A 72089-nucleotide genomic window follows, 5' to 3' on the forward strand; every position below is an offset into this window, starting at 1 on the left:
ATTCAAAAGACGGAGGAAATGCCTGTGTCTCTGACATCAGCAGAGCGTCATAGAATCATAGAATCATTAAGGTTGGAGAATACCTCTAAGGTCATCCATTCCAGCCTTCCACCTACTACCGCTATTGCCCACTGAACCATGTCCCTAAATCTGCATCTACTCCTTCCTTAAACACCTCCAAGGACAATGACTCCACCACTTCCCTGGGCAGCCTGTGCCAATGTCTCACCACTCTTTTGGAGAAGAAATTCTTTGTAATAGCAAAGCTGCTCAGCACAGTGTGGTGGTGTTCATCACCAAGCAGCTGCGATGGGAATCTGTTTTTCTCTCTGTTTGGGCAGGCTATAACAGCCTTTTGTGTTACACCGATGGTAATTTTGCTTGAGTGCAAATAGAACAAGATTTTCAAAAATAGGTCACTAAACTTAGGCTCCAAGGAGTTTATATGTAGACACTTAACTCAGTGATTTGATTAAAAAAAAGCAATCTGAGTGCCCAAGGTCTCCCAGAATTGTCAGATCTGTAGCCAGGCAAACACAGAAAGCTATAATCAGGTCTGAGCAATTATGTACATATTTGTAATTTTAAAGATTATGCTTCTATTCTGGTAATGACTGGGGTTTTATAGAGTCTTTTGTATTTACTTTCTTTTTTAAAAAAAAAAAAAAATCCTAAAATATTTTTTAAGGAAAATGATGGAGATGGTTTCCTGAAATCCAGATCAGCTCTCATTGGAAAGACCAAAGTCTAGTTCACACATGCAATCCTGACCTGCATCCTGCTCAGTACACTGCTCAGAGCCCAGGATCAGCGCCAGAACAGATCTTCAATCATCTCTGAAGGTCCAACCTCCTCCCAGCTCTGAAAGCTGCTCAGGCAGTCTGCGCTCAGCAAATGGATCAGATGTTTCTGAAAACACCACACATCTGAGAAAAATGTTTCATTCTTCCATCTCATTTTTCATGCATGAATTCCGGTGCTTCTTGCAAAATATTGGTGGTTAGAAAAGCCATGCAATATTTCTGGAGCATAAGTGAGCATTGCCCTGAGGGCCATCCTGCCACAGGTGACTTTGATTCTCCTTTCAAGGTTTATCTTCTAAAAGTCTTTCTGAAGAATGAGAAATGAAAATGTCTTGTGGCCTGGATTAATGTAAGTAAGGAATGGTCTCTCTTGTTTCTTCTCACTGGGACTTTTCTGAATTCAGGTTTTTCTTGTCAGCCCCCATTAGTGAAACAGAGCAGCTCTGGACTTTGAACACCATTTGCAATCTTCTAGGCTCACAGACTTGCAATAACTTGAGGTGCACATCTGACACAGATGCGTCATTTGGGAGACATCTGTCCTGCAGAGCTGCAGTGTCTGACCTTTTGCTAGAAACTGACTTCGTTGCCTGATAACAATTGCATCCCAGTCAACCTGTTGTGTGCAGATGTGTGTGTCATCCACTCATGCTCATGCTTTGCTGTTGCTCTTTGCAGCCTCTTCCTCCTCCTGCCGGCTGTATCCCCGTGGCCAAGTGGCCATGTCTATTGCTGGGGCTGCTCTAAAGAAGGCCCACTGCTCTGGCTTCCATTCTAAAGAATCATTCTTGTGCTGTGTTCAGTCTCTGCTTGCTGTGGCATGCAGCACAGAGGAGGTCAGTGTAGGTGACCTTAATAAGTTATTTGGCCTAAAAAAATCTATTACTCTCCTCTGTTTCGTTAGTCACAGCCCCAGGAGCATTAAGACAGGGGTGTTGCCATGATGATGTCTGTCGTCAGGAGACTCATACCAGGAAATGAAGGCCAAGACTGTCAATTTCTAAATTTGATATAGAGTGAAAGGGTGTTTCTGCAAAAATGATCAAAGCTGGGATTGATCTAACATGGGTATTTCAAACCATGTGTTTGGGGCAGGCAGGCTGCGAGCACCTCTTGCACAGTAGTGGTACTTGAAACACTGAACTCAAAACTTGAAACATCATTCCCCCTTTTTAAATGTCAAATCTTCCATATATCATTCAGCAGGAGATCCTCCTAATTAATTTAGACTTTTCTCTCATGGGTCACACCCTTTATCACTTCCCACTCCGTATGACTTGATTTACGGAACACTTGGCTTCAGATGCAGCCTCAGTCCTGCTCTTTGCATGCTATTTGCACACAAATTACTTACATCCCCGTATTAGTCATTCTTCTGTTTCAGCAATGCATTTTTTGTATGTTGTGACTCTGAGGCAGAAGGAGTATGGTGTGGTTGTGTGAAATCGCTCCCAGTGTGGGAATAAGTCCATGCCATTGTTTAAAAAGGAGTACTTCAATGCATGTAAAACAGCATGGCTTGAGTCAGCTCCACCTGAGCTGCTTTTGTTCCTCTGTGCAGCACAGATGTTTCTAGAGGAGGCTTTTAAAATAAATAATGTAATAAATTAAAAATAATAAAATAAAACAAAACCACTATCCTCTTTCTCCTCCCACTTTGTTCCAGTGTAAAGCCAAAAAATACAGCATGCTGTCTCAAGCTCAGATGTATACTCACAGTATTCCCATTATACCACCCATTGCAAATAACGTGGCCCAGATGATTGGATTGGATTGGGGTTAGAAAAAAGGGGAGACTCACAGATACTGAGAAAGCAGAGAGACTTTTGAGCAAGTACGATATTTTTGGTAGACAGGGGGCTGTAATGGCAATGACATTATTCACACCCAGGGCATGGGTATCACATCAGTGGATGTAAGTGCCTGACTTGTGTCAGGTTCTGAAGGCCATCAGAAATGAGAAGCATCATGGCGGATGGACAGCATTCGGTCCTTGGCTCTTCTGGAATCCCACAGCACCAGGAATCATTTCAACCCCTGCATGTGGGGAAAAGCTTGGAAATGTGGACAGAAAGCATCACGCTTGCAGTGCTGTAAATCACATAAAAGAAATTAAAAATGCAAAGCTTTTCATATTGGGGAGCCCTCACTGGAGGTTTATAGGCTCTCCGGCTGACGGCACTAGGAAAACTACGTAACAGAGGCTGGAAACAAGCCTTATAAAATCACTATTTGAGATAGCTGTTCACCAGAAACAGCTGGGGATAATTCTTCATCTTTCTCTGGAACAGCTTTGTCAGCTTCAGGTCAGTGCGTGGTGAGGAAGGTGGCTGTGTGTCTCCTCTGACGTTCCTGTTTGTCATGGCTGGCTGAAGCACAGCAGCTGGTTCTCCGCTGGCATCCAGGTGAAACTGTAAAGAGGAAACTGTGTCCAAAGTCTCCATGGATTCTGCACTGCCTGCAATGCCAAGACTTGCCTGAGGCTCTGAGGTTTCATCTCTGGGAAAAATTAGGAGGTCTTGACAAATAATTGTAACATGCTGTTATAGAGAATCACAGGAAGGAATGACAAAATCCCCAAATGATTGGGTATTCTGTTCCTTTGTAACATTTTGCTTTTATTAATGAAAACTGTGTGCACATATGTTATTCAGTGGCCAGTTTGCTGTATCCCATGTTTTAGTCCTTTGTAACATACATCAGATTTAATACATTCCTGTGCCTTCACCTATTCTGTCTTCACCTGCAAAAGCTCTTACTGGAAATGGAGACAGACACTGAGCTGCAGATAATCTCTGTAAGATTGTGCAAGCTTTTCTTATGTTTCAACTGATGAGGGTCCCTATCATATGAGTTTACCTTCTGTTTTGGCTTCAAATGGATCCCATGATGCAGAGCAAAACTCAGCAGAAAAAGAATGAGTTTTCCACCCCAGATGGTAAATTGGTCCAGTTTCACTTGAATCTTGGCTTCTTTGCAAATGTTGTTGCACTTGGCCTTGTAGGTTATAATGAAATTTCAAACTCGGATTGTTTCACTATGTAAATTATGTATTGGGCATATTCCATTCCTGGATGGAGTAGCACTTTCCAAGCAATTACTCCTGTTATCTCCAGAGGCTACTGTGATACTTGGAGATGAAAACATGGAGATTTCTCTCTGTTTGAAGTAATATGGAAGAGAAGGAGAAAACGACCTATCCATAATATGACTGTAGCAATGCTGAGCTTCTCAGATAGGATCAGATGAAGGGGTAAGTGCAAGTGCTGGGCTGGAAAATGGTGGGGTAGAGAAAGGAAGATGAAGATCCAAAGATTTTGGGGCTGAGGAAGGGAGGGGCAACTGGAATATAGATTGGTTCTGGGGGTCAAAGAGACTGGTCTTTGCAAGATGACCATAATATTAATGTGCAATTATATGTACACAATAGTTATATAATGGCCTGGAGGAAATCTTGATCGTGGTTGTACTTTTTTTTTTTGCTGACAGGAATGTCATCCCTTGCTTCCGTGCCAGAGATGATAGTAATATTTTCTAGAGTTTCGCATCAGCAATTCTATGTTTTGGGATAGGAAATTAGGTCCTGTTCTTCTTGGACATTGAGGAACCAGAAGATGCCAAGATATTTCTAAGCCCCAGAAGTAAAGGCTATAGGAATGAAGCAGAAGCCAAGCCAAAAGCTTCTCTTTTGGACAAGTGCAGCTGCTGCTTTCCTCGAGCCTGAGCAGACACTTGTGAATAGGCTGTGCTGTGGACTTTCCGTTTCATCTGGCATATGGGGTGGAGATTTCGTACCAGAGCTGTACTGATTTTGTCCAAAGTTTTACTTTTACTTTTGCCAAAATTAAGATCCACTCAGAGGTTCTTATCCGGCCAGCTCCCCTGCAGGTGGCAGGGCATGACTGGATGCTTTAATGGCTCACTCTTTCTTAAAAATGAGATGCCGCCTATGCTTCATTGTTGCTTTGTGAGAGGAGCTCATAGTACCTCAAGGAAAAAGGATTGGAAGGGATGTGATGCAGTGTATCTCCTGCCTCAGGCCACAGTCTCAATGCAGTCCATAAGCTGCAGTGTTTTCAGAAGTACCAAAATCACATTTTCAGCCTCTAGTTCCCTTTGTTAAGCTGGAAACAGGCTCAGACAGGCTAACTGTCTTGAGCAAATGTGTGTTCACCAGGTGTTGAATTTACTGACTTCAGGGAACTTTTTCTCTAGCCTCATGCAATAATCGAAATACCTTTCTTTAAAATCAAAATTACACTTTGCATTCTCTATATCTGGCTATAAGTCACTTCTGTTTGGATAAGATAAATCTACCTCAAAGCCCCATGTAAATTATCTCCAATCAAAGGGTGAGTTATTTCATTGAAATAATAGGATTGGGCTTATTTTCTCCTGTTTATAGTTCAAGTCATGGCTATGTTCCATCAAAACATGCCTTGAGATTCAGTTGTTGCTGCCTACTTGTTATTTAAAGTTACATTCATTCTGCTTCTAACAAACGTAGAATGTTTATAAGCACAAGGAATACATAATGCAATGGAAAATTTCACATCCTATCTGACTAATACTCCAAACTTTTTGATTTGAAAGGTCACAGGAAAACAGTGTGGTGCAATGCACCTCTTGCAGATTCTTTGGTGTTTGTCTGTGGTTCTATTTCCAGCCTCTCTATTGTGCTACTTTCTAAGCACTGTTTCCCCAGCCTCTGGAAGACACTCCCTCCGCAGCCTTCCCCTGGCTCCTCGGGCAGTCCTGCTTCCTTGACAGCCCTCGGCTCACTTAGGTTGAGGTGACAACATAATGGAGCTGCTGATGGTCAGGTTTCGGAAAACAATCAGGCACGTTATAAGAAACAATCACTAAAACACAAGCACTTAGAGAAGCCAGAGATAAAAGAGTCTCATTTTCTTGGCAGCCCATGTAGATGTTGTGCAGTGACTGATGATACGACTGTTATCTTGACACCATACTCTCCCATGTTGAAACTGTTTATGGGAAACAAACATCATGTGAAAAACAGATTGCCAGACACTAAGTAAATCACTCTGATGAAGAACGAGTCAAGTACTGCCAGTTTTACCCACACTGTCATTGTTATGATGTAACACATTCCTCATGACTGATATTGTATCCAAATTAGGGCACAAAACCTTCTCTTGATCAGTTAACCAAAATTCCCTGCCTTGTAACAACAACTGCACACGCACATGCTCGCTCACACACAAACCCCAAACCTGAGTGCCTACAAAATGAAACCCCGCACTCGTGGAGGATTAGGGAGGTGGGCAGAAATTACACAAACTGTAAATGTTATCCCCTGCCCTCTTTAATAAACTGTTGCAATCTTCAGAGTTCTGCTAGTAATGATTAATAAACATTTGGTGTGCTAAACATATGGAAAAATCATCCCATCTGGACCATTTAAAACTAGGACGTAGACTTTATCTTTGTTTATTTCATCCTTAGCTAAAAGGCTTATTATGAATTGCAATAATCCAAGAAGCCAACCATGGAAGACAGACAAGCTCTTTAGATAAAACCAAAAAGGCAAGTTTTCTAACCGAGGACCAGATGTATTTTTGGGTATTGCCCTTGTACATATTTAGCTGAGCTTTTCAAGTGGTGAAGATTTGCATGTTTGTTTTGCAATACTAATGAATATGTTTTAGATTTACATTTTAGAAAATGGAAACTTTTATCTTCTTGGGGCTTTGTAAGTTAATGATTTCCAGAAGATAGTTTGGTATCCTCTTTTAACCCTTCACCATTGAAAACATATCACTTTCCGAGGCACAAGGATCTAGCGCAGGCCTGCTGAACTAAACCCAGGAGATATATGTGACTCTTTCTATTGTTTATTTCTGGAATTACATAAAATGTGGGTTTTTTAATTCTCAATCTAGTGAAAACATATGTAAATGGCAAATTATTTTAAAACTGACTAAATGTGAGTCGTGGGGTGGGCATTGCTGTACATTTGATCCTTTAATCAGATAAATAAGGAAAATACCTCTGAAGAACATAGCTTTGAGGCATGATATCTTCTATGAGTTACTGTGTTTCCTGCAGTTTGGTGTAGGAAGGGAAATGAGCTGTATTGTGACAGCTTTACTTCTGGTAGAGAGAATGAAGTTGCAGTTTCATAATGCGGCTTTTCCCTATTCAATTTTATTTAGAGAGGTTATGGGAGAAAATAATTATTGAATAAAACATATTTTTTCAAAGGCTTACCCTCACTGGCAATTTTTATTTGACAATGGCCCTATCAGAAATGAAAAATTCTTCCTTAGGGAACAACAGAGCATTTTAATATGAGAGATAAGCAGTGCTTTGAACTTTGGGTGGTTGACAAATCAGTCTGAAACAGCTTTTCTTCCAAATATTTCCAATTGTTCATGCAAAATATGATAGCAAACTAAGTATGATCTCAAAAGAAGATGCTGTTCCTTGTACTTATATTATGAAACATTGCAAATCCCTACCTCTCTAGGATGCTACAGGAAGGGTGGTGTCCCGGAGAGGTTCTACCCTGTAAGACTGTGGGGTCTCTGCAAAGCCAAAGCTATTTACAGTGAAAACACCTCTGGTAAAAACAATTAGGTTACCAAATATCTGTTGTACAACTTAGCAGGCCATTCACGCATGCAGATGTGCAATACATGTTTTTTAACATGCATAGAGTGCTATCAGGCCTGCAGTTGCACCTGTATTTTTGAGCAGGGGCTCCTAGAACCCAGACAATATCCCAGTCATGCTATGGAGGCCGTATTCAATAAAATGCCCATCACCTCTTTATATTTATTTATTTTTAAAGAAACTATCAAAGTCAAAGCCATTGCTCTCTTGTGCTCTTGACACAGTAAAGGAATGCATGACACAGTGCACATGGCCAGCAGTGGCATACCAGCACAGTGCCTCCAGGAGCAGCAAGTTCCAGCTCCTCTGTACCATTTACCCCTTGCCTCATTGTTATTATGATGCTATGTCAGCTCTAAGTGGGGCAGGTCCTAGGTTTCTAGGGCACTTTTAACAGCTGCAGAATTACAAGTAGGTTAATATAAGCTCAGATTTGCCTTTCATACCCTTGTCATGCTAACAGCAGACTGCTGACCTCAACTGAGGTAAATCAGTATTTGTTTACTACAAGGCAGCTCCTGTGCAGATCTAAGGACACAACAGTGTGTGTGAAGGCAGAAGGTGGGACAGGGCTTTGACCAGTGCCACATAGAGGTGGTTGGTAGCTGAGACAGGCACAAGGTTTTACGTGCATAGGCTTAACTGGAGCAGGCTAAGACGAGTCAGTCACTGTGCCCAGAGCTCAAGGATCCTCTATGGATCATGCTGCTGTAGGTCTCAGACTCATTCCACCTGTGTGGGAGCATGCTAGTCCTGTGTGGAGTCAGGAGCTGGATCCTTGTGGGTTACTTCCATGTTGGAATATTTGATTCTATGATCTCATCACCTATCTGGACACAGCAGCTGGGGCACACAGTATGTTCATGGGCTTTCCTGAAAAAGGTGGTAGCACAGTGGGAATTGTCCTATCGGCATAACTGGCCCCTAGGCTATTTGTGATACATTTAATTATAGTAAATTTAAGCTGCTGAGCTGCCCAGCACAGGTTTTATTTTGGGCACAGCATTGCAGAGGAGGTGCCCTTACCTTGAGCAGTGGTGTGCTTTTAACAGTGCCTTTCAGTGACACTGGTCTTCCATCACTGTAGCAACTCTATTGGCTGCTTTGGTATTGTTCTTTTTCTGTAGGTGAAACTGAGGTCAAAATTAAGTCAATAATCCCTATTTGCTTTGCTTTCCTACTGCTTTTTTTGTTTGTTTGTTTGTTTGTTTTCATTGTCTGTAACACTAATACCTCCATTTCCATCAACTTGTGTATCAGTATGAGTGCTGCTCGAGAAATGACAACCATGCTCTGCTGAAGCAATACTAATACTGTATTCTAACACCACAGATTTTATTTGCATTAAATTGAGGGTGGCTTGTGCACCCTCACAAGGTGCAGGGAGTCATTCATTGCTTTGTAGGGAACAGGAGCCTTGCCTACATTAGGGTAGTGGTCATGCTGTCATTAACATGAACTAAAAGAGCTGGACTTGAATTCACTCAATTTCTTCATGTGGATGCACGATGTATTGGCTTGAGCTGAATTAGTCCACGTTAATTAAATACCACATAAGCACATATTTTTCCTTTAGACCAGACAAAGCTGACATATTGCCTAAAGATCCTTCACTGTCCAACATTCAGTACACACAGGATATGGCTCTCTATTTATTTTATCTTATTTCATTTTTTCCTCAAGACTCCTGATTTTTCCAGTGTATCTGTGATAAATGGAGAATGAGGCAGACCCATGTCATGTATGAAACAGGAAGAAGTGGGATAGTTACTTGGTTAAGGTAATTGGATGTGATGTGGGGGAAGTAGCTTTTATCTCTGTTTCTATCGTAAAGTTCCTGTGGGAGGTTGAGCTTAAACCTCTCACCAAATTTTTGGAAGTAACTGCTAATATTTTCTTCATTATTTTCTGGGAATTCCATGTAGGGCACTGGAGCCTGATTTTCACAAAGACAGCTGAAGTCAATAAAACCTGCAGATGTGGGGCTGCTCTGAGAATTTGAGGTCTTGGGTGGTTGGCATTGTACAGCAAGCAATAGAGGTGAAGAAAGAGGGTCTTAAAAAAGTCCTGAGTTCAGGTTCCCCTGGATTTATTGCAGCCTTGCTGTTTCATTTTGCCCAGGACAGCTGGATCCGCATTCAAAGAGCCCTGAGAGGGTTTGTCTCCCTCAGCGGCACAGGGAAGCTGAATCAGGCAGAGGAAGGGGCAGAGGCTTTAGCATCACTTCCCTCTGACTGGAGATGCCACTGTAGTCACCGTGCCAAAGGTAAACACTAGAGCTGACAATCTGAGTGTAATCCTCCATCTTCTAACTACATTTCCCTTTGCACAATAAAGATAACTTCTCTACTTCACGTGGTTGTTCTGGCAGCATCTACAACGGTAAACTAAACAAGTCTGGTACTGTTCTCCAATGCCAGCTGGCACAAGGGACTTTTGTCCATGCCATTGAGCTCCGAGTCTCCAAAACAAAAAGGCTGTATGCTGACTGAAAGTGGCTCCTGATCTCTGGTCTCTGCAAACTGTGCCTGGGAACGGCTTGGGAAAATGCTGCTTGTCCCAACCGTATGCATGCCAGGACCCATTCCAGCAAAGCAACAACAGTGGCGACAGAGCTGCAGCACCCAGGAATGCACCCTGGCATTCTTTAATTTCCTACCGTAGATATAGCCTCTGGCTACCAAAGGGAAGCAATGAAGAAAGAATATATCTCCTGCCCTCTGTGTGAGAGGAGAAGAATATTTCTAGCACAGGCTAGAAATTACATCTCATTTTTGCTGAGCTTCAGGTGTGGTGAGCATGTGGGTGACAGGGGAAAGAAGGCTTCAGTGAGTAAGGCTTTGATAGATCTGACTCTAGATAGCAATTAACTCTTGTCATTGGCCAGCGCTGAATAAAGCCACCTCAAGACACTTAAGCAAACCTGAGCAGGTATCCAGCTTGCCAGCAATCCCTTCTATGCTGCAGTATGGCAATGCATACACACAAGCAGAAGTTCAGACAGCTTTAATGCTCACACCTACATGATCTTGGCCCCACAGTACAGTTAATGAATCAAGACCTGAGCTTGCTCTATCCTTGCTCTGAGTTGATAGATGTAACCCGTCTTGGGAAGCCATATGTTCTGCCTGCCCCGGGAGTCATGGTTTAAGTTAAAATGTATGTCAAGCCCTGCTTAGTGCCAGAACGCAGGCAGTCTGAGCATCTGCCTCGTGTGTCATGCATTAAGCCCTGCAGAGAGGCAGGAAATATTAGTGGGAGAGCCATGCTGCACTGACAGGGCAGCATCTAGATGGAGCTGGCAAGCATCCTGCAGCCCCAGGGCCATGCAGAGGAACTCGAGTGTGACAGTACACAAGACATTGTATCAGTGTTGCTTAACAGCATAGCAACCTTCTAGTCAGGATCATGCCTTCATATAAATCTAGATTAATTTTTTTATGTTTTCATTTTTACTTTTTAATTTTTTTAAAAATTATATATATTCTGAGAAGAAATTAGGATGCACTGCACAGTCTTCCTTGTGAGTGTGCTTCAAAGATGCTCCAATTCAGACCTTAGCCAACATCACCAGATGGATTCAAGTGATTGAAATCTTTTGTGACCTCAGCCAAAGCACTCACTGTTGTCATATTGAAACTTTGAGTAATGAGAACTTGACACACCTCTGTAGAGGATAATAACCAAGTTTTATCCCTAGTGACATCTACACAGGCTGGCTGAAAATGCCGAATGAATGATTGCGCTGGTGGATTTTAGGGTTTACTCCTTGGCTGCAGTAAGCCTGCTCCTCAGATAGGAGTTTTCCATTGACTTCGATGAAAATTGGACCGTATTCCTTTTCTTTCCATACAACTAAAAGCAGCCATCAAAATCTTGCAGTCTCCTCTTGGCCAATTTTCAGGCAAAACTTTCACTGTAAATCAACTGAGATTTACCAAAGAAAGAGCCATTGGAATCATCCCATTCCCCTGATATTATTTGTAGCAACCATTTCTCAGAGTATTATTAATATTGATAATTTACTGCATGAATTATACATCATTATGCTCTTTCAAACCTTGATTCTTCAGACTGTAAGATTGGAAACTTGGCGTGAAGACTGCAAGCCCAGATTTCATTTTAATTTTTTTAAAAGAAAAATGTATTACTGATTTATAGGATAGCAAACCCTACAAACTTTATATAGAGTTCCATGCATTTTTTTTTTTTTTTCACAGACTTTGGTCCAAAGCAGGTTTATTTTTAAATATAGAAACTGACTTTTCTTAATCTTCTTGCAAGTTCCAGTATTACCAGTTCATAGGAGGCTTGGTAATACTGACATCCTTTCCAAGGGTGTTTCCTGTAAGTTGGCGTCTTCCTGAGAGCTGCTGAGTGCAGTCAGCTTTGATTTGTTAATACTCTGGGACCTGATGTTGTTCTGGATAAAAACTAAAGAGAAAAAGTCGTGGGGAGATCTCTGTTTCTCAGCAAACGACAAACCTGTTTTTCCCCCCACTCCAGCAGCTGTTTCAGGCATACAGCTGCATTTGCTGCTGTCGGGATAGTGACATAATCATTCTGCACAGAGAATGGGTTTTTGGGGCCAAAATTAGTCCCCAGATTGGATAGGAGGAAACCTGATCTTTCATGACTTTGGCTGGAGGTGGATACCTATACAGCAGATCAGACATGCATAAGCTCTGTAAAAGCAGTGGCAGGGCTTGGGGTCCCTCAGATGGCATATCCAGAGCGCACAGAAGGTTGGAGCTCTCCTTCTGACCCACCTGGATGAATGAAGGATTAGCCCCTCATGTGCTTTATAGGGAAAAACACTCTGACTTCCATTCCAACTCAATACAGAAGGTTGAGACCAGGAACTTTGCTTGTCTTTTTCAGACTTCACTCTGGGAAAGACAAAGTTAATTTTTGCTCAGGCTTAAAATCTCTTTCCAATGGCCTGAGAAACTTTTATTTTGATGCTGTACCTCGCAATAGCCATGCAGATTAGTTCTCCTGTTCAAAACTCCATTAAAAGGGATTCCTGTGGATACAATTCCCATGAGAATATTGTGCAGTTAGGATAATACACAATCAACTGGTGTTATTTTGCATCTAAGCTATTCTCACTTTTCTGGAACTTTTCTCACTGAGAGAACTTTAGAAAAATCCATCTAATTTATAGGACTCCTTGGGCCTGGGGACCACACATCAAGCTGCAATATTTCACATATCATAGCAGCAGCACAATGCCATATAAAAATAACACAATAAATGATTAATAGACTAACTCTCTCAAACTCGTTCTCTCTGATTATTTCTTTACAATTAAAACAAGTTGGTAGGGTACTTTCAGAAGAATAAGTGATTGCTCTCTGAAGCCATCCACTGCTGGGATTTGTTTAAGTTTAGGAGAGTGGGACCTTTCCTGGCTGCCTGCACAGCGCTGTGCCATGCAGACACCCCTCCCAGTTCCAGACGTGCCTCCTCTAGCTCTTGCTCCTGCTGCCTGAGCTGCAGGACGCATGGCTGGTGTATGCCATGCTCTGGTAATGCTGTCCTTGTAGGTGGCTGCTGATCATCCCTAGTGGCATCACTGGGATAGTCTTGGCACACAGCATGGGCCATGCTACTCTACTTCTGCCTCCAGGACTGAGCCAATATGGAAAACACAGGGAAGCTCTCCCCTCTGGGCTTGAAAAAATCTGGAGAGAAGCACCCAGAATCCCAAAGGTTCAAGGCAGTGCGATGTCAAAACTTTGTCATTCAAGTACATTTATGTTACACTGTTTTATCAAAAAATGTGTCACTGCCATTTGCGCTGGTCTGTCAGCACACATATGTGAGGACACTGCATTTTCATCATGGTCCAATTAAAAGAAGAGAGACTACAATACTTATACACATCCCAAGGACTTTCATGGCAACATTAGATGCCATACACTCTGGGGTATAGCATATTGCGTTATATACTGTTTCATACAGGGTTTGCATGTGCTTTAGGGACAACCTTGGCATTGTGCAATTTTCTCTGCCTCTCTGTCTCTTTACTATGCAGAACTGAATGTGACAGACATCTGCAGTTGACACTGCTTCTAGACTCATAGAAATAGTGTGGGGATGGCTGACCTCCCAGGCTCAGGGTGCAGCTGTACTCTCTGGTTTCAACCTGGTGGCATGCATGTTGCAATGAGATCTTGCAATGCACCACCCCTTTATCAGAAGGGAACCCATGTGTCTGAGAAAGGAAAGACACGTGCTGTGCCCCAGCAGGTCTGTTGTCTTGTTAAGGAGGATTGCAACACAGAGTGGGAAAAACATCTGCCTTGCAAGGGAGACATGTCTATTATGATACATGGATGAAAAACTTTGAAATGATGAAAACAGCTCCTCTGGAAGCATACACCACTGCCACAGACATGGGACCAGATGTGTTCTTTGAGAAGCTGGTGCTGCTCTGCTGTGGAAGTACTGTTGATACTTTGTGGAAACCAGCTGAGGTCAGAAAGTCCCACAACAGACCAGAATAGTGTGTCTTGGGAAGAGCTGGGGCCCTGAAAATAATGGTGGAAATCTTGGAGAGGCCTGAGGTGGTGGAGCTCCCAAAACATCTCTAGGTACAGGCAACTGTCAGAACACATGCTTCACTTCCCTCTCCTCCTCTACGGGAGCCTAAAATCACAAAATCACAGAATGTCAGGGATTGGAATGGTCCTCAAAAGATCATCTAGTCCTCCCCCTGATGGAGCAGGAACACCTAGATTATTTAGGTCACATAGGAATGTATCCAGGGTGGGTTTTGAATGTCTCCAGAGAAGTAGACCCCACAGTGTCTCTAGGCAGCCTGTTTCAGTTTTCCTGTTACCCTTAGAAAGGTGTTAAAAAGTGTTGTTTCTTGCTGACTCCAGGCAGGAAAAACGGTTTCATGAGTTTTCTCTTTGTTGTAAGACAAACATATCCTTTTGCATTCAGAGCCTGTCAGGAAATTTTCCAACTCAACATGAGATTTTAAAGAAGTATGAGGAAGTGTTACCAGTGATCATTTAAATCCCAGTGAGCAGACTTTAAACTGTGGCTACAGCAGCCACTGCACAGCACTTAGTGACAGAGGTTTGCTGAGCAACCTTTAGAGCCAAAATGGGCCAGAAGCAACTCTCAGAGCCTCCAAGCTGGTGACCTCAGATACATACAGCCTTTGGTAGTTTGTCCTCCTACAACTCATGTTTTTGTGCACAGCAAAAAAGATTGTGTCTGCAGCAGCAGGATTTTCCCAGCTCCTAATCCCAAAGAGTGTGATGACTGGCATTTCTTCCTGGATTTTAGTGCATGAAAGACAAAGAAAATTTGCAGATGTGAGCTTCCCCTGGCTGCTGCACTGTGCAGACTGAAGCTTCCTTGTGCCTATCCCTTGACCTGAAGAAAAACCGGTGATGGTGGCATCAGGGTGCCAAGCTTGTAGGGCTTACCAACACTGCCTCTACTATCATGGCTGTACAGCTTTCTTGGCTCCAAACACCAGCTGAACAAGCTTCCATCTGCCCATGATATGCTCTGTCAACAAGTGCACATCAAGCTTCAGATAAAATCTTGAAGGTGTTGGATGTCTTCCTAGGATGTTCTGATCCTCTGCTCCTGTTCACCTTGGTGGGAACTGAGCAGCATCTCAGCATCACTCATTCTCTGTGTTGCATCATGGAGGTTCAAGATGTTCGTGTGCAATATTTCAGTACGCAGTGAGTAATACATTATTCAGTTGCACAATGAGATACGAATGGATTTGATTTCCTGGGCAGAATCAGATCAATTTCTGAGCTGGCTCATGCAGCCTCTGTCGGTATGGCAGATGTTGTACTGATGTGCATACCCGTAGGCTTCTGTAGTTAAGGGCTGAACTGCAGGACCATGGTCTCATTACAGCCACAAAATCTGGAGAGAAAACTAATTGCCATCTGCAGGAATAGCCCTCATTTCCCTATTGCAATGCTCAACTAAAATAGATGCTTATTTTAATACAAAGCAAAAATTCAACATTAGAGAATTCTATTATCCCTTTAATACTGAGTAACACAAACACTGCTGGCTATTAACTAGTAAGGTGATGTAAGGGACTCTCACTTTCCTTTCAGTGTTAATAAAGTGTGAGAGGTTTTGTTAGATAAGGAGTCATTCCTCCCTGTTAGCTATTCAACTTGCATAGACCAACTGAACGAGTTTTCATGGTCATTTTCTTCAAAGATAAGAAAACCTAACAGCATATGGGCATATGCACATAAACACAAACCCAGACCCACACAAATATGAATATATATGCATGCAAGCAACCCACAGCCAGTTGAAGAGACAAAAATAAATCTGTGTCTGATATTCCATAGCTATTATATCTCAGGCTTCTTTGTCGAAAGGGGAAAAAGTGCAGCATGCTATTTTTCAACGTTTTGGAAGCTTTACGCAATGATGGCTTTTATTGCAAGTTAGGCTGAACAGTCATCAACCCCTGGCACAGAAATCCAGGTAATTTGGATACGTAACAGGAAAAGCTCTGATATCAGTATGAGTGCTGCAACAAGCAATGGGACTTGGTAGGGAAACCAGTGTGACCTGGGAATGAAACTCAGGTACTGGTCTCTTTTCCCTGGAGCAGCTGATGGTGTGCATGGACTCAGATGAATCACTCTTTTTCCCCTTTTGTCATCTGCTTTATTAATGTTCATGACTGCAAGAGTGAAGATGGTGTAGCTTTGGCTGCTGACTGTTATAGCCATACAATCAGGCTGTGGACACCAGTTCTGAATAGAAGTGCTTATCCTTTCACCACCAGCTTATCCAGTTCTGAATGCCCAGGAATAGGGCTGGTTTTCACAAAGCAACACAGATCCAATTCTGTCCACTAAGAACGGCCTGATTGAGACCCTGGAAAGAAATGTGTTAGACAAGTCAGATTGTTGGAATCCCTCTTCACCCTCAGACAAGGTCCAACCTACCCAAGATTTCACTTGCCTGCTGGAAGAGCCTGTTTCAGATACAGTGATGACACCATGGGTGTCCATAGGAACGTGATAAGGTACTGACTGCAAACATCTTGAATAACTGCTCCAAACAGATGAGGAGTTGCCTCTATGTCCTTACAAAAAGTGGAGAGACAGATTGCTTTGAAGTCTTATTTCAATAATGCAAAACTCTTCTGGTAAAGTAGAAAACAGAGCCTGCCCCCAGGTATTTGACATCTGAGGAACAGAGAGCATTTGCTTTTAGGCCACCTCTCCAGAAAATGTCTCGGTTTACAGTGACACTACAATGTTTTGCAATGAAGAAAGACAAGTGACATAAATCAGTTACTAATTTTACTGTGGATGAAGCAATTATTTTAAATAATTTGTGGTCAAGGTTGCTTGCCATTGCACTTTTATTCAAACTCATTTGAAGTAATGCTTTCTTAACCTCACTAAATAAAAAAGGGAGAACCAGAAAGCATAGATCTTCATTAGGTTCCTATGCATAAGTGTCAGCCAAATCATTATAATTAACAAATCCACCAAGCATATCCAACCTTGGTCCAGCATTTAGACCGAATAAGATCATTAACCGTTTCACTTACATCATTACTGAAGTTCCCTTAATCACCTTTCTTGGGCCATTTTTTGTGGATGAATCTTACATATTCAAGACTAAAGGTATGACTGTGCTCATTTGAGATGGATTCCTACATAGTCATAGCATATTCAAGGCTGACCCAAATTTCTATCTTTTTTTTCCTTTCTTTTAGACAGTAGTATTTTTAGGGCAGAATTCATAATCTTTGTGAACTAATCAGAGAAAAAGTGCTAAGAAAATCTGAACACACTCATAAAATTGATAGAATTGAACAAAGACAACCAAGAGAAAAATATCTATAGTTCTAAAGAATTGGTATTTGTTTAAAAAAATTAAACCTACACTCCAAATTCACCCAGCAGAAGGAAAAGGTACTGTGTCTAGCAACATATAATTGTGGATAAGTTGGTAATTCTATTGCAAATATAAAACTTAAAAAGAAATGCACAGAAAGTGAAATCTGGGTCAAAAAACTAAGGATGAGCATAAAAGAATAGCACAAGTACAACATAAGAAAGGCCAACACGCAGAATAATGTAAAGAGCTATAAAGGGTAACACGAAAACACTGTACACCTTTCTTGGTGGATGAGGACCAGAGAAAGCTTTGGATGGCTAATAAATGGGACAGGAAAGCTAATAACAAAACATGCCAAGAAGGCTGAAGTGTTTAATGTCTTTTATTGCTTCAGTCTTCATTAAAAAGCCGACTGTAATCAGATGGTTGACACAGTTAACATCAACCACAAAAGGGTAAGAACTCAGGCAAGAATAGGGAAAGAAATGTTTAGAAACTGCTAAGATAAATTAGATTTTCTCAGATCAGTCAGGCCTGTAATTCACCCTTGGTTACTTAGGGAACTAGCTGAACAATCTTGAAGGCCATGGTAATTATCTTGGAGAATTTGGATGATGCTGAGCTAGAAAAAGGCTGACAGAGTGCCTATTAAAAAAAAAAAGAGAAAAAGGAGGACACAGAGTCCCAGCTGGCCCGACTTTTGTTTTTCAGAAAGATCTTTGGGCAAGGGATCGAATGATCTGTGAGAGAGCAAAGTGATTGGTAATTCTCAATGTGACTTGTCAAGACCAGATCATATCAAACCAGCCTGTTTGTTTGTTTGTTTTTCCTACGACGAGGTAACAAATCATGTAGATAGGCAAGAATGCAGTAAGTTTTTGACACTGCCTCAAACGGCATTTTCATAAGTATCCAGGGACTTGTGGTCTGAATCATGGGTCTCTAACTTTGCTGGGTTCAACAAACAATACTGAAAAACTCTGTGTTTCTTTTCTTGTCAGCCTTGATTTGAAGGTTTCACGAGCACACTGCTGTGCGAGTGCCACGGCTAAGGGATCGCCAATTCTTGATGAGATTGCTGCAAAATGCCCACAGTACTGCTTGGAAAATGACAGTCAAGAATGAGCTGTCAGAAATTCAATATTACACTGGAAGTGTTTATCAGGTAAGGTTCTAAGAGACTGTCCTGGGTGTGGATCCACTGTTAGCATTGCAGTAACTGAAGTGATAGACTAGAGAGTATGTATGTTAAATGTGACTCTAAGCACTGACAAACTGCCAGCATCTTGGAGGACAGGCCTGAGAAATGGGAGAAATGCTCTGAAAGGGATAGAATAACACTGAATACAAACAGGCAGGTCAGTAAAGCTGAATGTCTTGATGAATTCTTGATGGGAAGTGAGAGGAGAGGTAGCAAAGATCTGGGAATTGCAGTGGATCATGAGCTCAGCATGAGTCAGTAATGGCATTTTGTTGTAAAAGAAACAAATATTATTCTGGGATATATAAACAGCAGACTTTTACAAAAGACATATGAGGTAATCCTTCCATTGGTAAAGCCTCCAGTGGGGAGAAGATTCCAGTTTTGGGTATCACATAACAAGAAAGACTGCAGAAAGTCCAGGGAACTGAAATGAGCCTGGACAGAGGTCTTGAAAGCATGCTCCGTGGGAACAGGTGTCAAGAACAGTGTCTGCTTAATCTATGTGGAGAAGGTTGGTAGGAATCATGCCTGCCAGGCTTTGAATAAGTAAAATATTGCCTCAATGAGGTGATAATAAACCTTTCTGTCTCTCTTCATTGTGGATGATGCAACCAAGTTATAAGTATAGAGAAGATTTAAGTCAGCTTTTAGGAAAGTCCTTTCTCTGGAATAGATCTGCTATAGAAAAAGTCACATCCTTCTGATGGAGGTCTTTAAGAGCAGATTGGTGAAGTACCTGCTAGGAATGCCAAAGGTAGCACTGGTCTTTCCTTGGACAGATTGATGGATTAGTCCAGTTTCTTTGTTTCTGTAGTAATGGGTTGCTTTCTAAAAATTCTGAGTTCATATTGGTGCATATTTATCATAAACAATCTCTGTACTTTTTGTGAATACTAAGTATGAAGATGCAGTGTATGATAGTAAACTTGTTGATGTGTAAATCAATGTGCAAGTCAAGCATATGGTTAGTCAACGTACATTCACTTGCTTTGGAAGATTACCATTTTCTTGCATTTGAAAAGCTGTTGCTGGCTAAGGAAGTCTGTGGGCACTGAGTGCCCATGGGCCTCCCTGTCCTGGGCCTCAGAGCCCTAGATTATTCTCAGACAGAAGAGAACACAAAACTGGTGTCAGCATTGGCAGGGGACATCTGATCCCGTAAAATCCTGGTAGGACTGAAGAGATGGGGGAGATGGATGAAGTTCAGGTCTCATTTCTATTTTTCACTGCACTGCAGAAACTGTGGGCAACTTTGCAGAACCTGCATGGTCATAGGTGGGTAGGTAGTGAATACTGGCTGCCTGACTAAGGGTGCCCAAGTCGGTCAATGCATCTCCCTGCACCCTACAGTGGGTCTGCTCTGTCTGCTATTCTTTAGTCTCACTCTGCTCTCATTCCACCACCTCATATTACACTGATCATGGCTGGTGGTGGGTCTTGAGATTGCAGAGGTCCAATGCAAGTAGGGCAGAATCCTGGAGGCAAGTGGAGACAAACACACTAGTTTCCTTCTTTCCATGGCAGCCTTCAGTTAGATGAGGCTAAAGTGATATGTAACAGTAAGAGCTCTCATTTTGGCCTGAAAAGACAGACCTTGATCTTTTCTATGGCTATCACTCAGCTCACTAAACAGAGTTGTCTTGTTTTGCTCCTTATGCCAGTGGATGATGCCAGTGCTTCACTGTTTATTTAGATTGTTTTTATCTCATCCAGTGTATTTTGCTCTGGGCAAAGATACAGGCATTAAGTCAACAAAAGGACCTAGGTGTTGCAACACCAAGTGTTGGAGCCCTTAACTGTTGGGCGCTTTGCCATGTAGTGGAATCCCAAGCCCCATCTAAAATACCAGGGCTCCCTGAACAAAGCATGGGGTTTAACACAATGATTTATCTCTGAGCATCACATGGGAATGTGTCTCTGCCATTTAGCCATTTATTATTTCCCAGCCAGCAAAGTTAGAGAGGAGGAAACAGTGTCTCATGTGACTTGGGAGTACCTTACACCTCCAGAATAACAAACAGTAGTGGGGGAAGGGGTGGAGGGAAGCTGAGTGGTTTGGAAACAGCCTTAAGGCAGAAATTTGACACAGAAACTCTCTGGCATAAATTCCTCAAGAACAGATAGGCTGATGTAGAAGAAGAGGGGCTCCTGAGTGATTTGTGAGCAGAAGGCAGGGTGCTAAGCTATTTACATAATTTATTCATAACAGTTAGTTCAGCCAGCTCTACCAAGGTCACGGAAGCAGGACCCTTGAAGTATTTCCTGTGGGAGAAGTGAATCTGACTACTTGAGCTGAACCAAAGACCACCAGCATCTCCAGAGCCTTTCTGCTTCCCTCTGGGAGTTAAGCACTGGGGCTGGTGCTGCTCAGTCCCATGAACTTGTTTTGTGCCTGTGCAGATGAGCAGCTGAGCACTCCCACATCTAGACCACTGTTGGACTTCTGTCACTTTCTTTTATTTTTTTACTCACTCTCTGTATCATAGGTTAGTATCCCAAACTCTCAGGCAGCGCTCACTCTGGGAATATGCCATCAGCACCAATCAATTATGAAATATTTGGAGATATCTTTGGCTGTCTAAGCCTATTTAGAGCAGTCTGTACGGGAAAGATGAAACTGTCCCACACAGCAAGCAAATCCCACACTGTGCTGGGAACAGGAGCGTCCCTCTCTGCCCTGTTGTTCCCTCCCACTTTCTCTTTTTTGCTATGCAAAGTTGCACTGAAATGAATTAGATGCTTGTACTGAGCATTTCAATGGGACTTCACATAATAAAACAGAAACTCAGTAATATTACCTGTCAGTGGGTCTCTGGGAAGCATAAAGGTCCCTGCCAAGTCCTGCTGAATCTTGAGCAATCTGTGCTCAGCGTTGGCATGGCAACACACAGATACAAATTCCATGCATCATTTGTCTGGGGACTAGCCTCTCTCCAACCTTCAGCTTGGAGCCCAACACTGGCCAAGTGTCTAGTTAATCTGAGTCATTGAATTGCTGGAAGGGACTATAGGGTTAAACTGGGATAACCTAAATAGGCTGATAAAAGACTATTCAGTAAGAGATGCAAGTGCCCAGCATCTTCCAGGTTTTAGCCCACATGCTCTCAAGTCCTGAGCTGAACTTAATTTAAAAGAATAAAGGGTAGGCACTGGAAATTCCCCAAAAACTTGGAAAGACACCCAGAGTGATCTTAGTCTCTGCAAGAGCTGGAAAGATTTATTTTAGAAAGAGGTTCTGATGGTTAAATATTATGTGGAAGTGTGGTTTCATTTTTTATGTACAGTCTTTTTTTCCTTAGTTCCTTTCCTGTTCTATAATATCCTCTGTTTCTTCAGTGTAATTAGCCTGTTGTTTTCAAAAGGCTGCTGATTGTGTCTCTTATGTATGTGTGAATTGAACTCATTATGCACTGACTTAGTTCCCTGGGCTGTGTGTGTGTTATGTATGCTGCCTGTGTGGTGCGATCCCTGACCTGCACCAGAAGGAGCTTTGAAGGCTCAGAGATTTGCATGTGGCATTGGGCTGAGGAAAAGTAGAACTCAGCAGACTCGTGTCTCAACAACAAGCCCAGGAGCCCTGGTTGATCCTTTGGGGCCACAGATTTCCAACCTGGAATCGTAAGGCGAGCCCCATAAAATGAGTAAATTTAGTTATATGGGTCTGTCAGGGATATGTTTTGTATAGTGTTCATGGTCCAAATGCTTAGTAGATATAGATCATCTTGCAAGAAAATACAGTCTTTGTAGAGTTCTGACGCTTTTAGGTTCTGTTCCCCACCAATGTATTACCATGTAAGCCCAGGAAAAAGCAGGATTTCTGGCTTCAGCAAAACATAATTATCCTGGAGCAGTAGTCCCCAAGAACCTATATCAGGACTTGTAGTATTTAAATCCTGCTTTTATGGTAGTTCCCTGGGAATAAACTAGAAGTGGGCTTTCAAGGAGTTTTACAGCTCCATGAGTCTTTGGAGTGCCTGGTACGAGTTGTTGTCTCAAGAGCTGTAGATATCACAGCTGTGGGATCCCAGTGCTGGCACAACTTGTCTGACTGAGCTTTGCTTTTTTGGACATGTTGGCTCCCAGGTGACTTCGAGTCTGCCTTTCATCTTCTGAAATTTTGAGATCATCTGGGCAAAACAATCTGGATTCAGAAAATCATCATTTTTGGCAACACTTTGTTTTGTCCCCAAATTTCTGACTAGCACTACTTCAGAGCAGCATGCATCTCTTGGGAGAGAGTGTTCAAGGGAAATAAGAACTTCCCATGTGGCTTCTCAATGCGCTTTGAGCGAGGTTCTGAGGGAGCTGCCTTGTCAAAACACAACATCCCTATCCTTTGCTGTCCACACTGTGTGTGGCCAGCTACATCCTCACAGCTCATATTAAGTACAAGTGTCATCAAGTCACATGTCTCTCCAACATCAAGCTTTTAATTCACAGTGGTGTAGAAAAGAAGCCGTTCCTTCATGTGCCTTTCATAGTACTAACTTTTTGGAGTGTGAAAGACTAGCAAGTCATGAAAATTCACTCAAAAAGCTCCCTAAGCTTTCTTCTGTGCAATGATCACCAGTAACATACAGAAATTAAAAAAGAGTAAAGCCAGATTGTTGATAGGAGCAGGCAGGAAAATTACAGCCCCTTGTCTTCTTCATATGGTCATTCATGGGAAACCTGTTTATTTGTTCTCTCTAGGGCAATGTGAATTTCATCCTTAAAGAATGAGTATTGATTCATTTGCTGGAGAAAGTCAAACTCCGTGTTAATGAGACATATTTCCTCTAGAAGGGAGGAACTGTAGCTGAAGTTTTTTATCGAACGTAAATACCACCTGTGGATGCCAAGATCCTATTCTGTGTTGGCATGACAACTTTCAAGCTGATACTTGTTCTAGTAGCTGAGCGATCAGCCAAAAGTAACAAGTTTGCCTTTAAGACAGCTTGACAATCTAGCAACTTCTATTGCCATTTCACTACTAAAATGCACAGTATGAATCAGCACAATCGCTTCATATTTTCCTAACTGGTAATGATAAAGCATATCACTATGTAAATACAAGGCATAAATTCTTCTCAGGCTGCAGTACCAAGAGGAGAAGAGTGATGAACAGTCACAGACGGAAAATGTTTGTGTTATAACGGTGCCTGCTTTTCTTTTATGGAGCATATTCATAGTGCATACAGAAATTAACAGCATGGCAGGGGAAAAGAGGGATGTGGACATCAACTGCCATTCCTGGTACCATGTTGCCACATCAGCCTTCAGTTCCATAATTAAACAATCAGTATCTATAACTCTGAATCTCACCTTTTAGAAAGGAAGAGATCTCAGTTTCTTGCCAGAAAAAAAGCAGTTGGAGCTCTGGCTCAGTATTAAACTACATTTGATTAACATCTAAAAGCCATTTTTGGAAGCAATTTTTTTTTCTTTTTTTTTTTCTTTTTTTTTTTCTTTTTTTTTTTTTTATGAGCAGGGAAAGGTAAACAAAAAGATTTAGGCTTACAATGATATTTCTGCTAGTAAACTGTCTTCCTAACCACAGAGCCTCAAACTGTGCTGTCAGAAGTTACTAGCTGAGCCCAGGAGGACTTGTGGGGCTGGTGAGGGCTGACCTATTTATCACTCCTGGCACTCACTCCTGCTCTTCTGCACATCACTCATTTACTTACTGGGTCTCCCTACTCGTTTGTGACTACTGCAGAAGAGATGGTTTCCCTAAACTGCTGACCATCTTCTCGGGTAGGAGATACAAAGAGAAGAAGGGTAGGAGATGCAAAGAGAAGAAACATGACATTGTAATTACAAATAGGGTAAAGCTCCCAGAGTCCTTGAAGAAAAGACATCATCTTCCAGCACAGCCAAAGGCACGGTCACTCCCACAACTCATGAGTGTTCATGTGTAAGGGCATGCCCATGATAGCATATACAAAAGTTTTCCCATCACATGATCGGCTCTTCGTTGTCTGTCTCATGGTCCAGCATGAATCATCCAGAAACCTAAGAGGTTTGGGAGGTGGCATGATGAAGCCTTTGGGATGGTCTCATCCTGCCAAAAGAGCATCAGTTTGATTTGGAGTGGCTCCGTATATTTTTCTTTCCTGGCCATGGTCAGCTGGAGGGTGATTCAGCTGACTAAATGTAATGATGTTCTCTGAGGGATTCCAGGGTATTCAAACTATGCATGTGATGGTGTCATGTCTGAGTCCCACAGAAGGCCCGTAGCCTTCTTTCTGGATGATTTATAATCTTGATTAGTTAATATAGTTATGACTTTTTAGATGGAGTTAAATTGATAGACCTAGTAGGTGAAGTGAATGAATGATGTAAATGAAATATAAAGCAGATGAATAAATTCCAAAATTCTTAAGGAATAGAAGTAAGTGTTACTCCCTTCAGAGACACAAAGATTGGAAATCTCAGTTGTTTCAGAACTGTGGAGACTTTTGAATATCTTCATGATATTAGTGCGTGGAGGGATACAGGGCATACCAACACTGGTAAGAGTCTTATAAATCCAGTTGTTATGCCTGTGGCAGGAGAACTGCTTTAACTATCCCTGCAGAGACCTGCTTTGTCCTCCAGTGCTTGGGAAGTCTTGGCATGTGGGTTAACTGTCGCTATGTACTCTTACTGGGGTAAGCTCATGGCACAGGTCTTCAGGATGTTCCAGGCTAACTGGTTGGAGGTCCAGGTGCTGGTGTTAGCTGGTGAAGGAGCTAGGAGTGTTGTTGAGTGTGTTGAGTATGTTGTATAGCACCTGGATAAAATGCTTTGACTATTGGACTGATTGATTAGCTGACCCGTGAGCTGTGCCATGTCAGTTCACCATTTGATATTCCTGCTACTTTCAGGGTGTCTTGCTTGGACATTCCCAAAGTTCAGACACATATAGGTTTTTAATTCTTTTTAATTCCCACTGACTTGATAATGAGAGTCACATAGGTCACGCAAAAAGAATATGACAAGTAAAATATTTTAAAAGTGCTGTTGTCTATACAGTAAATGCAAGTGTCACAATAACAGTTGCTCTTCTACCACTGTGCTGCCTTAGTGACAGCAGTAAAAATGTTACAGCATAACCTAATGCCCAGGTAGTGTCCAGTGTCTCTAGAGAGCCTGTTCTCTGGATATTGAGCCTGTACTGAAAGTGCCCTTGTTATATGTCCCAGCCAGCTTAATATTATCTGAAATCACAAACACCCCATTCATTTTGCTGTGTGGAACTTCCCAGTCTGCCTTTGCTTTTGTGTGCCGGTGTAAATGAGGTATAAAAGTAGTTCTGTTCTTCAGATGTACAAGGTGAGGATATTAAAAGCCATGAAACACTGAGAAAATAGAGCAGTGAAGACTGAAATTGAAACACAGACTGAATACATGTCTCATTCAAAGGCTTGCATCAGGACTTGAGATCATTTTCAGAAATGATTTTACTATATTCCTCTACATTGGTGTTACATTATACAGGGCAGTGTCATTGTGCTTTTCTTTCAATCAGGAAAGAAAAAGATGTAGTTTACTAATATGTACCGAGGAAGGCAATGCCAATCCCTCTGATATGAGTAAAACCATGGCAATGCAGCAGTCAGGACAGAGCACACCATGGTTCCTGTCCTTGGACAACATTTAGGATGTTCTACATGAACTCAGAAACTCCCAGTGGGACTGAAGGAGCTGAAATCTGGAGCGTTTCCTAAGGAAGAAAATATTCATAGTAAAATAAACATAAATCTTGGTCTTGAAATGATTCAGATTATAACCCGTGGAAGGTCGAAGGCTGGGACTGTTATCAAAGGAAAGAACAAGGGATGAGAGATGGGATCTCTGTTGTGATGCAGCAGGCAAGTACTTGCTCTGTCTTGTTAGCAATGACGTTCAGAAACTTTGCTAATAATAGCCTAGCCTCGATATCAGGGAAATCAATTCTCATGGACTGAGCTATCATGAGATCCAATCTGTGTACAAGATGCTAAGAACAGCAAGCGCAGATTGTGTGAACCAAGTAAAATGTAAAATGTGTAAAACTGTAGGATTCCTCTTTTCCTATTTTCATGTCCCTGATAAATATACGGTCCTGATAAGACGCTATTTCAGTCACATAAGCAATGTCTCGTGTCACTCACAAAGATACCCTACAGACACAAAATAACTTTGGTCAAGGAACTAATGACTGTCATAACACAACCATGTTTGTTTAACAAAGATGACACAAAGCATTTTTGCTAAACTATCTGGCTCATACCTACATGTGAGTAATCAGCTGTGGAAATGTCAGAGACTTTAGAGAAATGCAGTAAGGAAGAAAAAGCTGTTTCGATCACAGAAAACATTTAAAAGTCTGAGCCAAGACAAGTGAACAAACAAGCTAACCAAAACCCACAAGTGAGCCATGTTCTCTTGGAGTATGTGTTGAGACAAGAACATATCTGTACTCTGAATGGGTGATGCTATTTGAGTGATATCTTCTGCAAAGAGAATCAAACTGTGTGTTAGAGAGTGATCAGAACTGGGGGATATGTGAGTGGGTGAGAACCAGCTCCCTGCCAAACCCTCCATGAGTCATTAGCAAAATGTTAGGGGTCTAATTCCACTCCTGCGGGTATGAAAACCCCATAGCCTGATGCTAACCCAGTGAAACACTAGGATTGCCTTGATTTTGACTTCAGAGCTCCCCAGACAGCTATGATTGCTCTAAGCCTGACAGAGCTGAGTAACTAAGCACTGCACTCATATTAATTTTTCTCACTATGATCATTAAACCATCACTGGATGGAAAGGAGACAGACTGTGGAGAGGTGATCACCTTGCAGCCCCCTGCTCAGCAGCAGCACTGCTCAGCAATGTCCAGCTTGCTGCTGCTCCTCCTCACTCACCCTCAACCTTCCACCTTACCATCCTGATCCCTATATACCCCTGTTGTAGTGCATACTGCCAGAAGACATGGGCTTAAATCCTTCCAGCAGATGAGAAGAAGAAATTTTGATTGAGCTCCAGGGAACATGTTTGGCTGTTGCATCCACTTCTTGAATGGCTCACAATGGCAGAGATAGCAGGTTGTGCTGGACTGTTGTCAGTTGGCAGGTAAGAATCTGAGAAAGAGGTATTTTCACTCATTGTAGAGGGTTTCTTAATTACACGCTTGAATTTGAGGAAGTTATGACATCTCAGATAGCATCTCCACATCTCCTCTTGGCCAGGTGAGCACCCAGCACTTGGACAGGTTACACCTCCAGCCCATGTTAATGGACTCAGAGGACCCCTCTTTCCAGAAGAAGGGCTGTGCTGTGAGCTGTTGGACGGGAGGTGCTGGGGAGCAGAGACCCTTTGGAGCCAGTCTGTTTATGAGCAGCCAGGCTGACAGGCTGCTTTTATGCTGCTGCTGAGTCACGCATGTATGGTACTGGTGGGGCTGGAGCTGTGCTAGGCTTGTGTGGGGAAAACAGAGGGAGTGTCTGGGGGAGCTTCCTTCCTTTAAAGCCATGGTTGTGTTCTCTGTTTCTTCCATGTATATTGCTACTCATATCTATATCTATAACTGGACTGCAATTCTGCAATAAAGTGCGTCTGGAAAGACACAGTTTTTAAATTTCTTCCCCATAGTGTTTGTCTAACTCTTCAACAGAACAAGGAATTCTTAGCACTATGCTTAACAACAGACCAATGCCTATAACTTCAGAAATATTTATTGAAACAAAGTAACAAAAATTTTAGCAAATTTTCCGCGATACTGGATCCCTTCAAAGGTCCCCAAGTAAGTTATCTGATACATTGTGATCCCCTTAGAGTTTAGCACTATCACTTTTGTATTTGAGTTCCTTTTGGTAAGTATCTCCTTCCAATGAATCTTAGTGAGGCGTTTTTGTTAGGGCTGGCACCCAATTTGTCCTCTGCTGCCCTAATACCATGCTTTGCTGCATGACGGAGCCAGTCCTTGCAGTTCTTCCAGCTTATGTCTGCCTGTTTCCGGAAACTTTGACCCTTTTAATATGAGGATTGTCTAGACCTCAGTTGCTTTTCTTTTCATGCAGCCTTAGTTTGGTGCTTTTCTTTCTTGCTGGGCAACAGAAGGAGTGGCCTTTCACATCATCCTAAACATGCAAACATGCTGCATTCTAAAGAGTACTGAGGTTTTCAAGACTGAAACTCCTGGGATACCTGACAGCTAACACAGGCACTGAGCTTCCTGTTACATTTTGACATTTCTTTATTTGTTTGCTTGTTTCTTAAATTTAATTTTTTTTTTCCCAGGGATACAGAGCTTATTCAAAAATTGCAAACAATCTTGACCTCAGTCTCCTAACTCAAATATATCTAGACTAGACTTTGCTCTCTTGTTGCAACTAGCATTTATTACTTGTTTGCCAATTAGTGGAGTTGGTGAAGACATTAGCAATTGTAAGAGCTAATCTAAGAATTCCAAGGGAATGTGTTGCAGCATACAGACTTTTGTGGTTTACCTTTGATTGTGCACTGAGGTAACTCACAAGCATTAACCTGTAGAATGAGCACTTGTAGAGTGTTCAGACTTTCACTTACAAGCATGTTAACCAGCTCAAAGTAACTGGCAATCAATTAAGTTGGGCCACACATCAAAAACCAATGTAATACACTCCTAATTTTGAATCGAATTAAAAAAAAAAAAAAAAAAAAAAAAAAAAAAAAAAAAGTTAGTATAGACTCAGCTAAGTGGTTACAGTGTTGAAGAATGGGAGATATATGGAGTGCCTAGCCCAGAAAAATGTGTTTGAGGAGTCCGTGGGCAGGGAGAGAACAGCCCGCTGGACCGTCTCCCAGAGAGAAAGTGGGAAGCTGGCTGCTCTCTGGAAACCCAAGAAAAGGAATACGATGCAAGCCTTCCCACAGTGGATAACAAACGCTGACATTAACAGTGGTTTGAAGGAGCAGATTAAAAAATGGTACAATCCTTTCATAAAAAGAAATCCTATCACAGAAAAAGGTGTAATCCTTTCATAGTGCCATCTTTTCTCAGCCCTCACACTTTGTTTATGGGCAAAACTAGGACAGGAATCTATGTCTTAATTTAAAGGGGGCAGAAAAAATAATCACACGTGGTCCTTCCTAACATAAGAGTGGTGAACTGTAGAATTGGCCATCGAGTTATTCTTCGGAGGTAGTTGTGATCAGCATGTTTTGGGATTGTATGGCTTGTTTATCATGTGATGTCTACTCACTTCATTGACGTCAAGCACATATTTCAGAGTAAAACTAACAGCTAAACATAGCTGGTACTGAAATAAAATGGATCATAATGTACAGACTGCTCAAATAAATGTTTATATTACAACAAATTGAGCATCCTCAGTCATTTATTTTCATTCTATGGAGAACAATTAGAGGATAAGATGTTAAGAAGGATATATGAGGCAATAAATGGTTTTCACAGGTGCTTAAACACCAAAGGGAAGTGAAAATATTTGATAACTACAGACATCGTTTATGGAATCAAAGAGTCCCTTCTTCCACTGTAGGCTCACACATTATATCACAAGTCACAGGATGATTTATGAGATAAAAAAGAGAGAAAGAAAAGTGTTTTTCTTACTTGACAATAATTTGGAAATCCCATACTAAATTCAGCTCAAAGGTAAAACTAATTTGTGTGCTTCAAGGCTATAAATTCTGGGAGATAAATTGGGTTGCACAGGAGGTAAAGTGTCCAGTGGGGATTTTGGGAGATAAGAAAGTCTAGTGGGACAGGGAGTGATGGGAGAGTATGAAAATCAGTCGAAGTAAATTAGGATCATCTCTCTACTGCCACATTACTGCCCTGGGCAACAGCAATGGACTGGGAGCTCTAACCCAACAGCAGGTTATGACCAAAGGAGTTTTGTTGTCTTGTGGAAAGTGAGAAACATCAGCAGATGGAATAAACAGAGAAGTGGCCAGCCTCTCTGCTTGATCTCTACTAAGACAGGGAGACTCAGATAGCACCCAGGGTGATTTAGGGAAACAGAAACACCAGGCAAATAGTGGCACTAGGTTGCTGCCTGTTTCACCATATCTACATCTAGATACTGCCCTATATCCTCACTTTCTCAGAAATAATTACAAGACAGAGCTAAAATCAATTAGCTGATCAAGGGAGTGACCTGTGTGGAAATTCAGTGATGTATCTGAACTGAGACTATGTCAATAAAAGCTTCAGTCACAGTACAAGTTGAGCCAAGAGTGAGGTATATTTTCCCATAACTTCACGCATAGCCAATTCCTAAAAATTGAAGAGCCATGTTCAGCCCACTTTAGGGTGTAGTCTTTTCCACCCTGACTACATATTTCTATGGTAACTACTCTTACCAGATGTGTCTATGTATATATTCGTGTATGTAAATAACTAGTAGATAAGGTACAAGTGGTGCTAAAAGTGCATCAGTTCCTCTGTTGTGTTGCATGTCTCCCATTGCACGCTGCCAACACTCTTCTTCTCTGGGCAATTTCGCAGAGTCTGCCATTAGCAGGGACTCAGAGCTAAGAGATTTTTTTTTTATTATTTTTTTTTTTACTAGAGATCTTTGTTGTGGTTTACCGGCAGCAGCACGTTGCTGCACCAAATTAGGGAAGGTCCAACCTTCCACTGTGAAGCCAACAGGGAAAACTGGAGCTTCTCCAAGCCTAATGCGCAAACCAGGCAGCAGTTGAAGTTCTGGACAGAGAAAGCATGTCAGTCAGTGTGGTTGCCCTGTGCAATGCAGTAAGGAAGAAACACTTCCTAATTTGTCAGCTTTTGGAGCTAGCATGTCAAATAAGGCATTTTTGGGGGTCTATAACAATAATTAAAGGACCATCAGAAAAAATGAAAAAGAAATTTTCTCCTCTGTTTCCTTATTTCTTGGTCTCATGAATCCCCTTTCTTGCTGAATGAGGTGGGATCTGAGTGGTGGAGCCAAAGCATGTTTAACTGTATGGAATTCTTTTTTCATTTCTTGGATAATTTTTAAACTTTCTTTGCTTTTCTTGCTTCACATTTTCCAAAGCATAATGGTCTGAGAAGTAACAGGCTCTGTCATGTCTTTAAGATGCTAGAAACTTTCCGCTTGCCTCTGAACTGTATATGTTAAGGAATCAGCCTTAGAGAACAAGATCCAAAAAGTGCTGGCTTGTATAACGCCCTGGTTATGCAGAATTCAGAACTGATGTAGGGTCTACACCCCACTGCGAGTGTAGTCCCACCCATAGCAGCCTACTTCATCTTTTCACCTTTCTGAGAAACTGGAGAAAATTCAAGATACAGCAGAAAACTTCTCTGACTTCCTTAATTTCTACTGCAGCTTTTGCCCTGAGGTTGCTTCCTCTTGGCAGGGTTCAGTACACAGGTAGCTGCTTTCTGCTGGAGGCCATGTATAATTCACAAAGTGTGAATCCTCTGTCTCACTCCTTTTAGGGGCAGCCTATGAGATGCGCTCCTGGACGGCACTGCTTTGCTGAATTCAGGAAAAAGGCATGATAGTTTTGGCCACCTTAATAAAAACATCCAAACAGACAGATAAAGAGCAGAAGACCTGGAGGGGAAAACTTGCTTTCATCTCCTGTTCTTTTTCATGCAATAATTCCCAAGAACTAAGCTCAGACACTATAGAAAGGGAGGCATAAGAGTGTCTCCTTTTCAGCCTTACAATTGCACAGCAAAATCAGTCTCCCACCTTCTTGGCCTCTCCTAGACCCATGTCTTGTGCTCTGAGTGGAGGCCAGCCTGTGGCAGGTGTCCTGCCTTCACCATGTCCGTATGAGGATGGTGTTCCTGGATCTGGGACACAGTGGAATGAGTCAGAATCCCCACTGGATGGGCACCAAAACCCATCACATGTACCACTTCCATAGGATCATCAAACAGGAGGTGGATGCCAGCCCCTTGGACTTTGGGAGCAAGGCTGCAGCAACAGGAGATGAGCTTTTGGAGGAAGCAGCCATCCATTGTCGGGGGACACCCAGGTCATGGCTTCCCTTCACCTTCAGCCAGCTCAGCATAGCCAAGGAGACGTTGCCTCTGGGTGCATGCAGTAGAACAGGATAGATATTTAAAACAAATCTTCAGTGCCTACAGCCTCTCAGGTGTCTAAACAAGTTAGGTGAAGTTTTTTTTGGCTTGCTGTTCTCCACTTAGGCATCTAAATTCTGCATAAATTGCACTTTAGGTGCCTTGCTGTTTTCTTTGGATTTTGCCCTCAGCTGTGAGCAGGAACACAGGTTTGCTCTGGCACGTGCTGTAGTAGGACAATGTCACCCATTGACTAAATCCCAGAAATCCACTCCCTGTTGCCTCTTCTTCCCTCCCAGCTCTTAAAACTTATGACAGTGATTAGAAAACTCTACCTACTGTTCTGTTACTGCAAGCAAGTCTGTGAACTCAACTTCACAGACCTTTGATCCAGTTTAAATCCACAGCTGCCAAAATAATTCTCTCACTAGTAAAAACTCTGCTTTCTGTTCAGCTGCTGCACCCTTCCAAAATAGATGTATCTATGATACTTGTTCTTCAGTCTGGATTGTTTTTTGTCTTTAATAGTAAACCCAATTAAAGTGCCACTCTTCTCTCTGAGGTGGCACCGTACACCCCAGACCGCTGCAGAACCAGGGAGCAGTGGAGTTAGAGACCTGGAGATATCTCCATGCTTCAGCTTTTGCATATGACATGGCACAGGCTGCCAAACTTGGGTCCATATGGCAGCAGTCTACAGTGGTTTAATGATGCCTTCTTCCCCCAGTTCTGAGAATCTCTACAGGTTTTATTTTACCGTAATTAATTTTTGCTCCTATTTGTTTTTGTGGCTGACTTTTTCCATCACATTTTAAAGAACAGATGAATTATCTGTGAAACTGAGGTTATTCAGCCATTACCCTCTAGAGCTGCTCGCCTCTCCTCTTCCCCGGGGAAGCAAACCCATCGAAGCAAGTTTTTAAAGATATTTGCCAGTGAAACTGCAAAGTATTTGGCCTTGTTTTTTAATTTATATATTCTGGCGCACAGTTTAGGCCAATTAAATCCCTGTTTTCATGGAAATTTTACACGCAGTCCTTGTATAGATGCATATATAGTATAAGCCACTGCTTGTTTTAGATATAAGTGCTATACCGTAATAATCACTTATCATCGCTAGTCAAACATAATTTTAAACAGACTCAAACTTTGTTTGCAGGGAGAAGCATTACTTAGCAGGGGAAGAGTGTATGGACAGCTCTGCCACTGGGGAAATGGCAAAATGAGGCATTTAATTCAAGCACAAGTTATTTTTATTGTCATTGCTGTTACTGCACAAGTCCAGTAATTTATGAAATAAACTAGAAAAAAAAATACAAGATCAAGGAGATTTTCAGTGGTTTTAAAATGAAGACAATTATTATGGTATCATCTGCCACTGACACATAGCTGCGGTAAAGTGATACAGCGGTGGTTCACCCCTATAAACTATATTCGGCGTGGGAACCTTCAGCAGGGGTGCTAAGGAGTTAGAGAACTGTGAAAGAAATGCCTGCAGAAATGGGTAGGAGTGTCACAGAAGGGAAAAGAAAGCACTGGGAGCCTCTGCTTGCAGTCTTCCCACCTCTCAGGGCATTGTTTTCTCACTGAAACTCCTCATCCTCAATGTGAACCAGCCTCTAAAATTTGTTAGAGCAACATTATGGTGGCCTTGGAGTAGCTGCTTTGCAGTTTATATTGCCCTTGTGCCTTGCTGTTAAATGCAGCTATTGCTTGCTGTGATTTCTGTTTGTTCCTTCTGTGTATAATGACATGTTTTTACCGATAGCTACAGATTTATATATAGACTAGATGACTTAATTAAGAAAAGTAACTTCCTCTGCCTCAAATATCTCAGTAATGAAGGATTTATTCATGAAAGTAGAAAAAATAAAAGCACGTTAGCAAACAGTTTGGCATACCTGGGAAACTTTTATCCTGAGAAAGAACCGGAGATGTAAAATCATGGACATGGATGATTCCACCATTAGGAGGAAACCAGCCTCTTTCAGCAGTGACCAGGAGTGGACAAATTTTATTCAGCCAAAGAAAGACAGTAGATAAATTATATCTCTTCGAATTTCATCAGGATGAGGAGCATATTTGCCTTGCAAAGGGCTGTGTAATATCTTTAATAACCACAAGAACTAAATCTTTCCTTGGAGATTTAGCACAGAGCCTTGCTGCCTGGCAGCTCTGCAGTGTGGCTCTGCCCTGGGACACAGAGTGAGACCAAGAATAGCACTGGGCAGTTCGTTGTGTGTAATGCCAGGGAAAAAAAATTGTATTTAAATGTGATGTTTTCCAAAAGTAGCTAAAACAAGATAGTTATAAATTATTAACCTGTAAGTCTGGAGGTTTAGGAGACTGCCACTTGTGTATCCTGGAATAGTTTCTGCTACTTTTTTGGTACAGAGTAGAACCTCTCATTTTGTTATTGCTTCTCAGCTGAATTTGCAGCAGTGCACTTTATCTAATCCTTGCTGCACATTTTCACACCAGGAAAAAAAAAAAAAAAAAAAGCGAGAGAGAAAAGCACAACCTATTTTTGCATCATTATTTATGTTTTGTTGTTGTAAATGTTACCCATATTTTCAGTACTTTCATTTTGAATCCATTAGTTCTCATCTTGCAATATCCTATCAGTCCTTTACAGGACCCTGCCCCTTCTGAGAAAAAGAAAGGAGGAGAAAGAAGCAATCTGTGATTGGAAACTGCCAAGACTAAGAAGCAGAGGCTACTTAATATTATTATTAATGCTTCTTTTTTTTTTTCCCTCTGAAGTCCATTATGTTCATCTTGTCCAAAAAAGGAAAATGCTTTTGATGCTGCAATGCCTAAAATGTATATATTTTGCTTTAAGTAAGTAAGTTCTTAGTTTAACAGCTGGTTTCTGGGCTATTAGTTTGTGATGGCAGAAAACACAATAAAAGCATTTACGGATAGGTAACAGAAAAAGACAGGCTGAAATTATGAGAACAGTCCAACCTATGTGTCAAATGGACCCCTGTTCATGACAGGGGCAACTTGAGGATGAGAAACTGCTGGGGAGGGTGGTTACAGCTCTGCCCTCCAAATTGCACATGAATCATGTGTGTCCTTTTCAATGGAAGGAAAGCATGTGTGTAAGCTTTCTAGAAAATGGCGTACGATTTACTTGTATGCATAATGTGTATTAAAACAGATTAAAAATAGCAGATAGTTGCAGTATTTTATACTATGCTGCTGAAATTGCATGCATTACATCTCCAGGGGTGCAAAAATTAAGCATTGTTTTGCGCCAAATAAGAAATGAAGTAATGCAATCACTAGAATAGTCTTTCTGTTCTGCAATTTAGTACTACTTTTATTTACTTTACTTTTGCACTCAGCGTTGTTATTGCCTGTTTTAAAATTCACAACAAATCAAACTGTTGATAGCTCAAGTTATATCCCAAAGTATTAGAAGAGGAAGTACCATACACAGGAAATGTGGGCATACAGCATATTTGAAGAAACGCAGATCGAGAGCCAATTATGTGTACACACGGGTACATCTGTCTTTATCAGCACACTCTGTTTGGGCTGTCTTCAGACAAATAGCTTAGGTGTGAGTCGCACAGAAGCGGTATATCATTCCCTTCCTCTGTTTATTTTTGGCAACTACAAATACCGTAGAGGATATTTGTTTTTGCAACACCGTAATGATGAAATAGATTTGCTGGCTGCAGCCACAAGAATTCTAAGCAGGTTTCATTTGTTTAATCTCTGCAGTTTTGTTATAAAAATTCCTAACTGTCTTGGACAAGTTGTTGGGAAAAATCTGGATGTTTGAATTTATGGTTACGGGAATTTTTTATAGCGCCTGAAAAACTGTGGGAGATGGCATGGGTGCTTGCAGCTACAGTTTGACAAGTGGAGAAAAGTTACTAGTGCCATGGGTTTTGTGGCATAAACCCTTTTCCCCATCAGACTCACAGTAGGGTGCCCTTAGAAATGGTAGGATAGGCTGGCTTCACCCCCTGGTACGTATTTCCCATGGGAGTCATCCTCAAAAGAAAAAGGCACTTTTATGGAAACATTCAAGGTCAGGCTGGTCAGGACTCTGAGCACCTGATCGAGCTGTAGGTGTCTCTGTTCGTTGCAGAGGAGTTGGACTAGATGGCTTTTTAGAATCCTGTCCAACTCAAATGGTTCCATCATTCTGCGAAAGTGCTTATATTAGCTAAAGTAGCTAAATGTTAGAGGAAACAAATAACTGATTTTTATTTTTTAGTACTGAAGATCACAGAACCATAGAATCATAGAATGGCCTGTGTTGAAAAGGACCTCGAAGATCATCTAGTTTCAACCCTTCTGCCACACCCCCAATTTGGAGTTCAGATAGATGATGTCTTTCATCTCCTTGGATAAAATAACAGGATTTTTCATTATTGTTATTATTCCATATTTATTTTTGACATCACATTTCTTAATGGAAAAATTCACCTTTGATGTGGCAAAGACAGAGAAAATCTAGGCACAGATCACCGCTGATACCCATTATTTCATCCACCCCACCCACCTTACTTAACTTCAGGCACTTAACGAAAGTGCTTTGGAGCTGTCTGTACTGAAAAGGAATATGCTTCTGCAGCAGTGAGACTCTTCCAGCAGCTCTTGGAGTGGAGGAGATTAGAAGCAGATTGGTGTCAAGAGGCAGCAGGTGGAACCTGAGGCACCTCTGGAAGCTCTACTTTATCCCTCCCCTGAACCAAGCAGCCTCATCCCACCAGCAACCTGCAAAATCAACCCAAGTCTGAAGACAAGAAGAAGTACAAGAAAAGAACAGCATGCTGCTCCATCTGCTTTACTTACAGTGCTACCTCACATTTTTTTCCCTCGTTGCTTGGAGTCTCACAAGCCTAAGAGCTATGAGATACTGCTCAGATTCAGATGAGCTGTTTTGATCTGTTCCCTTCTGCTTGTCTGCAGCTGAAATGCTGAGTTTCTTCTCCTGATCAGCATGTAGTAATTTGGTCATCCGGATCCTGCTTGTACAAACTATTTGCTGACATTGTCCATCAAATATTCCTCCAAGGACACAAAACCAAGAAAAGCATAACATAAGAAATAGAGCTTATCTGCGTTTTAATTTTTTTCTCACTTCATTTCTTGTGCTTTTAACCTCTGCCTCAATACTGTGTCCGCTACTACTTCTTGCAGTTTAGGACCCTCTTGTATGTGTGTACCCATGGATTTTCATCATGCCAAATATGCAGTTTTCCTTTTTTAGATTTTTGATCCTGTTCTTTAATAGCACTTAAGAGCATTTTCATTACTGTCCAGTTTCATTACTATTGTTATCAACTCTGAACTGAAGTACACTTCTTGGGATTCCGTTTCTGAAGGAAATCTGCTGTGTAAAATGTTAAACTTTGAATTTTCCTTCTGCTTCTTCCATTGAATAATCCTTTAGAGTATATTAGGACTCTACTAACAAAATAGATTCCTTTTATATTTCTAAATAAATCATGAAATTGCAGAACAGTACAATCTCAGAATTGCTTGAGTTGGAAGGGATCATTAAAGGCCAATTAGTCCAACTCCCCTGCAATGAATAGGAGCACCTACAGTTCAATCACGTTGCCTAGAGCCCTGTCCAGCTTGACCTTGAATGTCTCCAGGAATGGAGCTTCAAAGCCTTTCTGGACAACCTGTGTCAGTGCTTCACCACAAATAAAATCAACTTATCAACACTGTAATATTTTGTGGCAAATTGGTTTTGCTTCAGATTGGTAACCTACAACTATCCTACATGTGCTCTAATCCTGAGGCTACTACCTATCCTGAGATGGCAGTATCAACTTTATTTTCAGGTGAACGGTTTCAAAGATTCTTTACTTTGTCCTACAGGGGAGCTGGAAAATATTCTGAAACATCAGTTTGAAGTGGAAATTCTTCTCTTCCTCCAAATCTATATTCATAAAGTAGGAGTCAATGGAAGCTGAGGCTATGTACATCAGACTAACACACTGGAGAAGACTTTCAAGAACTCTTCTAAATAACATGTACAAATTAACAGGAATGTTTTTATTATTAAATAACTGACAATGGCATAGCATCTTCACCAAAAAGAGAGACTCCAGTACATGAAGTACTATGCAGAGAGATAATCAAAGCTGGTTCCTCTTTGTAAGGCTTACAGTGTACATGGCATTAGGGAGATGGCAGACGGCCACAGGCAAGGGGGAATAAAACTGAAACAGTAGCATTCAGCATTTGATTTGCAGCAGATTTAAATGATGGAAGGGATAATTTTTATTATCAACTCTGGGTTATAGTATATTGCAGACTTTATATTTCCCTCAGGTCATGTGTACACATGCATTTGGTTACAGCTGGCTAGCATTTGTCATAGACCAATCTTCATGTTTGTATTTTGGGAAGTAGGATTTTCAAATGAGCCTTTGAAAAAATTTTCTCAGAAGTAAGAGGGTTTTTTTGGGGGGGGGTGGGAAGGGAAAACAAACAACAACTGGCCTTTTGAATTTGACATTTCAATAATTTAGGGTTGTTTTTTTTTTTATAACGTTAACCTTGGTCAGCAGATAATTACATGAGCCTGTGATCTCTGAGTGACAGGGTTGAAACATTAGGTTGACATCAGAAACGAATCCCACCTTCCAATCGTGTAAATACTTTTAGACTTCAGTGCACAAGTCCCATGTATACATATCTCCTGTGTCTGTGACTCAAGATTATTTTCTTCAGACAATGAAGAGTAGTTACCCAGCAGAATTTTTTTTATTCTCCTTTATAATAATCTATTACCATTTTACTAGTGTTTACTTTCAATGTACAGTTTGCTGGCACTGAAGCCATTTCAAATATGATTTTAAACATGAGTACAGATTATATCTATTCTAACAACTTTATCTCCACAATAAGTAGATACAAATTTTAAAATTCATCACTCTGTAATTTTCAGCTAGTGCTTAAAGTAATTACACATTCTGTAGTGATAACACATTCAAGGTTTGTTGTTTTTTTTTAATGATACCACAAGCTGGCGAGACACCTAGATCAGGCGTGTTAATGCTAATTGGCATATAAAGCATAAATCTGAAGGAGCCTGGATTTCCTGCCTTTTTGCCAGTTTTTTGTTGATTGGAAGTGGAATTCTTTTTATCCTAGCATTTACTATTCAAAAATGCCAGGCAATTCACTGCTGTCTTTCCTCTGTGCATTTTAATCCATCAGCTCTGTTATTCCTTTAATGCCTTGTTGTTTGTTTTTAATCCAGTAGACTAAATCAGTTTTCTTTTTAACTGTCTTTCAAAATCAATCATATAGAACCTCCAAATGCAAAAAAAAAAAAAAAAAAAAAAAAACAACAAAAAACACAACCAAACCCAAACAATTGGCTCTGATGAAATAGCTACAACGCTGATGAGGTTTTTATTTGCTTTTTGTTTATGGACATGTATAACCTAGTGATAACAGCAGCGATATACTTAATTTGAAATATAATAGTTTACCAGCTGTCAGGTGAATGTACTTGGTTACTGCCCCTGGAAGTTTTATGTTGAATATTTCAGGATTTCTGGGAATTCATCTGCCTCCAAGAATGTGAATCCTACTCTGAGATCTGACCCTTAAATATCCCTTGGTCTCAATTTATTCACTCTGTATTCTTTGCTACCCTCATTTTTTTTCTACAAGTAAATATTATTTTTAAAGCCCATGAAGGACTCCAGAGCCTGCTCTGAGCCAACCATGGCATAGATCTTCTTGAATAGAATTCAATAACTTATCACAGAAGGAAAATGTTGGAAGTCTCTTTTTGAAGCTGGACTATCTGATCCTGATCTGCAGCAGAAAGGACAATGTGATCCCACTTAAATGTTGGTGAATGTGCAAAGACAAGGTTACAAAGTAGATGCAGAGAATCATAGAAGACAATATGACAAAAAAATTTTAGATAATTGTAAGTAATCAAAACAGAGAGCTTTCAAAAGTTACTACCTGCCAAAGGAAGAAAAGATTAATTGATGGCTGTTGAAAATAATGCCATATATATGTTATATTATATACATATAATATATACCTCAGGAAGCCCCTGATGCACACTTCTCAGAAAACGAGAGAGTACTCTAGGGAAAATCACTCCATATTTGCTTTAATCTTTATGTTATCCCATAAAATCAGACTGCTACACCTGGAAGGAGGAAAGAGCAAGGTGGACTACTGAGCTGTCAAGCATGTCTGCTCATACACTTACAACCGTATGTAATCACATCAGTGGAAGAACTCTAAGTGGCTTTGTATACGTTCCCTTACTTCTCTTGTCTTTTAAAAAACAAACAAACAAATAAAGTGAACGTCATCCTTGATACTGAAGTCCTACACTGTTCCATAAATTGGAAACTATAAATCAGAAATTATGTATCTTTTATACATAAATGTATTTATTCACTAAGTCTATCCTACTTTCTTCCTGTAGAACATTATATGGTCTTGGTTGGGTTTCTCTGACCTCTTGGGATCTGCTCTCAGTAGTGATTTGTCAGCTGCAGTATAGTTTAACATTCCCTTTTTTGGTCCATGCCTTATATTTAAGACAAAGTCTTTGACTTTCCCTATGTAATCTTGTTGTTTGCAGATAAACCTGGATTTCATGCAAGAGAGGACTTAATTGTGTCTCAGTTCAGTGCAGAAAACCTGTGTTGTAATGAATGTAAATGGAATTTCTTCAATGTTTTGTTTCATCAGTACCTGAGACACTTGAGTGTCAGTCTTTGTAAGAAATGAATATTCCTCCCAGTTGATTTTTTATTTCATTCCTCCACAAAATGGAAGAATGTTTAGTACAATTAGGCAGATGTCTTTATTCAAAGTTTAATTTTGGCATCTGCTTCCTTAACTCAAGACTTTAACAAGATCTTATCTCTCCTAACACATTATTTACACAACTTGATAGAAGGATGATGTCAGTCATAGCCTTGGATATCAATGCATGCAATCCATGTGATTTCTGTGCAGTATGTTTTGATGCTTTCCCAAACAGATATTTCCATCTTCATATTTCCGTATTTCTCCAATCTCACTGCTGGTAGATTTCATTTCTTCCCTTTATGCTCCACTTTGACTAAGGAGGTTCTAATGATATTACCCCTAACATATTCGGAGGGTCTGGCTGCTCAACTGAGGTGTGATGACTCCAGTCAGAATTGCAGCAGATTCTGCTGCATGTGGCTCCAGGACAAGGTGGTTGCTCCTATTTTTGAGGTGGCATCATTGACAGGGTACCTCATATACAGTGGCAATTAAATTATTGACTTCCATATGGAACGTCTTGTTACTGTTGTGAATACAGAGTATTTTAAAAAGAGTACTAGGACCAGAATGAAATGCTGCTTCTGAAAACTTGACAAATTTTGAAAACTTCATTGCTTACATTGTATCCTGGATGCATTTCTAAATTTAGTCTTTACTTATTATGAACGTACAAAACTATATATAGGATATAATATACCTGTGTATCAGATAGTGATTGTACAAGCTTTCCCGTCTATCTAGGTAAGACTTTCACCCCTGTGCCTCTGAAGCCTGAAACAGTGACAATTGAGCTGTCATCTAGAAAAGCTGCTGTTGCAATCATATAGCAATCCCAGTGTAAGCCCAGGAATCACAGATTTACATTGACTATTCTAGCAGAGAATGAAATTTTAACAGTTTTGTTTTGTTTTGTTTTGTTTTGTGAGTAGGGCACTACTTTATTAGGAGGAGGAAAGGGCTGCATTCAGTACTGTTTGGGTATAAAGGATAGTTTCCAGGTGCATACACAGGTAAAATATATAATGTAGTTCTTAAGGTGCTCCAATTTAATTGGCTGTCAAGTTGAATGTAGCATGACAACTGTAATAGAGTCAAGATCTGTAAACCACTTGCATACCACTGTGCATCCTAGTAAAATAAACCCCATTTTGTTTTCACTGAATTGTTCTCAGTGAATGATCCCTCTACGAACAGTCCCACTCATGAAGTTTTTCTGGGGACTGATGCTCCTCAAATGGATCTCAATCAGACAGAAAGTACAGAATCTGGGTCTGTGTCTTCTTCCTTAACTTGTGGTCAAAGGATCTGCAGGATTTCTTCCATACATTTCTTTGTATATGTGGTCTAGAGAAAATGGTAGGCAACTTTGATTCTACTGAATTTATGGTGTGTAGAGTCACAGAAAACAGTTCACCATGGTCTAGCAAACCAGGATAAAAATGAAACATTGTGAATTAATCAGTTCCAAGAATTTTCCATGCTCATTAGTGGAAAAAGTTTGTGTTAGTGATTCAGTCACCCAAAAGTATGGAAGTCTCTTAAGCTGTGAAAATCCCATGGCCTTACAATGTAATCTGGCAGTACTGAGAAAATGGGGATGGAGGGCAGGAACAGAGAAAATGTGGATAAACACGAGAAGACTAACAATGAATAAGGTCTGTTCAGGACTAATCTTCCTGGAGGTCTCCCAAAGTCTGAAGTCTCTGACCATTACAGGTAATATCTAAAACAAGTTCTGTCATATTGTTGCATTAGTTTACCTCATACATTATTTTCCTTTTGCTTGGATTTGATGTGCAGCTCTTGGCTACAATACTTATTCTACCTGGAAAGGAAGAAGAGGAAACAGACCACCTGACACAGATGGGATATATTTCCAGCTGGAATGTCAAGTAAATCAACATCAAGGCTCAGATGTAGTTTCTGGATTAAAGTACTCAGTGTTTTGTTTTGTGTGTGCAGAGTCCTGTTACAGGACTACATGCATTGTGTTCCTCTGCTACTAACTGAAAAGGAAAAGCAGTGTTTTGTAACCATGACATGCCCTGTTATCTTCCCCAAGTGATGAGCTCATCCAGATTACTCCAAGGGGATACTTATATTTTATCAGTGGCGCCTTGTTGCACAATTTCCAGTTTCTTTCTTGAAGATACAATAAAAGATTTATGTCTGAAGAACTATGATGTGGTTTCCATCTAAGAGCAAAACAATTCCCTCTAAAAAAAATACCATATCCCCAAATGATTTCATAATCGCAAACAGTGTTGATGAGCTCTGTGGCTTAAATGAGTTTATAACATATTTGCTGTGTTTTCTAGTGAATATTTTTTGATGTACTTAGTAGGGAAAATAATTAAAATCCCCCTGACATTTCAAATTGACACAAAATAAATGTGATCCATTAGTTGATGTCTACTGTAATAAGTCATTTTTCTCATTTTCTTCCAAATTTGCTTCAAAGATTTTTCTTGCTCTCTCTTTCTCTCTCTCTCGTATGTGTGTGCGTTGAATAGTTTCAGGTCTGAAAGTCAACCATGTTTCTCATTATCAGACATCAGAAAGGCTTTTTTCCCTTTGTGTTTTCATGCAAGCCTCTGAATGCTGCATGTTTTTGATGTATGGATGAAATTCACATCTTCTGTTCTCAGCACAGAATACTTATCTGCACTGCAGATCTCAATTGCATATTCTGTTCTCATCCCTTGTGTCGAGCTCTGGTTGTTATCACCCCAAAATCCACATGCAGAATATTCATGATTCCTGCAGTATGGACAGGAGAATTGGCCTGTATCAGTAACCTCCAAATACAAAGGGGTATTCTATAATATGGCTTAGATGCATAGAAATTCTGAATCCAGGCTGCTGTCAGAGAAGAAAACATGAGATATCAATTTAAAACAAGAGGGATGATTCTAGACTGCATTGTGTGTATAGTTGGTTGCACTTATTTTCTCAAACAGAGTTATGGTGGTGGTCTTAGTCCTCTGGTTGTTCTATTCCTTGTTGCACAGCTAGGGTTTGATGTCAAAAATATGATATATTTTAGACAGCCTGTGATACAGTCTGTTGCTATTACTTAAAGATTTTCGCAGTGCTCCTTGGAAATAATCTACAGTGAATCAGTGCTGATTAAAGTTTTACGGTTCCCTTATTCTTGCTGCTACACACAGAACAGAATCTCTCTCTTTCTTCTTCTTCTTTTTTTTTTTTAAGAAACAACTATCTCAGATCAAATCTGTGTTTCACTTTATTTAGGATATCATCTAAGGCAGGATATTCTAAGGATGAATTAAGGCAAAGCCTTTCACATATCTATATATGAGTCAGTTGCTTTTGCTTTTCTCACTATTGTCTTGAAGCAGAGATTTCTGCAGACTAATAAGAATGGACATTTTAGCTGCAAATGTTACAACATGATGTTAATATTCTCATGACCAGTTTTCAACTTCTGTATCCCTGCGTCACAAACAGGAGACAGCAACAATTCTGGATTTGGATTGCGGTCTAAATTTTGAAAAAGTTTCTTCACATTTTGTATTTTTCATCACGGATTTTCCCTGCTTCTCTGTACTTTCCCTTTGTTTCATTTTTGCCTTCACGAAGCTCTAACTAACTAAAATACCACCATGGTGTACCTCCATAATGCCCCCTCCATAAAAATGGAGGGAGGGCATTAACTTCCTGCTAGAGTAATGTAGCAAGTAACACATGAACCTGCTGTCCCTTTAGCATTTAACCACTGCAAAGTAATTCACTCTGGGAAGTTATGGCAGTGCCCTGTGACATCAGGCTTGTCCTGGCTTTTGGGCACATCAGTTTCAGATGAGATGGCCCCATTGACTCTAGAATGTGCCTATGTGATAACATCTCTCTGATATGGCGGATCTGGAGAGTGCTCTGTAGCGTCCCAAAGGATGAAGAAAAACTATGGTCTGAGATAGAAAAGGAGAAGAATAGTGAATCAGACTATATGCTTCAGAAAAAACATCAAAGCTTTTCAACTTCTTATTATAACTCCCAGAATACTGCATGCTTGTGCATTCAGATTCCTCATTCATGTAACCAGGATTGCAATGGGAATGGAAACAGCAAAACATGACTCCACGGAAACAAAGGCGTTTGTATTATTCTGTGTGGCCCTCAGAAGCTGCAATTTGGATATAATTACGACTCAAATGAAAGGACATTAACAAAGCAAATGAAATATTTTGTCTCTGATTTGTTCCAAAGAAAGCTTTTTTGACAGTAACATTCATAGATAGTTTTGGCCATGGTCTTTCAGAACAACTTATCTAAAACACAGGTTATTTTATATTATCCATCTTTACTTTTAACTAAAAAATTATACAGGTCCTTTGTATTGACAGTCTGTCAAAATCAAGAGGAAGAAAAATGAATTAACATAGTGTTTAAGGGTAAAGCTGTGGTACAAGGAGGAATAGGATGATGTTATGCTATGCGATGGTGCATTTCTTCGCTTTTCCAAGAGTTTTTGAAGAGCTTATGGCAGAAGCATTCATAGCCAAGCTTTCTAAAGCAACCACTGCCTCTAGGTAAGTATTTAAGATGACTTTGTACTTCATTCTACCTAATCTTAGCTACTTAACTGAACTACTTAAGCTACGAATCTAATCGCATTTGCATCTTATGATAATCAATGGAGAGACACAGGTATTTGATGAAAGGGATTCAGAGCTGAGAAGTGATCTCATAGCCAAGAACCTGATGCTGGGTTAGATGGCCTTAAGAAGGGAATATCTTTTACTGAGATATCTTTTAGAGTTTGGGGTTACCATGGCATTAGTGTAAATGCAGAGCAGCACCTCCCAGTTTGAGATTCCCCTCTGTGCTACTGAGAACCTACAGTTGATGGACTGGTCTTGTTTTGCTTGCTCCTGCCTAAACAAGTCTGAGATTCAGTTCCTGTCCTGAAGTGGACATCTAGAAAGAAACACTACCTCAGAAACTTCAAGTAACTTCAAATTATTTCATGCACCTTGATGATAAGGTGACAAATACAAGAAAAATCCTCCAGGCTCCTTAGCTCCTTGCTCTAGCAAAAGGCCACGTAATATGTTATCTTCCATAAAATGGGACAGGAATTAGTGCTAGCTGGTCAGAGTCTGCTCTATTTTCAGTTTCAGATTTGGCTTCTGAAACAATGAATTTTGAAGTGACCTTGCTAAGTCTGCATTGAGATTCACAGGCACACAGTGCAAAGCAAGGGATGTCTGCTTGGTCCTTTGCAGGCACACCTGTGCCCATTCTCCCTCCTCATGTAGCAAGCTGCCTCTCATAACTGCTGAGAGCAGCCAGTGGGAAGTATTGCAAAGGTGGGTAGTGGAAAGTTTAACTGAGTTTCATCTATAAAGTGTTTTGACGTCCTGTGAAAAAGGCTCTTGACTGTAAGTTCTGACAAAAATATTATTTCATATTAATAATAAAATACATTAAATGTTTATAAATTCTATTTTCCAATTAACTGTATTATTTGTTTACACTTAAAGCTCAGGATGATTCCCTTTTCCAGAACTGTTACTATGCAGAAGGCCGAGATCTTGCCTCTCCAGAAGCTGCCCAGTGTTACTGGGTGGAGAAGCAGAGGCTCCGTGCCATGCCAGATTTGGACTGCTATGTCAAAGCAGGACTGCTGTCATCCCTGTTGATTTGAAACACAGAGTTGCCACTGGCACATTCGCAGTGTGTGCCAGGAGACTAGTCTGAGTTAGTAATCGCTATTTGTCTTGTGCTCCAGACCGTACGTCCAAATGATTCAGTCCATACATCAGCTGGGTGACACAGCGTTTGAGGTGACTGCCCAGATGAGCTTGCTGATTTGTAGAGGTGCAGTTCTGAGAATCAGGCTCCCAAATCTTTATCTTGCTCAGTCGGTGAGAATGACTCCTCCAGGAGCCTCTGTCCGGTGGGACTGCAGACGCTGACATTCAGCAGTGCAGTGTGCTGTCTGCTGGATAACAGCCACCTCTGGATGAGTCTTCAGAAAGAAAGGCTACAGGAATGCCATTTCTCATCAGCTGGTGTCACTGCTTGGAGCCAGATGTTAGCAGTGGGTGTGGTAGTACAAAATGGTCTAGGAAAGAAAGAAGAAAATGTTTAATAGGAAACATTAACTTTCTGGCTAAGTTATGGACAAATACAGCAATCCCTTGTTTGCAACAATAACTACTGGAAGCTGCAGAAATAGATCTCTGACATTTTAAAGTAGTATGTTTACTCTGTTTGATCAGACAAGAGATAATGTCATGTGCTTATTTTGCCATAAACACTCTTAATAAAGACTCATCATTTCAGCTATTGGCAAGAAACAGAAGAACATGAAGTATTTTTTGAATATTCAAACACCAGGGTGTTTGGAAATATGTAGTTGCATGTAATTGTACTTTGTATTTCTTAAACCTTCACAGTAAATATCTCGATTTACTAATGTGTGATAAACTGATTTTTGGAAATCTTAGAGGTAAGACAATTTGCCTTTTCTATTTCTTTCTAAAATAACCCAGCCTTTGGGATCAGGGAATGTTTATGGTGAAGAGCAAGGACTATATTAAAATATAAAAATATAAACAAGGAAGTGCTAAATGCCTTTGGAAACACAGCTTACAATGCACACACAGTTCTCCCATGTTTTTGGAGGATAGAGGTCCCCTTTTTCTGAGCATCTCAGAGTGGATGGTGAGTCATCACATATGCAGTAGGGTGGCTCTGGTAGGACCAGATGGGAGAATAAGAAAGGAGTCACTGAGAGTGAAGCACCTAAATAGAGCCCAGGCTGGAGAGGAAAGCAACCACAGAAGGCTGTGAGCACTGCTGTGTTCACTGTTGCTGCTGCACCAAGGTCCCATGCACCTGCTTATTGAGTGAACACACAACCCCTGACTGGAGACCTGGGCTGTTTACGTAATCCTGGGTTTTCAGAGTGGGATCCCAAAAAGCTCCACACAAATTCTTTTTGCTGGCTGCCAATAGGGGCTGAGGCTCACTGGATATCTCAAATCCTGGGTCTTGGCTGGAAGCATGCTGTCCTCTGTTCCAACTCCTACACAGCATTTAACTTTGTGGAGCTAGGAGTCTAATAATAGATATGCTTTGAAAAACAGAGCAGAGATCTTTCTCCCTTTTAGAAGAGAGCTGCTGTGAGACAGTGTTCCTTTTCATGATTCTTTATTATTCAGCTCAGTGGTTAGTACACTCATTCAGGATGTGGGTGACCCAAGTTCAGTTCCTTCCTCTGCCCGAGGGGCTGTAAACTGACATCCCATACTTCCTTGGAGAGTGCCATAACCACCAGCTTATGGACTATTCTTAGGGTGGGGGACACTCAGTCTGTCCTCTTGAAGTGGTTCCTCTTTGCATGCTATCCTTTTTCTCTTGCTCAAGGAACAGTTAAATACGCCACGCCAATTGGAGCTACTTCAGCAGGAAGGCTTCATTGAGCTCTTTCCCTCCTTTCTTTGATTTGAGCCCACAGGATTTGAGGTCAGTTTCTTGGAAAGTCAGAGCTTTAAGACTGATTCCCCTCATGCTGAGGAATGATATTTGTAAGTTGTTCCAAAAGTAATGCCTCCCATTTATTTCCATGGGAATCACAACAAAAAGAGCAATAACTCTTTGAGAGAACAAATTCTGAGCCATATAACATTATTTGTCAACATAACCAATTTGTGTGGATGAACAGACAAAGATGCTCTTCATTTTGTGATGTGACAGCTGTGTAGCTATCCAGAACATGGCTTGTCTTCCATATCATTGTTGCCACTGGTGAAATGTACCACCCACTGCCTCACTGTGCTCACATCTACATTTTTATCTCCATTAGCAAGCATCGATGAATGTCACTGGGTGATGTTTTATCTGCATGGAGGAATTCAGTTCCATGCTTTTGCTTTATATACACTTTCATGTCAAATGCCATTTTGTCAGAGTGCTGCCATCTGTCACATGACAACAACACATAATGGAGCACTGGTGGGAAAGTTCAACCTCTACTGCTGTATCACCAACATCTGCCTCTGACATTGTGGGCTAATATAATAATACAGGAGGCACTGCTTTTGGAGCATCTCTTGTGTATCCTCTGTGTTGTGGGCAAGTACTCTGATCATTGAGCCACAGAGAATAGGACTAATGATGTATAAAACACAACGTGTTTGGGGGATCTGTCTCTATGTGACTTTCCAGGGTAGTGAAATTTGTGGGCAGAACCTCAGTGACAAGATCATCCAAGTGTTTAGGTAGAAATGAATTTCAAAAAATAACACAACACCGTAAAGGCACACATTTTGTCATTGCCATTTAGGGACCTAGTGCTTTAAGACTAGCATTTTACAGATAAAAATTTCCATACAGATTTAAATCACTACCACACTTATTTTCCCTGTTGCTCTGACATATAGGTCTGTAGATGCTGCATGAGATCTCTTTTGACAATCTCCTATGTGGCACAGATCCTGCACTGCATAGGAAAGAGCACTTCTGAGCATCAAATATGAGACAGAGAAGGGACATAGTCTGATCTCCAAAATCATGAAAGCAGTTGAGACTAGAGGATTCTGCTTGGTTATCACAGAATCAGAAAATCGTAGGGGTTGGAAGGAAACTCTAGAGATCATCTTGTCCATCCCCATGCTAACGCAGGTTCTCTTGAGTAGGTTGATCTGCTGAATTTGTTATGGTGCGACTGAGAGCAGAATGAATGTCTACTCCAAAAAACAAAAATAAAAATGATTGCTGGTTAGGATAAGTCAGGGTCTTCCGCTTAAGTTCACTCAGCTTCAGCACTGGTTTGGGAACAGAAAGCTCAAATCCTTCCAGTGCTGTAGTCACACTGCTGCTCCTCGGAGAGCAGAGCCAAACGTGAGCAGGCGGGGCTGGCAGCTAAAAGCCCCATTCTGCTCATTGCAATCAGGATGGCTTCATGAATTAGAGTTTGCAGCTTGTCAGAACCCTAATGGCAGCTTGCTGAAGCTCAGTCTGCAGTTTTGGAAATCAAAGACTGCAATCTGTGTTTTATCTCCTGACTGCACTCAGCTTGAATGAATCCCTATTTCCAAAAAGCATTGGCCCGCCAAGCGCACAAAAGCGTCACTGTGTCTGGGAAGCCATGCGTGGATTAGACACAGCCCACTTGAAAGTGAGATAACTTTTCTTACAACCCCGAGCAATTACATCAAATTGCTCTATCACAAGCATACCTGCTGCTCCTAAACTACCCAGTTACAAAGCTTAGAGGAGACGGAGTTTTTTGTCATGTAAACACATGAAGTGAGAGCACAGTACCTCAGAGAGATGGAGCTTCTTTGTTGTTAAATACCTTTTTTTTCTGCTAGCTTGTACTATGCGCAGGCTGTCCCTAAAATAAGAGGTGCATCAATTGGTAGCTGATGCCCAATGCATAATAAATAGTCTCAAATATTGGTTGAACAGCTCTTCTAATGAAGCAGGGTGCAGCTGATAAGCTGTTGGGCAGCTTCACCAGCTTGTTAAAACAGTGATAAATAGCGTATCACTTGTTGAAGCCAAAAGAGACGACATCTTAGCGTAGCTGAGGTGAAGCCAAGTGCAATCTAATCCAAGCTCAGATCTATATCTTATTTAAAAGTTCGAAGATATTTGATTATCATAGTTCGAAATGGCTCTTGATAAGAGTCCACATACTGTGAATTTATAGGCCTGTTGTTCCTACCACATTTATAACCTCATCAACGAAGGGCTACATTATTTTTCTTGTTCTCGCTTCATGAAGAAGCCTCTGGGGGATCATTTCCAAGCAATCGAATTTAGTTACTTTGTACAATGGTAGGTGAAATTAGTGCAAAGTAACAGGAGCTAGATTAATGTGATTTCAGGAAATAATCCATAAAAATCTTATGAGGCCTTTAGCAGGTTGTAAATTGGATTTTAGGCACAGGGAGAAAGAAAGAAAACGAAAAATCCTGAGCAAAATAATCAGTCAGTAATGAGAAGTACTAAGATTTTAAGACTTCATGCTGAAATAAAATACCAGAGTGAAAAACATAAAATTGACTAACAATGACATTTTCTTAATGGTATGAATGATTAAAATTGTAATTATAAATGTAAATAAATGCCTTCTGCTTTTCACACCAAGCAATCCATATATCTTCAAAGGGTTGCAAATCAATAAAAAAAGAAGAAATGGAAAGAAAACAAAAATGTTTCTCAAAATTTTGCCCCTCTAATCTCTGAAGTGGTGAGCTGATCTCTTTGCAATTTAAACATGATTTATCATTGCTTATTGATGCATCTTGAGAGATCAAGATTGATGAGTAGGGAGAAACAGGTCTGGTGTCTTCTGTTTGAAGCATGTCTAGCTTGTTCTCATTAAAAAAGATTTATTTTCAAGTATTTTTCATATTTGCTGGAACCGTCTCAGCCTGTATTTAACTGGAATGAGAAATAATTTTTGAAAAATGTGCACAATCCTGTGCTGTATCTGCAGTATGGAGAGTCCAGAACAGAATGGCAAATGCCTGAACCATGCTTGGGATTTTGATCAAAGCACATCCTTTGTGATATTCTCCAGACAGCTTTCTTATCTTGAAGAAGTACTTGATATCTTGCTGAAAGACACTTCCAAAGAAGTGTGAAGGAGAAGCTTAGATCCACAATTGCTACTCTGGATTTTTTGCAGAGAAGTAAGGGCATGGCTGGCTGAATTTTATCCTCTTAGTACCAGCACTCAGGAAAAGAAAGATCCTGCTTTAAAATGTGGGTCGCTCCTCCAAGCAGGGACAGAGCAGATCCCTGTTCCACAGAAACAGCATGTACAGAAAACACAAAGAAAGGAGCTCTTTGGCTATGCCTTCATTAGCAAATTAAACAGACCACGGGCTGCTGGCCAATCTACGTGATGTGCATGCGTTCTCCCAGCTAAATTATCCTTCTCCTTTTCCCTAAAAAGCCTAGTGTTGTCTTCAATATCTACTGGAGGTAAATCCATGACCTGTGCCACCCCAAAACTGTATGCTGGCATTGGATGGTGTAGCTATATCTGGTAGAGATCAAAACTGCCAGAGTTCACCAACACACAAGTAATGAAGATCTTGAACCAGAGCTCTGGGACCTCTTATTCTACTACTTCATATGGCTGATGTGATGGCTCTTCCCTGACAGTTGATGTTGAAATGCTGGCTGCTTAAGGCTTACCACCTCGCTCTAGGGCACTTTTATACAGAAAACTCATCAGCAGATGAGGATTGATTTTCATAGGTATGCAATGAGAGAGAATGAGGTGAACTATCCTTTCTCTCCTTTGACTATACAGGAATTAAAATACCCAACTTAGGTTTAGTTATCTATTGATGTCATACTGGAGACGTGCCTCACTATCTACCTGAAAAGATGATTTCTTGAAATCTCATGGATTATGAAACTAAGACCCAAGATTTTTGTGATTTGCTAAGACTTGGTGGTCTTTTTTTGTCATTTTAAGCACAGAGGAATGGTTGTTTAAAAGGAAAGTCCTTTGCAGAGGCCCTGAGCAATGTATTGTAGGTCTGTAGGGATTATGTCAGGAGAGCAGAATAAGCTGTATTGTCAGCTGTAGGAACTGCACTATGCAGCAGCAGAGAAGTGGAGCCGGCAGCATGAGTATCAGGGCCTGTGGTCTTGCTGGATTCCTGCCCTGAAGGAGGCTCACCACAGGGCAGTGAGCTGATCAAGGACCAGGATGTGCATCAGTCCTTGTGACTGGATTACACCTGAAGCAAAGAGCAAACAAGGCTGGGTGGCAAGACAGGCTTTCATCTATACTTATTTATTTCTTGTTAAGCCTAACCAACCCACCAGGACTTAATTGGTCCACTACTCATTTGGGGAGGACAATTTTGTTATGTAGTGGGTTGTATTATAGAATTATAGATTTGCTCAGGTTCGAAAAGACCTTAAAGATCATCGAGTCCAACCACAACCTAAACATACTACCTTAACTCTAACAACCCTCCACTAAATCATGTCTCTGAGCACCACATCCAAATAGTTTTTAGACACATTCAGGGATGGTGACTCAACCACCTCCTTGGGGAGCCTATTCCAGTGCTTCACAACCCTTTCTGTAAAGAAGTTTTTCCTGATACCCCAACCTAAACTTCCTCTCACACAACTTGAGGCCATTTCCCCTCATCCTGTAGCCTATCACCTGTGAGAAAATATATGTTAAGCATCCTGGGGAGGATTTGATTGTAAGGATACAAAATTATTTCCTTTCCCACATAATAGTAACTATAAAGATATGAAGATATTAGATGTACCGCTTATGCCAGTGTAAATGCGACCGTACTGGAAAAGGACAGGAAGGATTATGTAGCTCAGTTGTTGGACCAGCATATCCAGAGCAGTGCTTTCCGTAATCTCTGGGTATTTATAGGTTTGCCATTCAATAACAATAATAATAATAATAATAATAATAATAATAATAACAACAACAACAACTATATTTAAATATATAATGTATATTTAAGATGAAGGAGAATCAGCAGAAATGACGTTAAAGAGAAGAGCTGAGTACTCATGAAATCTGCATGTGGCAGAGTTCTGCACACAGCAAGGAACTCTGGTCTACTAATGAGGAAGGGAGCTAAGTACATAATTCAAAGTGTTTAGCAACTGAATGATAAATATATCCTGTCTGGGAAGCTAAAAAATTAGCAGAAAATTGTAATAAAGGACCTAAATCCTGGCTGGCTGTTTAACAGTTTCATGAAATTACTGAGAGAAACCCTTTCCATTCTCTCCTCTATGTTGATGAAGATTCGGTTCTGTCTAGAAGATGGGAAAGTGATTTTATAGCCCCTTTACTGCCTTACGATCTTATGCATGAGGAAGGGGTTTCTTGGGGAACAGGAGCACAAGAAATGCATTTGAGCCAGAGCTCAAATCACGCAGACTCATAGGATCATAGAATCACCTAGGTTGGAAAAGACCTTCAAAATCATCACATACAACTATCAACCTGACCCACTAAGTTATGTCACTAAATCTTTGCCACATCTTTATATCTCTTATATACTTCCAGATATGGCGATGCCATCACTTCCCTGAACAGCCCATGACGAAATTCTTCCTGTCATTCTCTTTAAACTTCTTCTGCTGCAACCTGAGTCTATTTCCTGGCACCTTATCACTTGTCACCTGAGACTGACTCACTCCTCACTGCAGCTTCCTTTCAGGTAGTTGTAGGAAGCAATGAGGTCTGCTCTCAGTCTTCTTTTCTCCAGACTAAACAACTCCAGTTCCCTCAGGCAGTGCTCATATATTTTGTTTTCAAGTCTCTTCACCAGCCCTGTTGCTCTTCTCTGAACATGTTCCAGTAACTCAGTATTATTCTTCTAGTGAGCTGCCCAAAACTGAATGCAAAACAAATCGTCTTGTCTAGGAGATCAGGTTAGTCAGACAAGACCTGTCCTTCATAAACTCATTTTGACTGCTTCAGATCACTCAGTTGTCCCATATGTGCTATGCAATGGCATTCAAGATGATCATGGAATCATAGAATCATAGAATCCTTGATCTACTCCATGTCCTTCTGAAGTTGGACTGACAGGCCCATAATTCTCTGCAACTTCCTTCCTGCCCTTCTTGCAAATTAGAGTCACATTTGATAGCCTCCAGATGACTGTTGAAGGCCATTGTTCTGATGAAATGATGTAAGCTCCACTTACAGCCTAGTGGAGCACTAAACTGCAGACTCTTCCTGAAAGGTCTTCTAGAAGATCAGAAAGATTTGGGTGCATACCAGAAATGAAAAATAGAGGAACAGAGTATAATCTGATTAATTTGAGTCTGGGAAGGAGATAGAAGTGAAAGACAGCAAATAAGCTGACCACTACAAGACGGTAATGCAATACTATCCCAACAGATTAAGGAAGGCTATGGCAAGCTTCACTATTAAGATGGGCGTCATTTTCCTAAGTCAGGAAGATCTGAGACACTGGGATCTGTTGAACACAAAACTGAAAATGTTAAGATAGATAACATACCCTCAGCTCGCTTCCCCATTTCTCATTTTATTTCAAAATTGGTAGTCTTTTGAGTAACTTATTTTCTTGCGAGGCAGGAAGCTCACAAGAAAAGCTGTTTAACTGCATAATGCAAGAGGATAGATAATTGAATTTTCCAGTCTAGATTTGATCTAATTGTATGAGATTCTTATAATGTAAAATAGCAGAAATTTCCAGAAGATAGAGAGAAGATTGCATGCTCATTTAAAATAAATAAAGCAAATTCTGAAAAATTTTAAGGCCAGTTATTTTGAGGAGAGAAGAAAAAAGAATCTGCAGGGAAAGTTTTTAGACTAAATCAGGTAGAGAATGTAATTTGTAATAAAAGAAACTATGCAAGAACACTGGAGCCATAAGTCCATGAGTTATTATATGTGACATATTTTGTAATGCCCTTACTTTCCAAGGGGAAAAAGAGTAACACTGCTCTTCCTCTAATTTGTACTGTTTCACTAAGGAACCTTGAGCTGTGAACTTTTTCAGAATAACACACGTTTTCTACTGGGCAGGCAGATTGCATGGGCAGAGCACTTCTGTCCACGTAGTTTATATGAGACTGGAATTTATTAGCACAGTGTTTTTAAAGTGCAATAAAATGCAGCACTCAGATCTCTCTGGGGATCTGTATTATGTAGAATGTTGAGACTTGAAAAAAGTGCTGTCATACTGTACTGTACCACCCAACTTGCAAGAGCAACAATGTTCAAGTAGTTAAAGGAAACACTTTAGTATCTGGAGGATAGTTCCTGCACCTGAGCAGACCATAGCTGCCACACACCTGAAAAGAGGCATCTTCCTAACTTGAGCAGTGATCCATCTACCTGAAAAGCTTGATATTTCCCTGCCAAATATCCAGTGTCATACTCTCAAAAAGTGAAGAGGAGGAAATAATGCAAATCCCTGCTTTTGCTAAGGCTTCAACTACCCTGAAGTAGACATACTTAAAGTCTGTTTGAATGAGAACTTTCCTGGACTTCTCACCTCATGGGCTTATCACTTGGTTGGCTTGCCCACATCAGTGAGGTAAGTTACTAGAAACCAAATCTCACTGCTGGCTCCTCAGTCAATCCTGGGGGTTTTCTGTTAAGATGATGATACAGTCCTCTTTTTTCTGCATCAGAAGAATAAACTCCTGTTGAGTAAAAGTGAATAAACCACTTGTATGCAAAAAAATGAAGTCGAATTTTAGAGCAGCTCTGGATTTCAGTGATGTTGAGTATACCTGAATGACTTCCACGTGGTGGAGAATTGTTTTATACTTGTGCATTTATCTGCCCTGGATGAATAAGTACCATGCTCAGTGCTGAGCTTTCCAAGACCCATGCTGGCTCTGTCTTCCATTCTACCTTTCTGGTTTTTGCTTTGTTGGAGTAGAAGGAAACTATTCTTAAGCTGTGTTCCCACTAAAGAGGATTAACAGACGTTAAGTAATAGGGATATCAATTGGAGATTGTCTATTTGTGAGCTATTTCATGAAACGTCGTAGTCGAGAAATAAGTAGAACTTAACAGTGCTGCAGATTCTATTCAAAGACTATAAATAACTTTTTGTCAAAAACAGAACATTATTTTTCCTTTTTCATTTGGATTTACTGAAGTGAATTATTGAAGTGTTTGTCAAGAATTGATTATTATATATATATATATATGTTTACAATTCTGCTATTAACTGTTATGTTCCAACATATGTACATATATATACATGCATGTATACTATTACCTGACCAATCTAGTGGCCTTCTAGGATGGTGTAACTGCATCAGTGGACAAGGGAAGAATCATTAATGTCATCAATCTTGACTTCAGTAAGGCCTTTGACATGGTACCCCACAACATCTTTCTCTCCACATTGGAAAGATACGGACTTGCTGAGTGGACAAGGAACTGATTGCACGATTGCATCTGGAGGGTGATGGTCAACTGCTCAATGTCTGGATGAAGATCACTGATAAATGGTGTCCCTCAGGAGTCAGAACTAGGACCAGTGTTCTTTAACATCTTCATCAGTGACGCTGACAGTGAGGTAGAGTGCACTCTCAGCAAGTTTGCTGATGACACTGAGTTGTGGGGTGCAGCTGATATGCCTGAGGGATGGGATTCCATCTAGAGGAACCTAGACAGTCTGAACAGTGGGCCCAGGAGAACCTCATGAGATTCAACAAATCCAAGTGAAAGAAAGTGGCCAGCAGGTAGAGGGAGGTGGTCCAGCCCCACTGGTCTGCTCTGATGACGTCTCACCTGGAGTACTGTGTCCAGGCATGGAATCCTCAGTATGGGAGAGACATGGATCTGCTGGAGAGTGTCCAGAGGAGGGCCACAAAAATGGTCCATAGGGAAAATCTTTTCTATGAGGGCAGGCTGAGAGAGCTGGGGTTCTGGAGAAGAGAAGGCTCTGGAGAGACGCGATAGCAGCCTTTCAGTATCTAAAAGGGGGCTATGAGAAGGAAGGGAACAACTCTTTAGCTGGGTCTGTTGTGAAAAAAACAAGGGTAGAAGGTTTCAAAATAAAGGAGGAGAAATTTAAATTGAATATAAGAAAAAAAATTATGATAAGGGTGGAGATACACTGGCACCAGTTGCCCAGATATGTGGTGGATGCCCCGTGTTTGGAGATATTCAACATCAGGCTGGATAGGGCTCTGAGAAGTCTGATTGAGCTGTAGGTGTCCTTGTTCATTGCAGGGGAGTTGGAATAGATGACTTTCATCAATTCAGTTATTCTATGAATATATGCTATGAATATGCACATATTATAGTGGCTGACCTTGATGAAATGAAGCTGCAGTCATAAGGTTATTCAGGTTAACTTAGCTTCAACTTTGGTATGCGTTGGTAGTTCTGGCTTCAATTTTTAATGAAAATACTAAAGAAATAAGATAATGTAGGCTTATATTCTTATTAAACCCATGGTGGAAGAAATGAACTTCCTTCTCATTTACCTCCTCCCTGAGAAACTGAGTATTCCTTTATAAACTTCTCAGCAAGAGCACGTTAAGAAAACCTCTGTTGTGGACCCTAGTTTTTATTTGTTAATGAACTCTGGAGATTTCACTTAAATTTATTTCTGCTTCACTTTCTACCTTTCCTTTTCTTCAGTTATTCAAAGCATTCTAACTAGAGAATATCTATCTGTATGCAATTGTTTATCCAGTATATATCATAGTCCTAACTAGTCTCGCATTTTTGTTTGGTAATAATCTGTAGAAAAGTAGACATAATTTTTCTTTCATTACCATGAGTGGTTTTGTGTCACTATCATCTGTGATTCAAGATCCTTGTCAAATTTAGCTGTGGCAATTGAAGAGGAAATGTGCATATACGTTGATTCTGTGATTCTGTGATTCTCTGCCTTTTGAGTCATGATAATTGAAGTCTCTGGCAATGAAGAATCTGACCCTGTTGGTGATGGCTTAAGCTAGGGCAGATCCACTCTAGCGGAAATGAAGAAATTTCTCTTTTGAAGGAATCTGTACTAGAATTCTAGTTTAATAACAAGTAATGGGTATTTTTCTGTGCTGTTTCTGAAACAGCAGAATACAGAATGCAGAACATGAGAGCAAAGTAAGACAAATGTTTTATATTAATTCCTTCTACTGGCTTTGTCATCTCCAGAAGATAAGAAGTACAGAATGAAAGAAGACTCTCTCCTCATTATGCTACAAAGCCCATCCAACCAGTTACACTGCTGACAGTTTTCACTTTCCTCTTGAGTATTAGGTACCAGCCCCTGTAAGATGCTGGACATGACAGGTTAATGGCTATTTAAATTTTATCTTCTACGATTCTTTGTAGTTACTCCAACAGCAACATAGTGGCCAAATAAAATGAATAACATTGTACAGTGATGGCATACCAGTCGTTGTTGGACTCAGCTGAACTGTTAGATAATTGTCGTCAGTGAGTGAACATGGTATGTAATAACATCTGTTCAAGAAAGTATCAGATCCAATAATTTCAATGTTCCATTAACGTATTTGGGAATTAGTTATGTTCAGCACACATGCATAGACAAACACATAAAAAGCCAACAAAACACAAGGATTGGACAATTAAGACGTAAACATTTCAGGAAGCAAAAATATATATATTAATGCTGCTATAGTGAAAAGTTGTCCATAAGACTGCAAAATCATAATATGTGAATCAGTCAACCTTAATAATATGTGGCTTTACCAGCTGTTCCTTTAATTATAATATGGAATTTCGCACACATTAATGGTAAGGTTTTAATAATCTAACCAGAGAAATAGAAAACACTATGGACATGACTATATTTATACAGAATCAAAAATGAAATTGTCTCAAACTTATTTAACCTTCCTTTCTCTGCCAACAGCAACAATAACAGAAAATCATCTGTGTCCTGAGGTTAAATACTCAGTCTTTCAGCCTGAAATGTGAATGTTTTGGCAGTGCTGTAAGTCTATTAAAGGAGAAGTTTTGTTTGAGATTGTTTTGGAACCTAAGCTATTTGGAGCACTATTAGGCCCCATTATAATGGCGGAGTGTGTGGGCAGATGTTCAAAAGCAACAAGGTTGCCACATCTTACCAGGGTATTGCTCATCAGTTGAGAGATCGTAACTGGCTGGTTGCACAAACTTACCCTCCCTGCTTGTAAAGAAAAACCTATTAGCTTTGATAATGAGTTATTAAACCAAAGTAACTCACAACTTTTGCTTGGATGCCTGTAATCACAGGCCAAACTGGAGCTTAAGTTTTAAATTTTAGGCATGATGGATAGGTTTTCAGAACATTTCAGAGTGATTTAGTGCATCCATAGCCACATTTTCAAAAGTGGTATGGGGGTTTCATCAACTTAGAGGTTCAGCTGTACAATTTCTGAGTGGCCACACTTCTCCTGAAGTGGAGACCTTGACTTTCTCCAGGGGGAGCTCAAGTCACTCAGGCTGGGAGGAAAGAGAAGAAAAAGCCTCAAATTTACTTCTGGGGAAGGAAAGAAGTGGAGGAAATAATGCAGAGAAATCTGACCAACTTGTGTGGTTGGTGAACTTTGTGGAAAGATCTGATGAGTCCCCAGCTTCTCATTCAAGGGAGAAATTCACCCAACATTTCCCCTATTTGTTACACCACAGCTTTTCATCCTAAATCATCCAGATGCTTTGGAAAATGCTGACCAAAATGCCCACTCTCATTAAAATCAATGGTGCAAAAGATTTTCAGTAGGAATGGCAAAGAAGGTCCTATGAAGTTGTGCACTCCTTGCTCATGACATGAGCAGAGCCTCTTGTGTGAATATGGTGTTGTGTTCATTCCTGGGCCTTCTATTATTCTCTGGGTAACAGAAAATACCATTTATTTCCATTTATACAGACCATAAATCAACATGATATTAGCAGCATGTGACCTAATGCTGCACAGTGTGCCTCAAAATGAGAAGAACAAATCTGTTCAAAGTTTTGGAACACTTAAATGTCCCTTTCTCACTCCCTTTTTCTCCTTCCCATTGTTTTAAAACCATTTATATAAGACTTTCTACAATCTTTACAGGGTGGGCTTTTTCTCTCTGGGGAAAAAGCAGCATTGCTGGAAACTGTTCTTTTCTAGTTTGCAGGTGAGGAAGCTTTTTAACTTCTCTCTAGTTTTGTATTATCAGGAGCACAAGCATGTTGCAAATCAGTGTCCCAGATGTGACAAAAATGATGACATTTAGTAACAAACCACTGTATCCAAAATGGGAGGTTTTTGATTATACCCCGGTTTTAGTAGTTGGAATCCATCTACTACAAAATAAGAGAATAATGCCTGATTGTTGCTATTATTCATCACTAGCTGCTGTTGCTTAAAGGGGAACATATTTGAATGCCTGTGCAACTAAGGAGCCAAAATTTACACATTAAAAGTTAACAATTTATGAGATGCCACAGTATCTATTCCAGAAAGCATCTCTCTGATGGATCCATTGATCTCCAGCAAGACCGATGCTCCCATTCACTCTGTGAAGGTTCAGAATGACTTGAAAGATAATTGTCTAACTCAAAACTAGTGTCAGCTCAGATTTTGCTAATGCTAGCAAAGGTTAAGGCCAGGTCTACCTACAGAAAGACAAAGATCCCTCTCCAAACTGCTCTGTGACAGTTCTGAAAGAAGGAAGAAGTCTGGTCTTGACTGGGAATAGTCAAGTGGATTGAAGAATAAGATACTTAGTGCATAGCCAGGAGTTGGGGAGTTTTACAGCAGAGGGGGAATAGGAAGCATCTTGAAGGTGTCTGCATCTGTTCAGTACTGCAGTGTTGAATGAAAATCTCTTTTCATTACATAGGAGAGGTGGTGCGATGCCCTCAGCACTTTATAAATTGCCTGGCAAAATGGAGGTTATGTGATATCCTCAAGAGCTTACAATGACTCAGGTAGAAGAAAGATCAAACCCAACCCTCCTCAGTTCTTTCAGGAGAGCTTAATCTTTGGAAATTTTTTATTTCTGAAGGACACGAGTAATGCTACACACTTTTCTTGGAGCATGTGTAGACTTTAACACGCTGCTATTTCAAGTCAGCTTCATTTTTCATTGTTCAATTGTTTGAAGGCTTTCAGGAGGATGATGATACAAAACATAGTAAAATATTTCCTAGAAGACAAGAAGACTTTTTCATTACTGATCTTTATTTCATTGAACTTGAGAATGCCAGTGAGTAGAAAGTCCTGATGTGTCAGGAGCTGTATACATAATGAGGTGACTTAACAAATACACAAGTGTATACATTTACAGCTCTCACTGAACAGGCTTTCCTAATCTCACTGAAATGTAAGTTAATCAAGACAAACCAAAAAGACTTCTACCATCCTCTAATTCTGGTTAATAAAATCCACTTTATTTCTCTGGTAGTGCTCTCTATTTCATTCCGTAGCATTGTTTAATATTCACAGCAGGGTGAAGGGTTCATATCGTTGTTTCAGCTAATTGGTACTGCAGTAAAATAATATGAGGGAGAAAAGAAGCCTAAAGGGGAATGTTATAAAATGAGCATAAGGGCAAAGTCTAGAGACTTTGGCATGTCTGATTGGCATGCCTGACACAAAACACCTGTAGCCTTTAATTTAGAGCCTCTCCAGCTCCTCTGGGATACTCCAAGAGAAGATTCAAAACATCCACTTGGCTGTAGAAAGTTTACCTCTCTACACGTACACCAAAAGCAGCTAAATGGACATCCTTTCACTTTATGGGAAACATGGGGAAGGACGAGAACCTCTTCTATGCTGTTAGATTTTCTGAACGTGCAGAAATAAAATCAGTAAAAATTTGATACTCACTTAATTTTGAGTCTGTTTGGTATACACTTCTAGCAGATGCAGTACTTAGGCTCTAATAACAAGAAGGCTAGCAAAAACAACCAGTGCTGCATGTTTCTTTTATCTTTACTGGTGGCACTATCAGGCATCCAAACAGCCATGGATCTTTGATTCTGCCTTTTCCTTCTACTTCTCAGCACAGAAATCTTGTCTGGGAAGAGTTTGGGGATGTTGGATGCTTATGTGACATTTTCTTGGATATTCTTTAACCCATGCATGTCATGCATGGTTCTGACATACAGCGATGTCATGACATATGGTCACATACTTCTGTCTGGAAATCTTGTATAGAAACAGGCTGGAAAAGACACAAAAGCAGCAGGGAATGGGTTTTCTGCCTTTCATCTACTGCTCTTCCCACAGCGCCCTATAGTCCACTGGAGGTTATGAAAAACAGTCCCTTTTCTACACAGGGAGGCTGATTTTTTTCCCTCGGGAAGATCTCCAGCTCTCAGCTGAGGTGGCTGGACTACATGATGTGGCTTTGAACCTCAGTGACTGGAAGGCATAAATGAAGTTCCCAAGTTAAACAGAACCTTTAACCCAGACAGTCATTAAGTGTCAGGAAAAACCTAATCTGTATGTCATTATTACTGTTATAACTGTGAAATATTAAAAATCTAAAGGGAAAAATAATGTGTTGAAAAGCTAGAATCTTGTCTCTCGGTTCTGCTGGCATTTTTAAACTTTTTTTTCTTTTTTTTTCTTTTCCTCCCCCCCCCCCCCCCCCCCCCCCCCCCCACTTCCCCCTTCCCCCATCACCTCCCTCCCCCCCATAATTTTTAGCTCCCAATTGGAAGAACTGGTCTTTTGTTGTGGAACATCCTACTTGTCACTTCTGAGAATTTATAAAAGGAAGTATAATCTATGCAAGCTTAGTTACAGGTGACACAACTGTATGCTTACTCAGGTTTTCTTTTTCTTCTAGAAGCACATATGTTTTGCCAAGATGGGCACCAGTTTACTGATTGATTCTATTCTGCTTGAGGTGGGACTCCTTATATCTCATTTTCTTACTAACAAAGTGAGGATTACATAATTTGAAGTGTAGATTGCATTGTTGTAGGGTGTTTTGAGCAGCATTTGTAATGAAAGAAAAGTGAAGAGCTAATGACTGTAGCTGAGCAATCACCTCAGACTCTCATCATGACTTGAACTGCTGCCTCTGGTGAAGCTCTGCCCAAAGGACAGAAATTAATCAGCTCTGGGAGGACACACACCATCTTTTCTATGACAAAACTCTCTTTCCACATTGTGTTACAACACTGATACAAAATGTCATTATGAAAGATGTTTCAAGTCCTATTCTTGCTCCTGGCAGATGCAATCACGGCTGTGAGACCTTATTAATAAATGTTGAGAAAAATAAGCTAGTTGCTTGAATAGGTGGTAAGATGATTATGGGCAAGTAGTAATACATTTTATAAATGTGAAACTGGACTTCACAACTTACTTACCTGGGATATTTCTCAGGACTAAGGTTTATCAAGGAAGGGAAGACTGGAAATTTATGTGGATGTGAAGGTTATCCTGAGCTGCCATATAACCAGGATGAAGAAGAACACAGGCTGAAGATAATTCACAAAGTAGAACAATTTATAACAGTACTAAGGTTGTACATTTTGTGGGAACTAACATCTCTTTGTATGCTAGGAATTTAGTCTTCTTGCAAAACAGAGTTACTAACTGTTCTGCATCGCTGCATTTGGTGATGTAAACCTTAGTCTGACGGCGGTTTCTATTCTCACATTCCAGTACAATTCAGGTGTCAAAGCAAGGACTTTGAATCTGTGATACTAATATGCTCTTGTGTAGACATGAAAAATACATGGCTTAAAATATGCACTTGAAATTTACATTAGGAGTCAGATAGCTTGCAATCCTGACACAGAGGGGGAATGGTGAGAAAGATGAGCAGGAGATGTGGAACAGTGTTTGCAGAACTGAAATATTATTCTTGAGAGCAGTTTAAGAGCATTTTTGATGTAGAAAATTGCTGTGAGATTCAAATGTTAATTCTTGTGAAACGGTGAAACCATTTCACTATTTTGCCTATGAAAAGATGCACACATCATTCTTACTAAGGGCTTATCCTGTGTGTTCAACAGGGTATCACATATAAGAGAATCCAGTAATTTCTGCTACAAGTTAACAGCATGAAAATGGCTACTTCTGCACTGAAAGTAGCAGTACATAGGAATAAATGTAGCAGCTGGGACAAAACTGCAAGACTAATTGTGTTACAAATCATTGTTTGAATGATGTAATCACTCACCCCCTCTGAGAAGATACCTCTTGGCCTTCAGGCATTCATTTGATTTATATTTTACCAAAAGGTGTTGCTCAACAGACTTTAAACAGGCAGAGAAACAGGTAAGGACATAGGTATAGTATACATTATAATGAGTGGGGGGGGGGGGGGGGGGTGGAGGTCTGGGAGGTGAAGGGGATGGAAATTGGCTGTTGGTGCTGCTTGATTTCATCAGAGGTAGGAAAATGAAGGCAAGGAGGCATATAGCAGGACAGCCTATGGCCAGATTGCTTCTTCTTTTGCAGTGGCATCCCCTGGGCTGGAACTGTGATACTGATGTATATTTGTGCTTAGAAACAGAGTAAGAAGACAGGCTCAGACTTAAAAAGATGAAAGCTGAGACTTGGAGAAAATACAGCCTCATTTAGCCTTGCTAAATGAAGTTTTAAGAAACAACCACCAGTACCAATACACAGGGCACTGGCATCTTTCAGTGTGTAAAAAAGAGAGACGGGCATATCTTAAACTCTTTGGGCCAAATGCCAACTGTGATGACCAGGATATGCTTTGTTCTTTCTGTTCTTACAGCATTTTCAGACTCTTTAAGTTATATGCTTCAACTTCACTCAGACTCTGAAAACCCAGCTCTATGTTCCTGTCACACAGATTAGGTTGTATACCTGTGCAACTTGTTCTGCTGACTTGTGCCTGTGACGAACCAGCTGTACAGCTCCTGCCCACCATGTGTTAGCCTGCCATAAAATTTCTCTGCAAGGTAAATGTTCTCATTCACTTCCTGATAATCAATAATTTCCAAGGGACCAGGGAATGCCTGCTTGGATTCAGTTAGCAATGGCCATAAAAGTATCTGTAAACTGTATTGGGATTACTAAGGAGCCTTTGTCTAGGAGTTCTGAAGATTTTTCCAGGTCTGAAGAAGTACAAATGTGTGTTAAAGCCTCCTTTGTACTTTGTGATAAAACCTTGTCTGAATAAGAATGCGTGTCTTAGTTTATAACTTAAAAAAAAAAAAAAAACAAAAACAAAAACAAACAAAAAAAAAAACCAAAGCTTTAAAAAAGCAAGGAAATATAATAAAACCAGAAAACATCACAAGCTGTGATCATAATCTAGTTTCATTTTTCCTTTCCTCACAACTATTTTTCTTCCAGCTTCAAACTTTGGCATTTCCTAGACCTGGACTTCAGAGCCAAATATTGCTAGTGTGAACCTATCTCTAGTTTGAGATATTTATGGTGATGTTGAAATCTTACTGTACTAGTGAATGAACGGTAGCGTATTTTGTAGGAATAATGAAATCTCAGCAACATGAGACCTCAATAAAGTACATTGTTGTTAAATCTTTGCTGACTGCTGTTTTTATGTGTGAATTATAAGGTGTGTGGATAAGCGAAGTGCGAATTAATGAGGTTTCGCTGTGCTGAAATGAAACTGTGGTGGGACATGAGCTAAGAAATATGGTGTTACTTACTATTTTGTATTCAAGAAATTATGTTTTTTTGAGCAGTTGCCAGTCAGAGCATGGGTGGCTATGCTGAGGGCATCTTTGAGACCATATTTCTATATGCGTATTCCTAGGGAAGACTTTGATCCATAAGTTTTGTTCCCGTTAACCAGAGAGAAGGATGAATAAACCATAACCCTATTCAAGCCTAGGAAAAGACCTGTGAGCAGGAAACTTTCAAGTAATTGCTATCTCCTTTATATGCACAACCAGAGAGAGTATGGAAGACCTCACCCCTTCATCTTCTCCACTTTCTCTCTGTGGTTTTGCTATAGAGTGTCACTCATATTCTCCTCAGTGCTCAACCAGCTGTTGGCCAGCAATGAATGCTATGGAGCAGGAATGAATGCCTCATGTGAGGCAGATGGAATTGCAGTTTGCTTAATGACTTCTTAGATGTCACTGATATTGCTTTAGTCAGGCTGGTAGATGGTGGAAGATCTCATGACCATGTTATATGGAGCTTCTGCCCATGTGACTTTGTATACAGAGCTCAGTGTTTTGATGGAAAAGCTTCTTGTGAACGAAGAATGAAGCAGAAACTCAGGGCCAGATGCATCCACAATATGAATAACACAGAATATCCCTAGCTGGAAGTGGCCCACAAAGACAACTCCTGGCTCCATACAGGACCACACAAATTTCAAATCATATGTATGAGAGAGTTGTTCAAATGCTCCTTGAATTCTGGCAGTGTCAATGCTATGACCACTGTCCTGACAAACGTGTTCCATGTCCGACCATCCACTGGTGAAGAAACTTTTCCAACTGCTCAACTTGATCGTCTTCTGACACAGTGTTATGCAGTTCCCTGGGGTCCCTACAGCTGTTATCAAAGAGAAGAGATCATTCTCACTTTTCCTCTCTTCATCCTCTCTTCACTTGTGGCAAAACCAGTCATCATGTTGTTCTGCTGCTTTTATTTGGCTCTCCTTACCACCTCACCATCTGAATACATCAGTCTGAGCCAGTATTGAAGTCTGTAGATCTGTTTGCCACAGTGAGCTCTATAACCTATGAGTAATCTGCAGCTCCTTTCTTTCAGACTGCATGGTCTGAACATGTAGGGGGAAACAGAGCCATCAGTGCAGTAGCTGACTTGCATTGGCACTTGTTTAAGTATGCTACCTTAGATTTTATTTTTTTATTTACATCTTTACAGTTGGACAACATGCTACAGTTGGAGTTCAGGTGAGTGGAGCATGTACTTTATTGCAGGAGATTACATGAATGCTTCTGTAGAAGAACATGGGCTAGAAGAACACCTCCATCCCCAGCAGATTCTGAGAGGAAACCATTTAGTCCTTAAATGTTATCTCTCATCACATTTTGCATCATTGCACACTACCTATCGAGCACTGTACAAAATTGTGATCCCTTTGATGAATTCAGCAATTTCACTTTCTGAAGAAAGTCAACTTTGACTTCTTCAAAGACCTACTTGGAGTTATCCCATTGGCTAGAGTATTAGAAGTTAAGGGGGGCCATGAGGACTAGTTGTTGCTTAAACACCACTTCTTCCAAATTTAAGATCAGTACATCTCTAAGAGAGATCTCTAAGATGATTAAAGGCCTGGAGCTTCTCTTATATGAGGAAAGGCTGAGCAAACTGGGTTTGTTCAGCCTGGAGAAAAGAAGACTGAGAGGTGATCTGAACAATATTTATAAATATCTAAAGGGATGTGGGAAGCAAATGCATGAGGCCAGGCCATTCTCAGTAGTGTGTAGTAGATAGAAGAAGGAGTAATGGCCTGAAACTTTAACAGAGGAAGTTCTGTAGTAACATGCAGAATAACTTATTTTTGGTAAGGCTGACTGAGTACTGGAACAGGCTGCCCATAGAGTTTGTGGAGTCTCCTTCTATGAGATATTCAAGACCAGCTGGATGCCTACCTGTGTGACCTACTGTACGGAGCACGCTTTAGCAGAATGATTGGACCCAGTGTCTTTTGGAGGTCCCTTACGATGCCTGAAATTCTGTAATTCTGACCATAGGCAATTTTATGGAATATAAATGGAGTGGTAATGCTTTTAAGAAGTCAAATGCCATTTTACATTTGTGCGTGTTTGGTTTGGGACAGTGGATGAGGGACTGTGTGGCAAAAGACAGTGGGAGTTCTGACAGCTCACCCATCCTGTACAAGCATCTTTGAGATGAGTGACCACTTGTCGCATAATCACCTTCTCATGCTCTCCCTTCTCTCGAAGTGCACATGCATGCACACACAGACATACTCTATTTAATTCTCTTCTGCAGCACTCTATTTAGAAAGTAATTTCTCTGTATGTTTCTGCTGATGACTGTTGCTTTCTGCAAAAGCAAACATCCAGAGACAGCCTTGGCTCTGAAAGGGAATTGGGTGATGAGACTGCCTTGGGAATTGTCAGGGTGCTTCTGGGTAGTTGGATGGTTCACCTGGTGTATTTCTTTGTGATTGCTGGAGTAAGCTTGCAAGCCAGCAAGTTAGTTTTTGCACAGCTTTTCACTGGAATACATGCTGTCATTTTTTCTCATTTGTAAGTTCTTATTTTGCTTCCAACAGCTGAATGTGGTGTACAAGACCTGTGAACACAATACTACATTCTGGGAAAAGCTATCTGGCTTTATGATAGATATTTCTAAGGAATAATCAGGTTAGATATATTGAAGCTTGTGTTTGTCACAGATTTTGAAGTTCAGCTAATTCTGAGCAACATCCAAAACAACTTTTATTTAAAATAGAGTTAGTTCTATATGAATTAAAAATAGTGAACTCCACTTTCTCTGGGAAGATTTTGGGTGAGACAGAAGTGTTTGAAAGCAGCTTAGTGGTGAGTGGGCCTGAGTCACAATATGGGCTCTGCTGAAAAGTGATTTTTGTCTCCTTCTCCAGCATCATTTTCCCATCTCATCCCTTGCATGACATGAGCACTCATATGGCAGAGTAGGCAAGCAAGTTGCGGTACAGATCCAGATGAAAATTATTTATTTTAAAGTATCTTCTTTACACCAGACAGCTGACACTGCACTTCACACACACTTCAGCTAGCTTCAGCTGACATCAAACTGCATCCTCAGAACACTAGTCAGAAGCTGCTCCCATATTTAGTACAAGACTGTTCCTATACATTCCTTGTCTAAAGATCAGCCAGTGCTTGAATACCAGAAACTTCTCTGGAAAGTTTTTTACTTTATTCCTCCTAAAATTTCCTGTCCCAAACAATGAATGAGTTAGTGCCCAGCTCACCCCCTTTTTTCTATCTCTTGTCAGATCCTTTCCCTTATGGCACTGTCACACATTGCAGTCCTCTCAGCCATGGTATACTTCTTCCGTAGCAGGTAGAATCTGTATTGGTGAGGATATATTAGGCAGAGAACACCAAAAGAAGCACACATTGTCTTGAGGCACCCCAAAGCAATGCAATCACTGCAAAGGTTACCAGTCTGCCAGTACTTAATTACTCCTAATTAATTCACAGAACTATAGCACTAACAGAGGACGTGGCACAAACAGTGCAACTCAGGCACTAAAAGGCACAAACCAAAGTCGTGGAGCTTTACCAGGACTGAGGCTTTGAAACAAGCATGACTCACTTGTGAAGCACGGTCCTCAGCCTGTGGAAAATCCTTCTTAGGGAAGCAGTAGAAACTTTGCTTTGGAGACATTTAGAGAGGTCCCCACAGACTTTTAAAACTAGACTGGACAATGCAGTATAAAGGTTACTGGAAGGAACAATCCTGAATTGGCACGAGGCTTTGGTCTACATGACCTAATAGGTCTTTTCTGCCTCTAATTTCTGTGATTTTATGAGTGGAAATAACTTCTAACTTAAGAGGATTTAAATGACAGGCGTGGGCATGGATTATTTACAGCTGAACTTGAAGTAACTGCTATATTACGGAGTGTGTGAACAGTGGTGGTTGTTGAGGTATTGTGCAGGTAGATGTAGAGAGGAAAGCATGGGATTAGGCGGCAGTGGTAGAACTGGGCTAATGAGAATAGTTTTATTGCAAAAGAAGTCTGTCTAATTAGAAGCAGTGTGTAAGAGTACTAACTACAGTAGGTATCTACTGATGTATTTTATAGTCATTTCCTAGCTTGTTGTTGTTGATGTTTTTTTAACCTTTTCAGACACCGGCATTGGCTATTTTGGAAGTATGTGTGTGAGAATGATTAATTTTACTTTTTTTGAAAGAAAGTTGCAAGGCTTCCTCTGGCACTGCTGCCAGCCCTTAAGCTCTTGTTTTGCATATTATGGAGTGACTGCTGGTTAAAAGAAACTGCCATCATGATCATAAGTTGGACAAACTAGCTTGCAAATGCATGAAGAGAACAGCTTTCTCCTCTGTGCCTGCCTGTTCTCTTCTTATCAGCCCTTCGACATTTACAAGTAATTTTTCCTCTCACACACTCATGGAGCAGATTTTTTTTTTATGAGTGCTTCTCACCTTTATGTACAGGAGCTCTGGAAATTGAGTACTGGCACAATACGGAAAATCTGCATATAGCACATATGAATATGTGGTCTCAGTTGAGAGATGTGCCCTGACTTTGTGATTAAGTGGCCATAACAATTACATAGCTTATTTAATCAAGTAGCATCCACTCTGTTGTCTCAATTTTCCTTATTAAGAAAGGAGAAGGAAAAAACATCACTAATTATCAGCTACACATATGGAGATAATTACCGTGACTTTGAGGTTCTGGTTTTTGCTTCCTGACTTTTATGTTATCCCTTTAAGTGCTTCTGCTCAAAATGCACTTTTTATGTGTGTGGAACTGGGAAACTTTGTAATAGTTGAACTGAAAAAGGAAGTATTTTGATTTCCTGTCTCTTTGTGTGAACATCAACCGAGACTCTCTAACATAAAGATCCTGAAATTTAGCAGGATTAAGTTTCAGTAACTTTCCTACCTCTTTTCCCTTTTTCCTTGCAAAGGGAGGGAGTGTAGGATCAGGATTACATAGATGGGACTGGAATTTCAGGGACATGAGTATAGTCCTTACTGACTCTACTGTGATCTTAGGTAAGTCATTTAACCTCTATTTGTACTAGTTGCTCTTTTTGGAAAAAATATAAAAATAATGACAGTATCTTCTTCAGGCAACTGATGTGACACTTAACTCTTGTCTTTAGTATACTTACAACTCCTTGAATTAAGAAAGGAACAGGAGAATAAGTGACTATTAATGCCAATCTCACCAGGGTAAGTGTGTTAGCTTAGTCCTAGAATTCACTGAAATGTTGGATTTTCCATATGTTGCAATTTGATTGAACGACCAATCCTTCCCTCCTTCCCTTTAGCTTCATTAACCTGTTCTGAACAAGGAGAACAAAGAATCAATTGAAATACATAAGACTGGAAAATTTAACATACTACAGCACTTAACTACAGTCTGCAGAATATTTAAAGTGTGGTTCCACTCTGGAATTGGCAAGCAGACGAAATACCTATCTGAGCATTAAAAATGTTGGATGCTGAATTTTGTTCTGTAGAACAGAATTTGCAATGTTTGATGTTTATTGCCTCTCCAGGATTTCTGTATGAGATTTGCTCAGCTGACAAATAAAAGGAGGTAGCTGCCCAAATTACATTTTTCCCAGCTCATCCTGAGACCCCAAACAAATCCACTCTATTCTGCGCAGCAGCAGGAAATGTTCTGAAATCCAGATTAGTTCCTTTCCCAGAGCTTTGCTACATAT

The sequence above is a fragment of the Tetrao urogallus genome (genome assembly GCF_951394365.1).
Source record: "Tetrao urogallus genome assembly, chromosome: 3".
Taxonomy (NCBI): Eukaryota; Metazoa; Chordata; class Aves; order Galliformes; family Phasianidae; genus Tetrao; species Tetrao urogallus.